Here is a 68,501-nt window from a genome sequence, read left to right on the forward strand (position 1 = left end):
CCAGCCTTGTTATCATCAAGCCCATCAAATGTCTGGTAAAGGCTCGCCAGCCTGCAGAACGTGAGCTGGCCTGGTGGGTACCAAGTTCTTGGCAGGTTTGGGGAAATGGGGTTGGGGAGGGGTGGAACCCTTACCAGCAATGCCTTGTCAGTCCTTACTTAAAATCCTTTTAGGACGGCTTTTGGCCTCCTCAACTGAGCTCACGGTCCTCACCAGAAGCCCTTCATGATCTGAGTCAACGTCCTTCAGCCAGTCCGATTCACTCTTCCTTCTGCAAAGTGACGGCCTGGTCCCCAGACGTGCGTGTGCTCAGCCACCTGCGTGTATTTCCGCTGTTGCCATTTGTGTCCGCCGCACCATTCCTAGCTGCTTCCCGTCCCGTCTTCCAAACCCGGCAGAGATGTCACTTCCCCTGGGGAATCCTGGCTGAGTCCCCCTGTGCTCTGGGGTGCTCCCCTAACACACGCCTACATCCGTGTGACAGGTCTGCCTCCCCACACGGCCAGGGGCTCCTCGAGGACAAGGATGTGTCACATTCACCTCCGCGGGCCTAGCACAGTGCCTGGCACAGTGGGTGTTGGTTAAGGGAATGAGCGAATGTGTAAGGGACACCCAGAGCAGGGGTTAGAAACATGAATGCCTTTGGGGGTCCAAGCAACTCAAGCGAATTGGTGTCAGATGCTAGGGCGCGGGAAGGACATTCGATGAGAGGAAACAGGTGAGTGAAATTCAGCCTCTGTTCACAACCACCACCACCACCACAACAGCAATAGCTAATTACGAACTTAATCTGCACCAGGAAAGAGGGTACAGTGGTTCAGAGTGTGGACTCTGGAAATGGGCTGCCAGGTTTGGGGCCCAGCCCTCCTGACTGTTAGCGGTGAGACTTGGGTCATGCCACTTGACCTCTCTCTGAGCCTCGCTCACCCCGTTTGCAAAACGGAAATCATAATGACACCTACCTTACGGGGTTATTGTGAGGATCCGAAGAGCGAAGACATGGAAAGTACATGGGGTGGTGCCTGAAACACAGAAAACACCCAGGAAGTGCTACTGTTATTATTCCGTGATGGCCAGTGCTCAGAAGAAGGCCTCTCCATGAAGGCGACATGTACACAGAGCCCTGGATGCTGGAACCCTTGCTGAGCTCTGGGAGAAGAATGTTCTAGGCAGAGGGAAGAGCCAGGGGAAAGATCCTAAGGTAGAAGTGGCTTTGCTGGGTCTGAGGAGTCGAGAGAAGGCAGTGAGCTGGAGTGCAGTGTGTCCGAGAGGGGGGCTGGAGACCGGGTCCTGCACGGGAGGCAGGGATTAGGTCACGTAGGGCCTTCGAGGCCATGGAAGGAAGCCTGGATTTTATTCTGTGTCACGCGAGCCACTGGGGGAGTTTGTTTTAAAACAGAGGTTTTAGGGGTGCCTGGGTGGCTCAATTGGTTAAGCCTCCGATTTCAGCTCAGGTCATGGTCTCATGGGCTCGTGGGTTCAAGCCCCTCGTCCGGCTCTGTGCTGGCAGCTTAGAGCCTGGAGCCTGTTTCAGATTCTGTGTCTCCCTCTCTCTCTGCCCCTCCCCTTGCTCGTGCTCTGTCTCTCTCTCTCAAAAATAAATAAACATTAAAAAATTTTTTTTAATAAAAAAGAGGTTTTATTATTTAGGTATGGCAAGGCCAACAGATCAGGAGACACCTAGGACTGAAGACACGGTTTGTTTTACTCACAGGTCCTAAGAGGAGAGGGACCACGTTGCTACAAGGGGTCAGGAAGCAGAGGGAGCAAGGGAAGAAAACTGGGCAGGAGCCTTTACTGTGGTTTCTGTGGGAGGAATGGATAAGGGAGGGGAAGGTGGTTTAGGATTGGCTAGTATGAATAATGCCCACAGGCTCTGAGACATAGGGGCCATCTCCCGGTTGTGGTTGTCGAGTACCTGGCCCTGGGGTGAATAGGGCAGGGGGATAGTGGCCCTGAGTGTGAGAGCCCTTGAGGAGGTGTCTGGGAGTATGGGCTCTGGATCTGTTGGCTTGCATTTGAAAGACAAACTTGAGCGGCACCTGGGTGGCTCAGCTGGTTGAGTGTCAGACTTTGGCTCAGGTCATGATCTCTCACTTGGAGAGTTCAGCCCTGCATCAGGCTCTGTGCTGATAGCTCAGAGCTTGGAGCCTGCTTTGGATTCTGTGTCTCCCTCGTCCTCTGCCCCTCCCCAACTCATGTTCTTTCTCTCTCTCTCTCAAAAATAAAAATAAACATTCGAAAATTTTTTTGAAAGGTAAGCTCGAGAGTGAGTTGTTTTTATCTCCAGGAATGGGCTAACCTTGGGAGGGGCAGCAAGGCCCCAATGTCAAAGCATCAAAATACAGAAAATAAGAAGACATGGTTAATATAGCCAAGGAGGGATGGGGTTTACACTTTAACAAGGTTCTCTGGCTGATGTGAGGAAATAATATTTTAGTGAGACAAGAGGAAGGAGAGGCCAGAGCCTAATGCAATGATACACACACACACACACACACACACACACACACGAAATTATGGTGGGCCTGGACTAGGTAGGAGCAGGAGGTGGGAGCCAGGCTACTGTCAGAGTTTGTCAGGGACCTGATGGACATCTGATGAGGATGCTGTTTGGATTACAAGAGGCAACCTTCAAGGGGCCCATCCTGTCCTTCTTTCTAGGATTCACGCCTGCGTTTCCTCCCCCAGTTATGGTCTATACTATCTCACTCTTCTGATGTTAATGAAGAGACTCTAGGAAATGGTACTTCCAGATTAGAGATTGAAATGTCCAACACAGTGCCTGCCACATAGTAGGTACTCAACAAATAGACAGTTTTTTCTTCCATCAGGGAGAGTATAAAGCCCAGCAGTCGGACAGATCATGGTTTGGTCCTGTCTCTACAATCTACTAGCTGGGTGACCCTAGACAAGTGATTTCATCTCTCTGCATCTCCTTTCCCTATTCTGGAAGCAGAGATTCGAGCACCTAGCTCTTCTGGGGGTTTCAGGGACTAAATGAGGCGATATAAGGGGCCCGGCCCTTGCATGCGCTCCCATCAATTACAGCGATAATTATCATGTCATAAGGAATGTCAGTGTGGGCCAGGCTTCGGAGGTGGGGCCAAGACTCCCAGAGAAATGGGACTGAGCCCCCTTCATTTCCTTCTTGAAGCCTACCTCCAGGCCTAATTCCTGCCCCTAGCTCCTAGTCCTCTGCTGGGCACCTCCTCAAAGAGCCAATAGAAAGCTGTGTTTACTCTGCCAAGCTGAATCCCTGGGGAGGGAGGAGAGGAGAAATAAATCTTCCTGCCTTGGCTTTGAAAAGCAGCCTGTTAATTACCTAGGGTTCCAAGCAGCCTGACTGCTTTGTAAACACTTGCCAAGCTGGCCTGTCGATTAACCCCTTGGCACCCAGGACTGAGGTGGAGGAGTCTGGGTGTGGGTAGCTCTGGGTGTGGGTCGAGGGAATGAGGCAGCTGGGCATGGCTTTGGAGACTTCAGAGAGGGAATAATTCAACTGAACCACTCAGGACAGTGGAGGGGTGCCTGGGTGGCTCAGTCTGTTAAGCCTCCAACTTTGGCTTAGGTCACGATCTTGCAATCTTGCAGTTCGTGAGTTCGAGCCCCGTGTTGGGCTCTGTGTTGACAGCTCAGAGCCTGGAGCCTGCTTTGGATTCTGTGTCTCCCTCTCTCTTTCTCAGCCCCTCCCCTGCTCACACTCTGTCTTCTCTCAAAAATAAACAAACATCCAAAAAAATTGTTTAATAAATAAATAAAAACACTCAGGAGGATGGAATGGAATGACTATGACCAGGGTTTGATATTTCCTTCTCTAGGCCTGTCCAGTCCTGGCCTGCCATCCCCCAGCTCCTACCCCAAGACCCCTGTCTCAGGAATACAAGCCCCAAAGGAGTGGCCAGGGCTGAAAACTCGGCCTGAAGTTTCAGGCAGGGACAGTGTCCTGTTTGTGAGAGGCTGGACCAGAATGCCTGCTCACCCCAATCCCCTGTGGCTTTCTCCAGCTAACAGACACCCACCTGAGGGAAGCAGAGACCCACCTCCCAGGAGGCAGAGGACCCAGACCCTGGGCTGTGTCCACGTGTGACTGGTTAGAAGGTAGCCTTGGCTGATGAATTATTCTGTGAAGCAGGGGTTCAAATCTAGGCTGTTCCTCACCAGTTGTGCAGCCTTGGGGCCATCACTTCACCTCTCTGACCTTCACTAACCTCACCTGTTCAATGGGGAGAACAGACGCCCATCCTAACAGTTTCACTATGAGGCTCAAATGAATTCATGGATCCAAAGAGCTCGGGTAGGGTCTGGCACATGGCAAGCAAATGTACCGGCCCCTCCCTTGAAGTTCCTTGAATTCCTCCCTTGAATTTTACAGAAGAGTAAAATGAAGTTCACTGAGATACCAAATTAAAGTCTTCCAAGTGCTAAAAAAAAAAAAATGATCATACCAATGCATAGCGAGTGTGTGTCAAAGTTGTATTTCACTTATTCGTAAGGAAACTATAGGATGAGAGGGCTGGTTCCAGCGACTTACTGAGGATCGGAGATGAAGCACAGAGAATGCTGGAAAAAGATTGCTAGTCAGATTCTAAACTGGCAAATACCCTGCAGGGCATGACTTATAACCTTTGGAATGATCTCTATTGGTCAGAAATCATTTGTTTCGCTATTTGTATTGTATTCTTATCTTACCTGTTTTCTACAACTTAGTGTCTTTGCTATCATACTTATAAAATGTCTGGGTCCAGAGACATGACCTTTGGGGGCTTCTAGGATGATGTCCCAGGGGAATGATGATGGTTCATGCAGTCTCCTCATTGCCTCATCTCCAGGTTTTGTTTGTTTCCTTACAAAGTCAATTCCAAACTGCCAGAATTACTTCTGAATAAGAATTCCAGATCTTTTTGCTCTAAACAGCTAGTCCTATTCCTATGTTAGGCTGTTAGGTAAGAAACTGAGGTCCGGGGGCGCCTGGGTGGCTCAGTCATTTAAGCATCCGACTTTAGCTCAGGTCATGGTCTTGCAGTTTGTGAGTTCAAGCCCCGCGACAGGCTCTGTGCTGACAGCTTGGAACCTGGAGCCTGCTTCAGATTCTGTGTCTCCCTCTCTCTCTCTGCCCCTCCCCCACACGCACTTTCTCTCTGTCTCAAAGATAAATAAACACTAAAAAAGATTATACAAAAAATAAATACAAAAGAAAAAAAGAACAAGAAGAAATTGAGGTCCAGGGTGTGGACTTGTCCAAGGTCACACAGCTATACCTGGGGGAGTGGCAGAGGCCAGCTCTCACTGACTCCCATCCCCAGGTCCCCTGGGCAGCTTCCCTGGCCCTGCCCCAGGTCTGGGTTCCAGGTCTGAGTTCTCCACGATAGGCAGGAATTGACTGTATCCTGGTGGGGCCTGAGGGGGAAACCCACTTTAGCTGGAGCTGGATGGATATCATAGAGTCCAGAGGGGATTCACCATGGTTTGGGGGTTATCTGTGCTCAAGCAAGTGAGAGCTGGGACCCTAGAGCCTCTCGTGGCATCCATCCCCCAACACTTGTGAATTTTGCAGTGAGACACCCAGAAAGCTCAAAGCTGGAGGAAAAAACAGCAACAGACAAGAAGCAGCAGATGGGTTGCCATGGTGATCACCTCCTGGAGCTCCAAGTCTCTTTCTTTCTGAACAGAGATGGGGGCGCAGGGGAAGAACATGGGCACAGGAGAGAAAGCCCAAGTCCTGGCCCTGATCCACCCTGGAGGGACAGCTTGGTGTGTGCCCACTCACCTCCCCCTGGGTTGGAGGAGGAAGGAGGAGACCGTTTGTCAGCTGCCTGCTTTGTGCCAGGCATGGTGTGTGGAAGGTTGTCCATTCATGATCTCATTTAATCCTCTTCCCAGGAAGCCTTTGAGGAGTGTGCTATTATCAGCATTTTATAGAGAGGGAAACAGCAGCACAGGGAGGTGAAGCAACTTACACAGGAACGCACAGCTTGTTGAGAGCACCTGAGCCAATGCTCCAGACCCCTTCCTCTTGGAAGACTAGATACATCCCACCTAGAAATTTCAGGTCCGTTCCAGAGAAGGAAAGACGGGAGGGAGGCAGAAGCAGGGGGCAAAGAGGGAATGCTCCAGATCAAACAAGGTGGTGCTAGTCCCCACTTTCTGCCTGGGCACTTGGCCAGTATGTTACCTGGCACCTCGGGCAGGAAGCAAGCCCACGCTCAGGCAGCCCCCAGGCAGTGTGACACCACCATAGCTACAAAGCAAACACAGCAGTGCTCCAGCTCCGGGATGCCATCCAGAGCTCGCTTCGACTCCAATCCACATCAAGGTCTGCTTCAACCCTGCAGAAAACAAGACTTCTGCCTTCTCCCAGAAGCCTCCCCACGCTGAACCAGAGCGCAGGCCTTCTCCCTCTCCTCCTCCTCACTGCTGTCCCTTCCCTCCTGCCCTGTCTCACCCCCCATCTCCCCAAAGTGTCGGCCACTGTGCCATTGACCAGAGCCCAGCTATGGGACAGGAGCTCCTGGTGGCTTCGATGAGCTCTGAAGAGCTTGGTGGAGGCCCCAGAGCTTTTGGAAGAGCCCAGCGGTATATTTTTAGCATGAGCCCAGCTCAGTCCTGCCTGCCAGGATGCCCTGCCTTCTCTTCCTCCATCCAAGCTGCAGGGCGACCATGCGAATCGCAGGCCAGACGAGCCCAGGGCCCAGCCAGCCTGCGAGCCTCCCTCGCAGGGCCGAAGGTAGGGGTCAGCTTGCGTGTGTTCGCAAGTGTGGACACAGGCAGAAGCCAGCCAGGGTGCCTGGGCTGGGGGAGCAGGAGCAGTGGTCCCCTACCGAGCCCTGCACCAGCCGGCCCTGACATCCTAGCCCTGCCAGCTTTGTCCGCCCATCCATTCATTCACTCATTCAACAAGTATTTGTTGGACATTTATTACCTTAGTGCTGGGATGAGGAGCATGAGTGAGGCTAAAGCCCCAGAACTGAACTCCTGACCTTCTCCCCCAGATTGGCTCCCCACTCAGTCTTCCCCATCCCCGTTGATGGCAGCTCCATCCTGCTCATGGCTCAGGCCAAATCTCACATCCAGTCCATCACCAAATCTGTCATTTTGCCCTAGCTCGAAATATGCCCAGAATCCAACTACTTCTCACCCCTGCCACCCTGGTTCCCAGCCACCGTCAGGGCTCCCCTGCGTGGCTCACCTGGGCCACCGGGGCTCCCCGCTCCTGTCTCTGTCCCGACGCCAGCTTCTTCCCTGAAGTCTGAGAGGTGTCACAGAGACAAGGCAGACCATGCCTCTCACGTCGCATGTACGCACCCCGCCCCCACCCCAGAACCTGCGCCCTGGCTTCTCCCCTGCTGCTGGAGTGACCTGACCTCGCACACGCTCTCCACTCACTCCCTGGCAGATGCCAGCTTTTCAGCCAGCCTTCCCTGTTGGTCCCATGTAACTCTGCAGCCCCTCCCTTTCTCCATATTTGTTGCCAAATAACAGGAGAGATTTCTTTTCGTTCATTGCCAATCTCCCCACCCTGGAATGTGAACTCCATGAGGGCAAGATTCTCTCTGCTTTGTTCCCTGCTTCTAGATCCTGCCTGGCCCGCGGCGAGGGCTCCTTAAGTAGTTGTGGAATGAGTGAATGAATGAACCATAAAAAAAAACAAAAGTGGTCCCTGCCTCCACTCTTGCCATTTCCTGTCTGTTCCCATAGGGGTAGCCACAGTGGTTTTTCTAAAAAAAACATACTTCGTCTGTCAAATCTTAGGGTAGGAGTCACTGCCTGAGATGACTTCTCTGGCCCCGGCGTTCGGCAGCTCCTCTGTGCACTCCCTCAGTCCCCCCTCCCCTCGTTCTGTAATTGCCTGCATCCTGGTATTTCTCAGGGAAGGTGCAGTTCTGCAAGAATGGGGGTGTACCTGTCTCACTCAGGAGACGGGTACAATGGCTAAAGGAATGGACTGACCGGATCCAAAGCCTGGCTAAGATGTGGGAATTTAGGCACGTTACCTAACTGCCTGGGCCTCTGCATTCCCATCTGTAAAATGGGGACAATAGCAGTACCTTCCTCAGAGCCCCCCTAGGAGAGGAGTAAATGAGCTGACACACTTGCACTCAGAGTTGTGCGAGGTACAAAGTAAGCATAATGTGAATGTTAGCCGTTATTGTTCTTTGCCTGGCACAAAACCTGGCCCATGTTTAGTACTCATTAAGTATTTGTTCGATGAATGAATGAATGAATGAATGAGTACAGGGATAGAAGGATGAAAAGCGGCAGGAGAACCTAGAGTAATCAGACCAAGCCCCAGGAAAGTCAGGAGGCTTCCTGCAGGAGGGGAGCCTTTGGCTGATTCCTGTAGGATGAGATGGAGTTAGCTGAGTCAGGTGAATGGCAGGGGCAGCAGACAGCAAGAGCAAAGGCCTCTCTCCTGTGGCAAAGCCTGATGCGTGCAGGGAAAGTCAGTCCATCCCTAGGGACAGACACTGTGGGCAAAGAGGCCAGGTTTCCCCTGTGCTGGCCATTTTGGGGACATTCTTGGGTGAATGAACCGTGTTCTTCCCTCAGACCGGCTGCGCATGGTGGCTCTCCGGTCAGATCAGTGGCCCTCTCAGATCAAAGGAAGGCCAGCAAGGAAAGGAGGCTGCCACTTTCAGAGGGACCCCATGGGATAGGCCTGGATTTAACCTGCCAACCATCTCATGGTGAAGATCCTTACTTTCATCTAGAGATAAGGGGACAGAGGCCCCGGCTCATCCAGCTGTTAAGAGGTAGAGGCAGAGTTCACTCCAAGTTGGCCAGTTCCCTGTGGCCTCCCTCCCAGAGGGTCAGCCTGGGGTTCCTGGCAGCCAGCGTCTGTGTCTCCCTCTTCGCCTCGGTGATTCTTCAGTGGGTAACATCACCCATTCCTGATTCCCCTTTCAGAGCACAGACGAAGAAACTGAGCAAGGGAACCCCTCAATGGCTGTGGACTAACAGACAGTCAAGTTCAACCTCAGGTAAAACTTACCATATGGACTGGAAGATGAGCACCAAGACCTCTCCTACAGAGCTCTAGACAAAGGCAGACCTGGGCACCTGTGAGAGGTGCCAGGAGTGGGCCCCAAAAGGCTGCAGCTAGATGAGATTGAGAGGTGGTGCTGAAGGAGGAGGGACCGATCCTGGGAATCCTTGAGAGGATCTTACCCAACAACACCCACCCCTCCCATCCTCCCCCTGCCTCCCCCCACCCCTTCCCGCTCCACTTTTCTCATCTGTTGACTTTCTCATCAGCTGATTTATAGACTCCCTGCAAACATACCCCCAGCTGGCGTGGCCAGGGGGAAGCTCTAAGGAGTATGGTCAGGAGTTCAGGGTTCAAATCCCTGCTCTGCCACCTCTTAGTTTAGGAAGATACCACTCTCCTCTCTGAGCTTCACTTTTCTTCACCTGTAAAGAATGACAACCTCTTCGACCTCTTCCTTGGAGGGCGCGTGTGTGAATTCAGAGACTCAGGCTGTGACAGCCTGAGGCAAACTGTGAGGTGCGGGTCCTGCTGCTGAGGATTATTGGCCATTGAGGAAACCGGTTTGGAAGGGGTTAAGCCGAGACCCTGCCTCCCAGGCAGGAGCGAATCCAGGCTGGCAGGGGAGGAGCCAGGCTGGGAAAGAGATCTAGTCGGGGCCAGATGCAACCCTGAGAGGGACCGGGAAAAGACACCGGCAGGGCTGCGGGGGGGCCACGGGACAGGGCGTGGGGCAGGGTCCCTGGCCTCTGCACCAAGATAGCTCCAAGCCAGAGGGTGCAGAACCGGCTGCTAGGGGTGGGGGAGGAGGAGTCGAGCTCCCTGAGCTGGGGGGGACAGCGGCAGGGTGGGAGAAGACTAGGACCCAGAGCACTCCCGGCCCCCCAGGCGGAGGGCACTGCTTAAGTGGGCCTTGACCTCAGTTGACCCTGATAGCCCACATGGGGCGCAGGGTCTAATTTTAGCTCCAGCCACTAGGCCCACAGCCCAGAAGTGCCCGCCAGTGGGCACAGGGGCGGCCAGGGCTACTCGGGGGCCACTTGGGCAAGGGGAGGATTGGGGAGGCCAGCCTTGCATGCTGGCCAAGCCACCTCCTGTGAGAGCCCCCACGGGTCCCCCATGGCCTGGCAGACTGCCCGCCTCTCCTTTGAGGCCAAGGTCAGGGGGTGCAGCCAGGAGGACAGAAGGACACGGCCTTGCAGTGCGGTCAGGGTTGCATCAGCTGAGCAGTGCCCAGGGGCAGGGGGCCCTGCTGAGAGGGCAAAGGCTGGCTTGGCTGTCCGAAGGCCAACGAAGCAGATTCCTGACTGTAGGAAGGCAAGGCCAGAAAGCCGGGTCCTACCTGGGCTCCTTGTGCCTGGCTGGTGACCTGCTGTTTGACCTCACACAGGCAGCCTGCTCTCCATGGGCCTCAGTCTTCCCATCTACAACAATGAAGACGCTGAACTAGAAGGCTGATTCCAGCTCCACCCACAAGCCCCTGCTCCTGCTTTCCCCCAGCCCTGGCTGCGGGTGGCCACATGCAGTCGTGGAGAGGCAAGTCCCTCTGGCTGGCACTCTCGGCCTCTTGGCTCCTCGTCCTCCTGAGAGTCTTCCCCCTTCTCCGCCTGGCAGTGCCTGCCAGACCTTGGGCAAGTGCCCCCCAAGGCTGGCCCCGCTGGCTGGATACAGAGCTCCTGCCGAGTTTCTCCCAGCCTGGGGAACTCCCAGAAGATGCCCCTCAACCTCCTCAAGCACCCCGTGGTGGCGGCTGCGACTGGGGGGCTTGCTTTGACGCCTCGAAGTGCAGGACTGGTGGTCTCAAGGTATTCGTGCACCCGGTGGCTGGACCCATCTCTGCCGCTCACCGCAAGATCCTGGCTTCCATTGAGAGCTCCCGCTACCACACGGCCAGCCCTGAGGAGGCCTGCCTCCTCCTCTTCCTCAGCCTGGAAGTCCCAGCTGGAGAGTGCAGCCCAGTGCCCCAGCAATGGAATGGGGGAAGGAACCATCTGGTCCTCGATCTCCACCCAGCCCCCTGCCCCCAGACCTTCCAGCTGGGACGGGCGATGGTGGCCAAGGCCAGCCCCACAGTGGACACCTTCCGGCCTGGCTTTGACGTGGCCCTCCCGCTTCTCCCTGAAGCCCACCCATTGCGAGGTGGGGCACCTGGCCGGCTGCGACAGCACAGCCCCCACCCCGGGGTGCCCCTGCTAGCCCTGGCAGAGGAGAGGGGCGGGTGGCGCACAGCAGGCACTGACCCCTCTGCCTGTCCCTGGGATGGGCGCTGTGAGCAGGACCGTGGACCCGAGCAGTAAGTGGACCTTTACCCTTGGGGGCTGGGTGGGAAGGGTCTGCAGTGGGAATGAGCTCAGAGGGCAGGGTGGAGGGCAGGATTGAGATGGGATGGGAGAACCGGCCTGGCCTCAGCTGCAACAGGAGGGGATCAGGCTAGACAGAGAGAAAACACCACCAAGAGGGTGCTTTGCCGTAAGGGGTGTCCGAAGTGGATTCTGGAGTCTCCCTTGGGGGAGTCTTTAAAAACAAAAACATGCCTCCCTCCTACTTACTCTTTTTCTCTTACTCCGGTTCCTCCTTCCCTAATATTTTAACATACACATCTATAGTGGTCACTCTGTCCCAAGTTAGAAATAATAGTTACAATAAAATAATACTAACTGCTGTCATTTGTTTGTGTACCAGACGCTAAGCTCAGAGAGGTTAAGTAACTTGTCTGAGGCCATCCAGACAACAAGAGCACAGCCAGTGTTTACATCCAGAGTTGCTTATTTCCAGAGCCTGAAGCATTAGAATTCGGAGTTTTAACCAAGCGTTTACAATCAACCCATCAAATGCCTCAGAGCCGTGGAGATTAAGAGCTGGTCACAGATGGAAGTTGCTCCTGTGTCTAACTTGGGGGATTAGCCTCTCAAGGAAACAGCTTTGGGTTACGACAAATATGAATGGGGTCAGACCTCCAGAAGAACTTGCCACCTGGAGACGTATAAGGGGCAGGGTGGCCTATGGGACGTGGAGAGTTGCTCAGAAACTGCTCTCTCCCCAGGCTAGTTGGGGTGACACGCTTCAGGTGATGGGGCAGTTAACCCCTAAGCACCCTACCTCTCCTGCACCCCCAGGAGCCCAGCGGTGTCCAAAAGGCTGGTTGAGCAGGCAGGAACCAGAGCCCTTTGGAGGTTGTCCGGGGCCCCTGGGGCAGAGGGTTCCTTCTCCATCTCTGGGGCAGACCCGATTTGGAACCTGTCAGTCTGGTGTCCTTCTGTCGCTCCCTCCCTCAGGTATCTCCCTGTTCTCTGCTAGAACAACATGGGCTATTTTCAGCTCTACCTCCCTCCTAGGAATTCTTCACGTGGCCAAGCTCCATTTTCGCCTCTGCGGCTCAGGGGGTCTCATGGGAATGCAATCACTCTCCCTCCTGAAGGCACATGACTTGCCCTTCTGCCTGGACCCACCCCTAGCAGGCATCCTCAGCAGTGACCTGAAAAGTTGGGGATCCCCCCCCCCCGCTCCAGGCACCTCAAACTCAGAGCTCAGACAGAGCTTACCGCCCATGAACAAGTTTCTCTTGCTCGCCAGGGCCCTGCCTCACTTTCTGATTAGGCACTTAGCTATTCTTGATTAGAGGAAGTTGTAGCTGACTTTAGTTACTGCTGTATGCAGTTGCTGACTGGTGAATCTGAAAGCTCTTTCAGTCTGAGCTGCGTTGAGAAACCGACAGTAAAGGAGCTGCATTCAGTAGGTGAACTGTTGGCTCGTGAATGTTTACCGATTGATCCAAAATTGGCCAGAACTGGTCAAGGCTTCCTAATCAGTGGGGGCCACCCTCTAAGTAGCATTGTTGATGAGCGTGTTCCCAAGGTGTGATGGCTGGCAGCCTCGGACTGCCCTCTGAACTTCCAGAAGTTCTCTCTTTGGCCTCAGCCCACCTGCAGGGGACGGGACTTATAATCTCCGGAGTAGCTGGAGCCTCGGTTTCCCTGAGGTGCCGCGCAGCTGCCTGAACCAGCCAGACAGTATAGGGACGGAATGAGAGGGAGGCCACCAGCCACAGGGCAGCCCTCGGGGGGTGGCCTGAATAAACAAGTACTGGCCAGAGAAAGAGGCAATTCATAGTCTCTGCCACCATCCCACGGCCACTGTCCCATATTCACTGGGCGGGGGAGGGGCGGAAGCCAACACGTGGGGAGAGCTTGCTCTGGGCCAGGTGCTGCGCCAGCCACTTTGCACAAGTCGTGCACACTCAAGTACCCTTCAAGGGAGGTATTATTATTCCCATTTCAGGGAAAAGGAAACTGAGGCTCCGAGAGGGGGAGGGAGCCAGCCGAGGCTCTTTGGTGACCAGCTCCTCGATTCACCACGGCCTCCCTCAGGTTTCTGATGGGACAGCTAGAGGGACAGCGGCAGCGGTGGAGTCTGGGGTTAAACCCTGCACTTCTGGCCACAAAGCCCACATTTTTCCACCTTCGCTGAACAGTCTTCTGTTCCTTTGGAATAAGCCTCCACCCATTTAAATTGTTACTTATTTATTTTTATGAATAGGGAATTCATTCACATGGTACCAAATTCCAAAGGCACAAAAGGGCATACAGCAAAACTCCCTCCCACCCCTGTCTCTGGCCACCCAGTTTTCCTTCCTGGAGCCAAACACCGTTTCTAGCTTCTCTTGTGTCTTTTCTGAGGTACTCTGTGTGTGCACAAACAACACGTATATGTGCTCTCCCCCATTTGGTTTTTTTTTTTTTTTAACATAAATTCAATTCATGTTTTCAAGTCCCCTGGCCTTTCTCCTTTGGATATAGGAGGCGCGGTGCCTAGGGCCCATGACACTTTTAGGGACCCGTGAAAATATTTTCGTTTCTTTGAAAATCAGAAGAAAAAAATGAACTTTTAAATAGAAGAAAATGTTCTGGGGTGCATGGGTGGCTCAGTCAGTTGAGCATCTGACTCTTGATTTCAACTCAGGTGGCTCAGTCGGTTAAGTGTCCAACTTCAGCTCAGTTCGTGATCTCCCAGGTTGTGAGCTCGAGCCCCACGATGGGCTCTGTGCTGCCAGCTCAGAGCCTGGAACCTGCTTTGGATTCTGGGTCTCCCTCTCTCTCTCTGCCCCTCCCCTACTTGCACTGTGTCTCTCTATCTCTTTCAAAGATAAATAAGCATTTAAAAAATTAAAAAAAAAAAAAAACAACTCACGTCATGATCCCAGGGTCACGGGATCAAGCCCTGTGTCAGGCTCTGTGCCGAGCATGGTGCCTGCTTAAGATTCTCTCTCTCTGCTCATCTCCCCTGCTCATGCTCCCTCCCTCTCTAAAAGAAAAAAGAAAAAAAAATAATTTAAACAAAACAAAATGTTTTAATATATAATATTAATATTTCTTTTTTTAATTGTTTTTGAGAGAGACAGAGCGTGTGTGTGGGCACGCACTCACCAACAAGCAGGGGAGGGGCAGAGGGGGAGAGACAGAATCTTTTTTTTTTTTAATTTTTTTTTTTTAACGTTTATTTATTTTTGAGACAGAGAGAGACAGAGCATGAACGGGGGAGGGGCAGAGAGAGAGGGAGACACAGAATCGGAAGCAGGCTCCAGGCTCTGAGCCATCAGCCCAGAGCCTGACGCGGGGCTCTAACTCCCGGACCGCGAGATCGTGACCTGAGCCGAAGTCGGACACTTAACCGACTGAGCCACCCAGGCGCCCCGAGAGAGAGAATCTTAATTAAGCAGGTTCCACGCCCAGCGTAGAACACACTGCAGGGTTCAATCTCATGATTGTGAGATCATGACTTCAGCTGAAACCAAGAGTCAGACGCTTAGGGGTGCCTGGGTGACTCAGTAGATTGAGCATCTGACTTCGGCTCAGGTTATGACCTCACAGTTCATGACTTTGAGCCCCCCCATCAGGCTCTGTGGGGACAGCTCAGAGCCTGGAGCCTGCTTCGGATTCTGTGTCTCCCTCTCTCTCTGCCCCTCCCCCACTCGTGCTCTGTTGCTCTCTCTTTCCCTCAAAAATAAACGCAAAAATTTTTTAAAAAAAAGAGTCAGACGTTTAACTGACTGAGCCACCCAGGTGCCACTTCTCTTTTTAAGATTTATTTTTAAATAATCTCAACACTTGACATGGGCTTGAACATACAACCCCAGTATCAAGAGTCACATGTTCCACCAACTGAACCAGCCAGGTACTCTGGTATTTTCATTTTTATACCAACAATGATCAAATGTAATTTATATATAGAGAGATACAGATATAGATCATGACCTGAGCTGAAGTCAGATGTTTGACTGAGCCAACCCCCCCTTTTTTTTAATAGCAGAGGGGCCCCAAAGGCCAAAGCACCTAGGACACATGGAGGTCACAACGTGGCCCTGGCTATAGCCAGGCCTCAATAGAGCCCAGTGGAGCCATGGGGCCATGGTGGAGCCACACTGACTCCATCTTGGGCACTGAGACCCTGAGTCTGGGGCAAGTACCTTATATGGTCACAGGACCCTAAGACTTCATTGGCAGTTACCATGCAGCCCCCTCCATAACACACTCACACACCCATTCAGGTGCTGATCCAGATCTGCTTGTTTACCTCTACCAATGGGGATCTCACCATCTCTCAAGGCCACCCACTCACTACTCTGCCAGATCCATTACTACAACTTGTGCTGAAAATGACCTTTTGGACATTTGGTCCATGGTCCTGCGTCTATCCTTTACTGCACACTGAACGTTCATTCATTTAGCACCCATTACCTGTCCATTCTCTGCCAGGTGCTCTGCTAGGCCCCGGGGATGCTAAGGTGAGGAAGGCATGGCCCCTGTCCTTAAGCTGTTCGGTCTTATGGGAGAGACAGATAAGTCACTGGTTATGACACACATTGTTAAGCAGAGAGATGCTGTGCCAGCTACCTTGGTGTCTCCTCTACTTCAGAGCTATGTGACCTCTCTAGGCCTCGGTTTCCTCATCTGCAAACAGGGCACTAACAGCATGTACTTCCCATCTCTGAGGGAGTTGCCGTGAGAAGGAAGTTAATATGTGTAAAGCATGTAGTGCCTGAACAAAGTACATGCTCAGTAAAAGCTGGCATGGCTCATTACCACTGTGGTGCACACAGAAGCCGTGGGGGCAGAGAGGAGGGAGCCATCTCTGGAAAGATCAAGGAGGGCTTCCCAGAGGAGGCGAAGTTTGAGCTTAGACATTTTAAGATCGAGTAGGAAGAATTCCTTGGGTTATAAGGCAGAGAGGGGTGTCCCAGGCACTCCCTCAGGAGAAGGATATACAGAGACACAGAGGAGAGGACAGTGGAGGTTTGTGAGGACTGAGGGTACAGTTTATTCAGAAAGCTCTTTGTCTCTGGGTTCTCTGAAGCCGTAAACTTATGGGTTTTCAGCCCCCAAGGGCTTTACTGGGGAGGGGAGGAGGGCTGTGGCTGGCTGGTGCTGTGGCACCAATGAGGTGGAGAATGTCCTGTTGTCCTGTTGTCTCCCAGAAGAAGCCTGGTGGCCACCTGAGCAGTGGAGACAGAAGGCAGGAGGCAGAACCCCTGGGAGACCCCCTAAGCAGCAGCAGTGGGGTAGTTCAGATAACCCAGGGGCAGGAGTTAGCATATTTGATTCTAGTTCCAGCTCTGCTCCAACCCTTTCTGAGACCCTCAGCTAGTCCTTGGGTCTCTCTGAGATTCAGTCCCCCCCCCCATCTGTTCAGTGGGGGTTAGTCCAGAGGCTAAGCACTCCAAGGACTGCTTCTTGAAGGTTCAGACTCAGACCAGATAGGCTGTAGCTGAGGAGGGTCTGGGACCCTCGGGGCCATATTCATCAGTCCCATTCTGAGCAGGCGTGTGAGCCCAGGAGTCCTGCCCCTCCAGGTCCTCCCTGCACCTCCCAGTAGCTAGGTCATGAGCACTGCTTCCCTGGGTGGGCATTTGCAGGGAGGTGGCTCCTGCCCATCCCCCCACAAATACACACAGCCTGAGTGTGGCCCAGGGGGTGGGGGGAGAAGGTGGGGGGAACAGAGGGGGCCTGTCCTCTGGGCAAGGGGGCCTCTGGGCAGCAGCTTCCTGTGCGGTTCCAGGCTGGGGGCCCAGCCCACCTCCTGACAGAGGAGCCTTTCATGGGCCTGGGCTCTCGGGCTGGGGGGAAGGCTGGGCAAGGGGGCCAATCAGGTGAGGGCTGCCCCAGAATCTGCGTGTGGCAGAGCAGTGGGCTGGCAAACGTGTGCCTGTCCAAGTCAGACCAGGCCTTGGAAACAGCTGGTCCCATTACCTCCCATTTTGCAAATGAGGAAGCCGAGATCCAGAGAAGAGAAGGGGAGATGTGTAAGACCACCAAGGGTAGAGGCAGAACTAGAACCCAGGGCTCCTGCCTCCTAGCCCAACCACAAGTGAGGGGCAAGTGTGAAGCTTGGTGTGTGTTAGTGTTCAGTGTGTGGCTGTGTGTGTGCATGAGGGTTAATGTATGAAGCACAGATGATGGGCTTGCATGTTCTGAATTTGCGAGTGTTCGTGGGGGGGGTTGGGGAACCATCCAGGGAGCCAGGTGGGGTGAGGGGCCGCTGTCTCAGGCCTCATATGTGTGGGACCCCTTCCTGTACCTCCTTAGGAGCCACCCTGGGGGAACGCTACCCAATGCCACCTTCTGCCTCATTCCCGGCCACCGTCCTGATGCCTTGCACTTCCTTCAAGCCCTGCAGGTACAACCCCAACTTAGGCATCCCCTGTCCCTGTCCCCCACACTCCGGAGCTGGCAGGGTACTTCTGGACTCAGGCCAACGGGAAGGGGCAGGGAGCAGCCCATTCCTTTACTCTGGGACTCAGGCGTGCCTACAGCCACACTCACCACACCCTCTGTAGAATAACCCACTTTTCTCTCTTCTTTGCCCCTTGCCCCCAACCAAATCAGCTGCTAATTTGGAACCAAGGGAGGGGGAATGTGTGTAGGATATAGGACTGGGCTCCCCAGTGACTCCTGTTTCCCCCAGGCTGGCTGCATCCCTGTGCTTCTCAGCCCTCGGTGGGAGCTGCCCTTCTCCGAGGTCATCGATTGGACCAAGGCGGCCATTGTAGCTGATGAGAGGCTCCCATTTCAGGTAGCTCAGGGCCCTGCCTACAGGATGGGGACTGGCCCCCAGACTGATCTCAGTCCTCATTCCTATCCTCTTATGTGCATATTGATGATTTTGCCCCAAACCCCAAGCCTCTGGGGCTCCCAGAGGATCAGAACTCCTGAGGGTACTAAGAGCAAGTTGTGAGCCTTTTCCAGCCTCAGTTCCCCCATCTGTACAATGGGATAGGTTAGATCAGATGATCTCCATGGGCCCAGCTCCACTGGTCCATGACTGGACTAACTTAAAGGAAAGCCACAGAAAATCCCAAATCTGAGTGCCTCCATGGAGGCTGGGGTGGGGAAAACAAAATGCACAGTGACTTTTCCAGCTGATGAAACTAACCTGCCTGGCTCTGAAAAACGTATGCATAAGCCTTGAATCCCCTGAGAAGTGAGAGCGGTATGGCAGTTAATAATAATAGCTACCAGTCGCTTAGTCAATAGCTTACCAGTCGCTACTTACAGCACTTACTGTGTATTATCTCATTTAATCCTCACAATTACCCTATGAGGCAGGTACTATTACCATCCCCTCTTTACAGATGAGGACAAAGACTCAGAGAGGCTAAGTAGTTTGTCTGCAGTCACACAGTTACTAAGTGGCATTTAGGCCCAGCTCTGTGTGACCCTTGAACTCTTGACTGCTAAGTCACCTGGGACTTGGCCAAGGGTAGCTGCAGCTAACCCACTTGAAAAACCGTGGGGAGAAGGCTTCTGGTTCCCAGACCTCCAACCTGGATTGTCCCCACCCCAGAGTCAGTCAAAGACAAGGCCCCATGACTTCTCCTTTTCTCTCTCCGTGCTTCAGGTCCTCGCTGCCCTCCAGGAGATGCCCCTCACGCGGGTCCTTGCCCTGCGTCAGCAGACCCAGTTTCTATGGGATGCCTACTTCTCCTCAGTGGAGAAGGTCACGCATACCACTCTGGAGGTGAGGGGCACTTACATGCTGGGGGCCATGGTGCTTGGCTCCTGCCTCTCCCCTGCTCCTTCTCCGCACCCCTCTCTCTGGACACTTCTTCTGCCCCAGTATTTGGACGTCCCCCTTGAAGATGCCTCAGGATGAATCTGAGACTTGACTCTGAGCTCTTGGACAAGTGCCTTCTCCAGTCTTGGCCTCAGTTTCCCCCTCTGTAGAAGGACAGCTCTGGTCAATAGATTTCAAAGCACGTGCCACCTTGCCAGGCCAGGTGATGGGCAGTGGCTGCCTGGGGTGCTGGGTTAAAAGAGATTCTGGGTCCACAAAGAATGTCACAACTTGCTAGCGATGTCTGCCATGAGTGAGGAAAGAAAGGGAGGGAGCAAGCACATCGTCATCCGCCAACTCCGGACACCATCACTGAGTGTCCCTACCCTGGATTTCTGCGCCTGAACCCCTTGGTGACGCAGCTGCTGCCCTCCCCGGAGCCTGGAGGGGGAGGGGCGGGGCTCCGCCAGGGCCCCGGCCGCACTTCCCCAGACCCCGCCCACAGCCACGACGGCCACTGCCTCTGCACAGCCCTCTCATTTCACAGATTATTCAGGACCGGATCTTTGGAGCATCTGCTCACGCCTCGCTACTGTGGAACAGCCCCCCGGGTGCACTCCTGGCCTTGCCCACTTTTTCCACAAGCCCCTCGGACTTCCCCTTCTACCACCTACAACGGGGTACGCCCTGGGGGTGGGACAATGGGGTACGTCCTGGGGGTGGGACAACTTGAAGTCCCTTCACCAACTAACTCTTTCCAAGTCTGTCCCAGCCTCAACCATACAGTCCCGCCAAGCCCTTCCCTGATTCTCCAACAGCTCTCCTGGCTCCCGGAGTCCCCAGCTCAGGTCACTCTTTAGGCGGTCCGGTCCCCTCCTACCCTAACAACCGTGTCTCATTCCCTCAGGCTCGCGCCCTGTGGGCAGGTTCAGCGCCCTGATCTGGGTGGGGGCCCCAGGTCAGCCCCCTCTGAAGCTCATCCAGGCGGTGGCAGGCTCCCAGAACTGTGCCCAGGTCTGTCCCCTTGCCCGCTGGGGTCTTGGGATCCAGGGTGGGGGGGTGGGACAAGGTCAGGGCCCTTGAAGACCATCTAGACCCCAAGCATAACCACGCATTTTGCGGGGAGGCACATCCCTGCCCTCCTATTTAAGTCCCAAGTTTCTTGTTCCTTTCCTCCCTCCTTCCCTCATGGAAATTGACAAAATCATCTAAAAAGCAGGTGCCCCTTGGGGAGGCTGGAGAAGTAAACCTACATTCATGTGTTAACCCATCAGTCATTCTCTGAGTGTCCGGCCATGGGCTTGATGCTGGGGATGCAGAGAAAAAGCAGGAAAGGATTCTGCCCTGGATTCAGATTCAGTCAGCATTCCCTTCCCTGGCACACACTGTCAAATCTCACTCCCAGAGAAGCCACGTAGCCTTGAGAGGATTCACAGGGGAGGGAAGCACTTAACTCAGCCAGCAACACACAGAGCAGATCCACAGATGCGACATTTGAGCTGGGCTGAGAACGATAAAGGAGCAGAAGAGAATGAAAGCCTTTTGAGAGAAGATGGGGATGGGACATGGGGTCAGGGCCCAGGCTAGGGGTTACCACGACTGACTCTATCTCCTTTTTTAAATGTTTATTTCGTTTTGAGAAAGAGATAGAGCATGCGCAGGGGAGGGGCAGAGAGAAAGGGAGACACAGAATCTGAAGCAGGCTCTAGGCTCTGAGCTGTCAGTCAGCACAGAGCCCGACGTGGGGCTCAAACTCATGAACTGTGAGATCATGACCTGAGCCGAAGCCAGACGCTTAACCGACAGCCATCCAGGTGCCCCGACAACTGACTCTCTTCAGTTCTAGTGCTATAGGTAGCTGCCTTTGCGTCACTGGAATTTCTGCCTTCCAGAACCCCAGAGGCAAAAACAGGGCAGCAATGAAAGACCTTGGCTCCAACTAAACTCTTGCCCAAATTCACAAACACAGCTGCTCTCCCTTCAGGAACACCCCCCTTTCCTCCTAGATCTTGGTTCTCTGGAGCAGTGAGAAGCCACCCCCATCCAGGTGGCCTGAGACAGCAGTGCCCTTGACAGTCATGGATGGGCAGAGGAAGGTGAGGAGAGGAGCAGAGAGGGGCACAGGAAGGAGGGATTCTGCCCCTGCATGCTGGGAACTGGGGAGGGCACACACAGAGGACTCTATTTGGGCCTGAGCCAAATCTGGACTTCAAGTTAGGCCTGAAGCTGGTGAGGAAGTCCTCCCTTACTCCTCACTTAAGTATCTCTCCAGGCAGACTTTGTTCTCGTGCTGTGGCAGAGCTTCCTGGAGCTGATGGTCTGACGTGGGTTTCAGCAGCAGACCTAATAGAAATGATTCTCTTCCATCCCTGGCCCTTCTGAATTGTGCTTCCAGAGAACGGGGGTTTTATGTGATGAAAGGAGGCAGAGGGAGTAATGTCAGCTGTCTTGGATGAGCTAGAAGAGATACCTGGGACCTTAAGGAAATGGGGAGAGATGGCAGCAAATTGGGCCAGAGGAGGGTGGCTTCTAAGAAGCCTGGATGCTGTGTGCTATGTGCTTGTGGGCGAGGCCCTTCATCTCTCCGGACCCGTTTCTCTCACATGAAGGATGTCTGACTACCTCTCGCAGGGTGAGGTAAACATGCAATGTGACAAGAGAGGAATCTTGAGGTGTTGAAACCAGAAGGGCCCCTAGATACCAACTGCCCCATTTTACCAAAGGAGAGGTTGAAGTGCAGAGACGTCGAGTGAGTTCCAGGTCCTAAGTCCAGGAAGCTTTGCTGTTTGCACTGCCCTTCCTTCTACAGCACGTCCGCAGGGGCTCCTGCTTAGCAGATATGCAGACAGTCACCGTGGGAGCCTGGGGACGGTTCCCACGGCTGAGGTGGCCTCACCTCCCTCCCACTGCAGGTCAGTGACCGCTTCTTGCCGCACAGAGCCATCAGCACGGATGCCATCCTCAGCCTCGATGGGCACAGCAGTGTTACCACAAGTGAGGTGAGGGCTGGGCCCACGAGGAGCCCAGTGCGTAGTGGGGACAGAGCCTGAGGGCCCCGGAAGCCCCTCAGATTCCTGGAAGGGGGAGGAGCAGAGGACCAGAGCAGAGGTAAACCCTCCCACTTTTGAAACGATCCCAGGGAGCCAATCACCCTCATGCTCCACAGACTCTTGAAAACAATTTTCACCTCCCAACTGAAAAAGCATTGTTTCTCCCAGTTGGGACACCCCACCCCCACCCCCAAGCACTCCTGGAGAATTTTATGCTCGAATCTCCTCTCCCCTGAGTCCCCCGAGCTAGGCTGGCCTTGCCTCCGTATCTCTGGATGTTCCCAGCCGGTCGGAAAGTCCCTCCTCAGACCTCACTTAACTATCTCGCCAGGTGGACTTTGCTTTTCTGGTATGGCAGAGCTTCCCCGAGCGGATGGTGGGCTTTCTGACGTGGAACCACTTCTGGGATGAGGCCCAGGGTGGCTGGGGCTACACTGCTGAGAGGGCCAACGAGTTCTCCATGGTTCTCACGTCAGCTGCCTTCTACCACAGGTAAAGATGGCGGCCCTGGCCCTGGGAGCAGAGGGCCAGAGACGCCCCTCTCTGAACCACAAGCAGGGTGCTGTGGGAGTGAACATAGCAGTCACTATGTGACCCTGGAGATCCAGGGTCAAGGCCCAGATCTGTCCCAGACCTTTGAGAAGTTGACCGAAGCACCTGTCTTTGGGGCAGGGACTGAATTCTAGAAGGCCCCTTTAGAGGGGTTCCTTGGACATGTTTAAACCAAGTATGTGTAACCTGGAACCTCTAGTAGATTCTGCAGGGAATTCTCAGCAGGTGAAGAATACCCCTAAGGTCTGCAGGGTGGACCTAGGTTGTCCTGTAGGAGGACTGTGTGAAGCAAGGCTCACCCAGAGCAACATCAGCCTGGTTAATCCACAGCCTTCCCGAAGCTGGTCTTTGGAGCTGCCATATTTAATGGCCTTGGAACCAGCTGATTCCCCCACCTCATTCGGGCTGAGTTCAGACTTCAGAGCCCAGGGGTGGGGGCCCTAAGGAGCTGTAAGGGAGAAGGCAAGGAGTACACCATCTGCTGAGCACAGATGTCAGAACCACAGAGCACAGAACAGTACAGAGAGGTTTGTATTTCTGGTGTGAGCTCTCTGAGATGGCCAGGGCTCAGAGAGGGGGGCAGAGGGTTCTAAAGAGCCTTGGGGATTGAAGTCAAAGGGAGAGTGACGTCAGGAGGGAGGAGAATGGAGCCCGGTGGGGCGGGGTGGTGTGTGAATTTGGCTGCAGCCTCTGCCTGTCATTCCCCTTTGCCCAGGTATTACCACACCCTCTTCACCCACTCCCTGCCCAAGGCTCTGAGAACCCTGGCCGATGAAGCACCCACCTGTGTGGACATCCTGATGAACTTCCTGGTAGCAGCAGTCACCAAGCTGCCCCCTATCAAGGTGCCCTATGGGAAGCAGCATCTTGAGGCCACACCTCCACTGGTGAGGAACAAGGGGGACAGGTTGGCACTGGGAGGGCACTGGCTGGGGAAGGGATTCCCTCTCACTGTCTAACCCAAATCCTCTTTGCTGCAGGGTTCGGGGGCTTTGGGGGGGGGCGTGGTTCGGAAGGACAGAGGAGACCTCCAACGCATTTCTCTTCCCCTTTAGGTGCCTGGGGGTCCGGAGCCACAGCCGACAGCCCGAGACTGCATCAACCAGATGGCTGCAGGTTTCGGCTACATGCCCCTGGTTTCCTCTCGCCTGCGTCTGGACCCAGTGCTTTTCAAGGACCCGGTGTCCGTGCTGCGCAAGAAGTATCGCAGACTGGAGAAGCCCTAGGAGCGGTCAGAGGAGCCCCCAGCCCTGCTCCCACCCGGCGCCGCGCCTGCTCAGGGCGGGGGAGGCGGTGCATCAGCTCCCTCCCTTGGAACAACTGGAGACCCAATCAAGGCAGCCAGTTAGCTAACACGTCAGATCTCTCTTGGCCAATCACAGCCCTAGCGTCCCAAGGCGCGGGACCCCGCCCCACCCTCCAGCCCGGCTGCGAGTGGCAGGCCCCAGGTGCAAGGCGCTTGCCCTGCTGCGGCGCCTCTGCCATCGCTGACCCCTTGCCTGGAATGCCTTTCTCGGCTTCTGCGGAACTGACTTCTACTTGTCTTTCAGATCTTCGCCTTCTCCATGGATTTGACTGACCCCCATCCCTGACCCGGATCCTCTGAGCTTTCACAGCCGGGTGTTTCCCACACTGTTCGCGCGGCTTTGCAAGGTACACGGTCAGGCCCCAGGACTAGCCTGGGAGCCCCGGCCATGTCCTCTTCTCTCTGGCTTGGCAAGTGTTACACCAATATTTGACGAACAGATAAAAGAGACATCAACTGCGTGCCTGGCCCTGTGCCGTAGTTGGGAGTATGGACAGTGTGTTGAGTGAGACCAAACTCCGTCTCCCCCCCCCCCTCCCGCCCCCGCCCGCCCCTCCACCCGGCCCACGGGGTTCCCAGCCCGGCAGGAAGGCAGCTACCCGCAGATGCCTGTGTTGCCAGGCACGATCTTCGCACCCCAGCAGTGGAGCAAAGAGGAGCTGAGAAGCTAGTTTCGGGGCTTTCTTCCCGACCTGGCGGAGCATGGGGCCGGGGAGAAAAGGGCTGAGAACGCAGGAGGTCCGTCCCAACCGAGCCCGAGGGTGGCGGGGGGCAGTGGTACCCTCAGCTCAGGCCTGGCCGTGGCTCTGCACTACCAGCCATGACCACTAGAGGTCAGCGCCGCACCGCGCTCCCTCTGGGAAAGGGCCCGGAGTTTTATCGCCCCTTGGGTCAGGGGACGTTGAGAGTTGGTGCAGTGCAGCCCAGGATCTGAAAACTGGGGAGGGGAGGGGGGTTGAATTTGAAAAAAGAGACCCACTCCTTTGGCCCACACACTCAGGACTGAGAAGGAGCCATTTCTAGGTGGGCTGGGTGGGAGATGGGATTGTCCCGAGCACCCTGGCCGTGACAGTGGAGTGGGGGAAGGGGCCCTGGTTTCTCCAGGGTTCATCCACCTGGAACTGGACTTATCACTTCCGAAATAAAGCGCGTGTCCTTGCCCCCTCATGCTCGGGCTATAAATACCCCTCCAGCAGCTGCGTGGGGGAGGGGGACTCAGGGCTCGCCTGGGACTGGGGCGACTGTAGAGAGGTGGGGGTGGTGGGTCCAGCCCAGGTCCAGGGTGTCAGGTGTTTTCCTGCTCTGATGGCCTCACAGCTTTGGAAACTCTCGTGATCAGCTCACCCTGGCCAGCGAGAACATGCTGTCCAAGGCTTCCCACCCCCATTCTCCAGTTTGACCTCTGGCCCTTCGATGATTCAGGTCCTCCCTGGAACCAGTCACAGCTGGGGTGCAGAGAGGGCTCTCCCTTGGGAGGCATGGGGCTGCCAGAGTATTGGGGGGGAGGGGGGGTGCTGGGAGTTGAGGAGGGAAGGCATTCTGGCCCAGGGTCAAGAACAGTTGAAGGTGGGTGAGGGAGCACACAGCTGTGGCCCAGGCAGCCTTCCCAGGGCAGGGAGGGCTCTGAGTGCCAGGCCCAGCCAAGGGAAAGAGGCATCTTTCCCCTCCCCACTCACAGCTACAGCACCCAGACACTGAACTGGCTTGGCACAGCCTTACCCACGGAGGGCGCTGCCAGGCCCAAGGGCTCACACTGTACCAACATGCAGCCCAGAACAGGCTTTCAGCTCCTGCTGTAAAGGGAGGCCTGGGTGACTGAGGTAGAAACCCCAGACCTGCTTTACACTGGCCATGGGCCTTCAGGCAAGTGACTCCACCTCTCTGGCTTTGGTTTTCCCATCTGTACAAGTGTAATACCACAAATACCCTCTCTTGAGAGGGCTGTAAGGATTTGACACCCAGTAGAGGTCAAGATCCAGGTTCCTGGGGCCTGCAGTGGCTGCAGGGGAGAGGGGGTTTGCTTCTCCAGAGATTGGAGTAGACTAGAACACAGCCATCCGCAGTACCCCCCCACCACCACACTTCCAAGCCACATGACTTCCCACGGATTTTGAGGGGCTGAAGAACCTACTGACCTAGATCACAGGTAAGCCCGGATGGCCATACTTGAAAGGCACAAAGAGGTTATTTCACAGAGGGGAAGAAAGAGGTTCACGGGGGAAGGCGGGTGACCAACCCCTCCTCTTCCAGTCCTGAATCCGGGCAGAGTCGAGATCAAGTCAGTGCTGCCCCTGGGAAGCCCACCTGGCTCCCCGGTGAGTCAGCCTCATGCTGCACCTTTCCAGCCCGATGATCAAAGTAACCGCTCTTCAAGGAACACCACGGGCTTAAAAGGCTTTGGCTCCAGTCCTGGCAACAACCCTGTGATGTAGGTTCATTCGTAGTCTCTTATTCTTGGATGAGACCCAAGGGCACTGGCTTGTAAAACCCAGGGCCACCATATGATTGGGTGTTCTGCCTTCCCTGGGAGACTGGGCACAGGTCTCCCCTCTTCGTCTCGGAAACACAAGCTGCCCCTGACTCGGGAGTCTGCATACACCTCAGGAAGCCACCATCTCCCATCCGTTGTCGTCCGTGCTCAAGTTCTGAGCAGGGTAGGCTGGGCCAGCTTCAGAGCTGGCCCAGGGGCTGTGGGGCTGTTAGGGCAGGACCCAAGCTGAAGCCCCTGCTGCCCCCCCACCCCCACCAGTGGCAAAGGCATCATTGTGTTGGCACACGTGCCCGAGCTGGAGGAATAAGGAAAGAAGAAAGCAGCCAGGTCCCTACCTGGTCAGAAGCCTCCTCCCTCCAGGAAAGAGACACATTTGGCTCACAGCTGAAGTGACGAAGGCACAGACAGGCCTCAGGTTCCCCCCCGGTTTCCCCTTCTCAGGGGGGACATGTGTAAGCGCGCGGGGTACTCTCAACTCCCAACCCCCAAGGTCTCCTTAAACCATATTGTTATAGGCAGAGGGACAGACTGTCCCGGGGTTTCTGCATAGATCCATAAGGCAAAGGCCAGACAGACTGAAGGGGGGAATAAGACAGTGGGCAAGGGGACATTGAGGCCAGTCTCCCCTCTGTCACTCCTCGCTGTGCCTCACCACCTTTCCTGAGGCTGGTGGTAGGAAAGCTTTAGCTGAGGATTAGGCCCAAACCCAGCCCTGCCAGGCACCAATCCAGAAGCTGGAAGGGCTGGGTCATAGTAGCTTTACACTTGCCGTCTTCATCCTTAAACTCGCTGTAGTCAGATGGGGGAGGCAGGAAACAGTTCCTCCACACTGAACACAGAGCAGAGGTCAGGAGAGGGACCTGCTTTATAACACAGCCAGGATAGGCAGCGTTCTGGCTGGGCCTGGGGGACGCTCCGCCCCACCACCTGCAGGTCCTGGCCACGGCTCCGTTGGCACCTGGCCAGGCAGTCAGTCCGAGGGGCCTTGGCACGCCTGACAGTCCTTCATGTCCTCAGAGTAGTCTTCAATCTGGATGGTCATAGTGTGGAAGTGGAACTTTCCCTGCAGGCAGGTGCTGGCTGCCTTCAGCACGACCTGGGCGTCTGCATTCTGAGCTGGGGGCCAAGAGGACACCCCAGGGGAGGGACCAGAGAACATTTACTCACTCTGGGGCCCTTAGGAGCAATCGGGAGGCTATCACATTCCCTACCCCCAGCAGCACAGGATACAGGCATCAAGAAACCCCCGGAGGCCACTCCTGCATCAGGCAACCTCCCGGTCCCCATACCTGGCGCAATCCTGCAAAAGCAGGGAGAGCACTGGCTTTATTAAAGGCTAAGAGTCTTTTTTTTCTCTGCCACCTGTTAGCTGTAAAAGCCCGGACAAGTGACTTGACCACCCCACCCCAGCCCCAGCCCCAGCCCCAGCCTCCTCATCTGTAAATGGGGTTGTGATGATCAAATGAAATCATGTCTATAAAGTACTCAGCATGGGGCCAGGTTCAAGGCACACCAGCAAACATCTGAGGCCGTTGGCTGCTTCGGGGATGGCCCCAGACCTCTGGCAGCCTCTCGCTCACCCTGCCCTGAGTATCCTGACCACTCACCGATGGCGATGTGGACAGACAGCACGGGCTGGGACACGGTCAGTGCCCAAATATGCAGGCTGTGCAAGGCTTCCACCCCTTCCACGGACAGCAGCAGATCCCGTACAGCTGTGAAGTCCACACCCTTGGGGGTCCCTGAGGGTGGCAGGGACAGGGGCTGAAGGAAACTGCTCCCCCACCCCCACCCCCACCCCCACCCCCACCCCCAGTGCTGTTTTCTGCTGTTCACATGTTGTCTCCTCAGAGACAACCGCTTTGGCCAGCAGATCTGATGTTGCCCCGCCTCCCAAATGATCTCCATCATATCATCCTTTTGTATTTTCTCTTCACACTTGACTCTGTCTGCAATTATCTTGTTCGTTTCCTGCCTGTGCCCCCCTCTAAAATGGAAACTCCATGAGAGCAGGACAGTCTGTTTTATTTACCACCATGTCCTCAGTGCCTAGAACAGTGCCTGGCCCATAACAGGTGCCCAGTGAAAACTTTTTTTGGAATGGAAGGAAGAAAGACAGAAGGCAAACTGGGGACCCCTACACCCACATGAGGCATCAGCATTATCACTCGTATCTGGGTCAGTCACATTCTTGGGGAAAATGCTCTGACCCGTAGCCAGATAACTCGTGCTGACTCCAAACCAGCATCCAACTTCAGAGTGACCCTGGCCACACTGAGCCCCATGACCCAAGACCCTGGGGCACAAGAAAGCTGGTGAATGTGGAAACTCGGGGCAGACCATCGGTCAGCGCTAAGGAAGCCCTTAGAGCCCGGCCATCCGCTCCCGAGGCAGAGGCCTCAGAAAGGAAGGCACTAAGCTGGAGTGGATTTGGTAGGCTTGTCCAACACCCACCACTTTTTTTTCTCAGCCTCAGTCAGTGTGCCTCCGCTGCAATGGAAGCAGAATCCTCGCCCCTTTCTCTGCCGCGGGGAAGGTCAATGACTGAGGAGGTGCCTGAAGGAAGGCTGTGGAGCACCAAGTGCTACAGACACCACTTAGAAGTTACCTGATTAGGCAGGGAGGACACATCCCAGCAGGGAGGGGACACCGTGGGGCTAGAGGGAAGGAAAGCACAGTCTGGTCCCAGGGACATTTCTAGGAACAGCCACACCTGAGGGCTCAGCTCGATGCCAAGACTGGCCTGGGGCCCCAGGAGGTGTTCCAGCCTGTGCCAGGCTCTAGACCCTGGCTCCCTGCCAATGTGCTGGGACTCCCCTGCCCTCTCCCCCCAAACCTGTTAGAGCTGGAGAGCCAAGAACAAAAGGGGAGCCCCACGCCCAGGTTACCTTCCATCAGCACCAGGATCACATCTCTCAGGATGGTCAAGGTCGTCCCCAAGACCAGGATGGAGAAGAGGAAGGTGCAGATGGGGTCTACATACTTGTACTCTGGCTACAGAAAAAGGGGAAGGCGGAGCTTGGGCTCATCACTCAACACCTCAGCCTCCCTCTCCCTTCCCACCCAGTGGGAGTCAGGGAGAGGGGTGCTCTCTGCGTGGTGGGCACAAGCCTCACCCTGGCTCTGCCTCCCAGTTCTCCACCTTTTATCCTGTGTCCAGAAGAAGGGACAGGACAGACCACAGCTCAGGATAAGGCACGGTCCCTTCCCATACTTCCTTACCCAAGGGACTGAGATGTGGACGGAACTAAAAGGAATCTTGATGCCAATGGCCCAACATCTCATTTTATAGATGGAAAAATTGAAGATCAGTTAGAGCAAAGGACTACATCACCCGGCTAGCAAAGGGTGGAGCCAGGCTTCAACCCCAATGCCTGGCTCTTTCCACTACATCACTCGGCCGCTATGTGGTGGACAATGCCCAGGCATTGGCAGCACGCAGGCCTGGGTTTGAATCTGGCTCCACAATTTCCCAGCTGTGTGACACCATCCAAGTCACTGAACCTTTCCGAGCTGCCGAAAACACCACCACCTGCTCTTCGGGATTGTTGTGAAGATCGCTGACACTTGGAAGGCATTTGGGTGAATGTTCCTTCCCTCTCCCCACACAGCTGGGAGGGAGCTAGAACCTGGAAAGGGCCACGTGTAGACAGGAGCCCCCGGATAACTTACACTCCCCTGCCCACCCCAACCCCCCCGGCCCACCTCCCTCTGTCCCCAGCTCTGACCTTGAAGTATAAAATATAGGCTGCCACCAAGATGCCTAAGCTCTGCAGAAAATCTCCAACCACATGGATAAAGGCAGCTCGGACACTGGGGTTCTCCTGTGGCTGGCTGGTGTCGTGGCTGTGCCCGTGGCCAGACTGGTGAAGAGTCAGCCCCATTCTACAGAAGCAGAGACAAAGCCGAGGGGCTCGCTGACCTAGCAGGTAGAGGCCACCCATAGGGCTGGCCTTCCTGTGGGACAAAAATCCTCACCCCCAGACTGCTTGCTCCTTTTGCCTTGTGAGGAGCCCAACCCACTTGCCTTGGTCCAGAGCACCACAGGAGAATGGGCTCAGCTCCAGTGCCAGGCTGGATCTGGGCACAAAGATGCCAAATCTTGGAACAGGAGGACACCATGGAGGTCATCTAGTTCCCCCCACCCATGTCACAGATGGGGAAGTTGAGGCCCAGAGAGGGAAGCGGCTTGCCCAGGACCACTGAGCAACGGAGAGAAAGCCCAAACAAGACCCCCGTGCTCCACACACCCTGCTTCTCACCGAGACCAACTTCAGGCACACCAGCTTTGAAAAAGGACTTGGACCCCTAAGGGCCCTTAGGAAAATGTGCTCCTATAAGAACTAGACTCACCTTCCCCATTTCAGACATGAAGGTTCCCAGTTTATTCACTCACGCATATGGGGGGAGGGGTTAGTGGTGGCGTTGATGCAGCCCCAGACTCAGAGCCCTCAGTGGCCTCAGCCTTGGCCTAAGGCAGGACTAAGGTGTCCCAGCTGCCAGAGCTCAGACCACCAGAAGTTCTGGTCCTGTGGCCCATCCGTGGCCTCCTTCCACTGAGAGCAGGCATGCAGATGTGTGTGTGTGAAAAGCACAAGGACGGGGGACTCACAGGGAACCGAGGTCACACTCACATGATATTCACAGCCACAGCACAACCTGATGTGATCAGCATGGTGCCCCCCTCGACCTCATAGTCCCCAGAGATCAGTCGCTCCACTGCCAGGAACACCAGCACTCCAGTCACGACCCAGATGGATAGTACAGACAGCAGGGCTCCCAGGATCTCTGAGAAAGAACCCAAACCCCACCACCAATCTTAGCATGGGGCCCTAAGACTGAGGAGGCCTCCCCATCCCTCCATGATCCACCAGCCCCCTCCCTACAAAGTCAGGGCCTGGGTCCACCGGGACTCCGCTAAAGGTATGGCTGGCATGGTTGTGCCTTACCTCACCACTCATACATCAGAGGATGTCAGAGCTAGAAGGACCTTAAGAAGTCATCTGGGTCAACCCCTTTTGTTTTATACGTAAAGAAACTGACTTACTACAATAGGTACCCATTGCTCAGCTGACAAACTGAGGCTTCGGAGGAGAGACTGGGCCATCTCCCACCAAGAGGAGAATGACAGTACAGCCCAGAGATGAACTAAAGGGGGTTTAAAGCCTCTGTCTTCCAGAAGGCTTTGAGGACCTTTCCCTCCCCCGAGAGTTGACCCATGGAATTATGTGCAGCTTTAAGGCCACGGTCATTTGTTCTTGAAGTTTGACCATTTCATTTCTTAGGAAGGTGACCTCTCCTTCCCTGCAGACTAGAAGTTCCAAGAGGACAGGGAACCAGGGCTCCCCCATTGGACCGGGAGCTACCAAAGGATAGAAGCCGAGACTGATACGCCCAACCCAAGTCACCTTCTTGGCCTCGCTCAGGGACCCACCCTACTGCAGCCACCAAAGAACCCACGTCTTGACCGGCTTCCTCTTGCAACCCCGACCAGGGTCCTCACCAGCTCGCTGCCAGCCGAAGTTCATGGTCTTGGTGGCCGGTCGGGAGGACATCCAGAGAGAAAAGAGGCTGACGAGCATGCTGGCAAAGTCAGTGAGCAAGTGGGCTGCGTCGGTCATGACTGCCAAGCTATGTGCTAGATACCCACCTGCAAGGGCAGGACCAGGGACATGGGGGGGTCCTTATCAGCTCCCCCATGAAGTCCCCTTCCCAGACTGTGTGTGCAGCAGGGAAACCATGGACTCTGGAAAAAGACCGTGGATTTGGGACCTCTCCACCCGTTAGCTGTTGAACCATAGGCAAGGGACTTACTTTCTCTGAGCTTCAACTTCTATCTGTGAAATGGGACTGACACGATCTACTTAGAGGGTGACTGTGAAAATCAAGTTCAAATATGCCCTGGAAAGCATAGTAGGCACTCGGTAAATGCTCTTGCCTTCTAGGCATTCAGGCCATCCCTTACACACAAGTTGTGCATGATCTTGGGCAAATTACTCAACCCTAATGTGCCTCAGTTTCATCATCTGTAAAATAAGAATATTAACACCCACGTGACAGTACAAAGTTGTGAGGACTGGATGAGATAACGTGTATATAAAAGACTCAGCATTATGAACATTCAATAAATGGGGCTATTCGGTTTGGTTTTTGTTTTGTTTTTTTTTTTTTAAGTAGGCCCCACAGCCAACATGAGGCTTGAACTTGAGACCCTGAGACTCCAGCCAGGGCTACCCTGGGGCCCTCCAGCTGCCCCTCTGGCTGCTCCAGCCCATCTGTGCCTTTGCATGTTCTACCAACTGAGCCAGCCAGCGCCCTGGGGCTATAAGTATTAATATTACTAGGAACATCCAGGAAAAAAGCTTTTCGGATCATCCAGACTATCCATGCTCCCAATTTCATTTAATTAGCACAAAAGTCCTTACCAATGACTTCCCCAATCATGAACACCAGGCAGATGGCAGAGGCCACATAAAGCTGTCGCCGGGCCTGCTCCTTCTTGGAGTCAAAGTGACTGCCAGGACCCTTCTGGGCATGACAGTAATGGTTGCTCTCAGCGGCTAGCTCAATAGCCTGCAAGTCCAGGCCAGGTGCGGGCAGAGGGATCCAGCCGGCCCCCTCCTGCCACAGAGATCCAGTGTAAGACCTGGCCAAGGAAGAAAAGAGAGGGGAGACTCAGCTCTGAGATGGGGGCAGGGAGGGCTGACTCCAGTCCTTGGCGGTTCCCATGCGTCCAATTAAAAGAATAGTTATGGACACTCCAAGCTCGACAGTCTCTGAGGAGTAACCAGAAACTCGTGTTTGGAGTGGGGTGCTGGGGAAATGACCAGTCCAGGAGTCTCGGGGTCTTGGTCCACGGTGTTCCCTCCTCCCCCACCTCTTTCAGCGCCTGGAGGCGGCAAAGACCTTGGGAACTGGCCAAGGGGCGGGGCCAGTGCAATCAAGCACGGAGAAGGAAGGCAGTTCAGGCTCTGGAGAAGGGCAGACCCTCCTCTTGCGCACTTGGGGACACAGGGCCTCCCAGGGCGGGGCTGCCCGGGGGCAAAGTGTCGGGCCAGGGGCGGGGCTCCAGGCTTGCCACCGCACACTAGCGGGCGAGGGGTCAGGATCTGTGCTCAGCCGTGAGGGAGGGATGATCTCGTGCCCACGCTCGGTTTTCCCTTCCCTCGCTTCCCCCAAACCTCCCGTCCCTTCTGTGTGGTCCCGTTTCAAGCCTCCCGCAAAACCATCCACTGGAAACTGCAAACCAGGAGATGCGTCCGATGCCGCTCAAATCCCCGCTCCTCCCCAGGCTCTCGCCTTACCGGGCTCCGGGCCTGGCGTCCATCAGATGCTGCCTCTCCGTGGGCTCCATGCGGCCCCGCGCGCCCTGCGCTGGGCCCGGGAAGCCGCGCGCGACCTCGGGGCCCAGGGCGCCCTGGAAGTTGCGCGCGGGACGCTGCGCAGCGCGCACCCACCTGCCGGGAGGGCCCCGCGCGCCGCTCCCGGGGCCCCGGCGCCCGCGCCTCTCGGCCGCCCGCTGCTTGGCGCGACAGCTCCCGCCCGGGCCGCCCTGGGGCCGTCCGGCTGCAGCTCCGGCCGCTCCAGCCCGTCCGCGCCCGCCGCTGCGCCCCGCGCCCGCCCGCTTTATCCGGCCCCGGCCACCCCGTGTGAAGCGGCCCGCGGCGCGTCGTGTGCAAAAGCCCGCGGGGAAGGGGGAGGGGTGACCGGCTGCAAAGAGTGCCCCGGCCCTGCCCCAGTGCACCCCGTCCCCGGCGCCCCTGGGGCCCGAGGAGCCGACAGGGCCTGACTCAGGACTGGGCGACGGCTGCGCGCACTCTTCCCCGCGCACAGCTGGCCGCATCCCGCCGAGAAGTTCTCGGACCTCGGTTCGTGGAAATCTGCTTTGGGTCCCCTGAGAGCCAGAACGTGGCTCCTGAGGCTCGGTGTGTCTTCCCCTCGGACTCGAGACTCCTGCGGTCGGCTGCGTTCTTCCGCTCAGACTAGGGGTCTCCTGGGGGCGGGATATGCCTGCCCTGGGGCTGGGACAGGAGCCCTTCTTAGGACTGGCTGTGACTGATCGGCCCATCCTAGCCACCGAAGCAGCGCCAGTTCCTGCCCTCCCGCGCGCCCCGATTAGAATCTGGAGTGGCTTTATCCCCACCCCTACGTAGAGCACTGTGGCCCTTCAGCAGCGGTCACCATGTGCGCCGAGTGGACACCACCACCATCCTCCCTTCCCTGCACTGCAACAGTTCACAGGAGCGCCAGGAAAGGTGCCGTGCTAATGTCCCGCCTGAGAAGCCGGCCTGTTGGCTTGGTGCCTCACCCACTTTAAGCTTGGTCCTCTCACAGCGGTTTCTGGGGGGTAGGGACCTTATGGCCTGGCCTTATGGCTGGACTCTGATAGGGGCCCATTATATAGAAAGAACTTTGGACTGGTGACCTCCCTGGCCAGTCACTCCATCATCCCCAGTGTCTTCAGTCTAGAGGACCATAGCTTGGCTATGTCCCTTCTCAGAGACAAGAGTCTAGGGTGCAAACCTCCTGCCCATACCACTGGGAACAAAGAGCGGTTCCTTCAGTCTCTCCTCGACAAGAGTAATATTATTTGGGGGCTAGGTGAAGGGAGTGAGGGTGGCAGGACCATGCCTGCCTAGATCAGGTCCCCGCTGAGTGCCTTTCTACCTTCTCTGGACTCTGAGTGAGAAAAACCTTTACCTTAACTTCCTAGCTTTCCTGGTATAGTCCAAGAACCAGCAGGCCCAGCATTACCTGGAAAAGGTGTTAAAATGCAGGTTCAAATCAACTCAATCTGAATCTTATAACTTATTTGTTGGCAAAATGTTTATGCTTAAAAAGCATATTTTTAGGGGCACCTGGGTGGCGCAGTTGGTTAAATGTCAACTTCGGCTCAGGTCATGATCTCGTGGTTGGTGGGTTTGAGCCCCATGTGAGGTTCTGTGCTGACAGCTCAGAGCCTGGAGCCTGCTTTGGATTCTGTGTCTCCCTCTCTCTGCCCCTCCCCTGCTCATGCTCGCTCTCTTCTCTCAAAAGGAAATAAACTTAAAAAAAAATTTTAAAACACACATTTTTAAACATCCTTCTTGTTCCCTTCAGTGCAGAGCACATTGTAAATTTTCAATAAATGCAGATTTACAAATTGGACCCAGATGAATATATTCATTTTATTTTTTAAAATATGCCATATTTCTTTTCTTTTTTCCATTTTGTTTTTGAGAGAGTGTACACAGGGCAGAGGGAGGGGGGAGAGAGAGAGAGAGAGAGAGAGAGAGAGAGAGAATCTTAAGCAGGCTCCGTGTTCAGTGCTCAGAGCAAAGCCCAACTCAAGGCTTGATCCCAGGATTCTGGGATCATGACCTGAGCCGAAATTAAGAGTCGGAAGCCCAACCACTGAGCTATCCAGGCTTCCCTGCCAGATTTCCTTTCAATTAAAACTTTCCAAGGGGCACCTGAGTGGCTCAGTTGGTTAAGGATCTGACTTCTGCTCAGGTCATGATCTCACAGTTCATAGGTTGGAGCCTCATGTTGGGCTCTGTGCTGATAGCTCAGAGCCTGGAGCCTGCTTCGGATTCTGTGTCTCATTCTCTCTCTGCCCCTCCCCCATTTGTGCTCTGTCTCTCAAAAATAAATAAATGTAAAAAAAAATTTTTTTAATTAAAACTTCCCAAGATGCATTTTAATTGATTTGCAGAAGTTTGACCAGTCAAGACTTTGATATACTGCAGAAGCACTAGGCCCATTTGTATTATATACCTGGCTCCAGAAATCGCCAAGAAGGCCTACGTGAATGACATAGCAGTTCTCATACCTCAACCTGAGGAACGTTGTTTCAAAAATGTAGACTCCAGGGGTGCCTGGGTGGCTCAGTCGGTTAAGCGGCCGACTTCGGCTCAGGTCATGATCTCGCAGTTCGTGGGTTCGAGCCCCGCGTCGGGCTCTGTGCCGACAGCTCAGAGCCTGGAGCCTGTTTCAGATTCTTTGTCTCCCTCTCTCTGACCCTCCCCCGTTCATGCTCTGTCTCTCTCTGTCTCAAAAATAAATAAATGTTAAAAAATTTTTTTTTTTTTTATTAAAAATAAATAAATAAATAAATGTAGACTCCAGGGGTGCCTGGGTGGCTCAGTCAGTTAAATGTCTAACTTGGTCCCAGCTTAGGTCTCAATCTCAGGGTCATGAGTTCAAGCCCCACGTTGGGCTCCACCCTAGGCTTGGGGCCTACTTAATTTTAAAAAATGATATATACACAGGGCGCCTGGGTGGCTCAGTCGGTTAAGCGCCTGACTTCGGCTCAGGTCATGATCTCACGGTTAGTGGGTTCAAGCCCCTCATCAGGCTCTGTGCTGACAACTCAAAGCCTGGAGCCTGCTTAGGATTCTGTGTCTCCCTCTCTCTCTCTGCCCCTCCCTCACTTGCACTGTCTCTCCCTCTCTCTCGAAAATAAATAAACATTAAAAAAATAAAAAATTATATATATATATATATATATATATATATATATGGCTCCATGTTGGACTCTGTGCTGATGGCACAGACCTTGGTTGAAGTTCTCTCTCTCCGTCTCTCTCTGCCCCTCCCAGTGCTCATGCTCACTCAAGCCCACTCGAGTATGCTTGCACACTCTCTCTCTGTCTCAAAATAAACAAATAAACTTAATATATATATATATATATATATATATATATATATATATATGTGTGTGTTCCCACATTCCACAGCGAGTCTGACTGTAGGTCTGGGGAAGAATCTGAGAATCTATATGTTTAAAATCTCAGTGTTCAATGCTGTTGTGAAATTATTGTTCATTTTTTATGGTGTAGTCATTTGATTTTTTAAAGAAACTTTATCTAGGGGCGCCTGGGTGGTGCAGTCGGTTAAGCGTCCGACTTCAGCCAGGTCACGATCTCGCGGTCCGTGAGTTCGAGCCCCGCGTCAGGCTCTGGGCTGATGGCTCGGAGCCTGGAGCCTGTTTCCGATTCTGTGTCTCCCTCTCTCTCTGCCCCTCCCCTGTTCATGCTCTGTCTCTCTCTGTCCCAAAAATAAATAAACGTTGAAAAAAAAATTTAAAGAAACTTTATCTAAACTATTGAAGGATAAAATGATACAATATCTGGGATTTGCCCCCAAATAACACCGGTGTAGGGAGTGGGTAATGATAGAGAAGAAACAAATGTCAATAACTGTTGAAACTGACTGATGGGTAGGTGATACTATTCCCTCTACTTTTCCATGTTTGAAATTTTCCAGAATTAGAGGTTTAGGGAAAAATAAACCTCTTCTGGTGGTTCTAATGCAGCAGCCTACGGAACCGTGTTGAAGATTCATTGGAATAACCCCTCAAAAGACTGTTCCCTCTCTTACAGCCTGATCTTAAAGGAATCTTTTGATCAAGAACCCTTCTTACCACCCTTAAGTGTTCTGGTTTGGAAGGATAAGCAGAGCACTTTGTGGGGCAAGGTAGAGATCTTCTCATTTGCAATCAAGAGATACCTCCCTAGAATTTAAACTTTAACTACTAGCCTTGACTGCCTTCTCTCCTCTCTCTGATAAATGATGAGATAGTGGACTGATATGCCTGTTTCTCATGTTATCAGTAACCTGGAGAAGAAACCTGGGGGCAGAATATGGACAGGTTGTAATACTGATTCTTGTGATTTCAAAATGATGAAAACCTCTCTCTTTCTGGTTTCACATTCCTTTGGTCTTTTATAGGAAGACACTTTAGGACTATAAAGAAAAGCAAGTGTGTGACTATCAAGAAGACAGGAGAGAGGCACCTGGATGACTCAGTCGATTGAGCAACTGACTTCAGCTCAGGTCATGATCTCGCCATTCCTGAGTTCGAGCCCCGTGTATGGCTGTGTGCTGGCACCTTGGAGCCTGGAGCCTGTTTTGGAATCTGTGTCTCCTCTCTCTCTCTGCCCCTCCTCCACTTGTGCTATGTTTCTCTCTCTCTCTTTCTCTCTCTCTGTCTCAAAAATAAATAAAGATTAAAAAAAAAAAAAAGACAAGATCATGGCTACCTCCGAGGAGGGGGCCACATGAGGGCTTCTATGGGCTGGCAGTGTTCTTTTTCTTGACTTGAACAGTAACAACACAGGATTTCATTATGGGATAGTTTATTAAACTCTACAGCTTGTTTTGTTTAGTTGTGCATAATATGTTACACCGTGTGTCTAGAGGCTGCCTTTAGGCAAACAGGTTTGAGTGACGGAATGTAGAAAGGGCCATGGCAACCACCTGGCTGAATACAGACAGGTCCATCAGGTGACCCACCTCAAATATCCATAGGCCCTAACCTGACCAATGAGCTACTTACAACTAGGCACAGCTATCAAAAAAGGGGAAGATTCCATATATCACCATACCTCCTCACTTGTCCCCTTTAAAAACAGCCCCCACCCACTGCCTCCTTAAAGACAGCCTGCCCTCTGCTGTCTTTAAGCCACCACTTCCTTGCAGGTATATTCAATAAACCTCTAAGACCTTTGTTCTGCCTCAGGTGAATTCTTGTCACCTTGTGGGCCACTGACATCCACCCAATCAGTAACCCCACATTTGGGGACCCTCATCTGATCAGGAAAGACACCCCCATTTAGACACCACATTTGGTGGCTCGTACGGGGAGATTTTGTAGCGCCCTCGCACACATTTGGGGGAACACTGCACAAGGAGACTTTGCCAGTCTGAAACTCTCCCCGGATTCTCCAGGAATTTGTCGGGACTTTCCCTTGGTGGATCAACTTTAGCACTCCTTGGGGAACTGATGGACCTGGGCAGGGGTTACTGCTTGTCGAGGATCCGAAGCTGGGAGACAGAACCGGCTGGACTGCCCTTGTCTGAAAATGTGAGGGATTTCCCCCTCAGCTCTTTGGAGGGACCCTTCCTTCCCTTTCCTTTCTTTTTTCAGCCGTTGTAGCCTAACCCCAGTACCTCCCAGACAACCGAAGCCCTCTGGTTAGGGTGGCTTCCAGGTGTGGTCTGAAGGTGTGAGAGTGAACAGATCAGACTGCTCGTGTTGGTAAAGGCTAAGGACCCCTTTCCAATGCCTTCTCACTTTGTCCCCAAGGCCTGTTCCCAAAGTCAGGTGCAACTGGCTGCTCACTCAGAGCGAATGCACACACCTTATGGACTCAGGTGGGACCTTTTCCGACACTGGCTGACTCTCAGCCACCTCACTTCTCTCGGCCTGTGCCCCTTTTCCTGTGTTCCCACAGATCCAGCATCATCTTGATCTGAAGGCAAACATGCTCCTAGTCCAGGTGGTGAGTCCTCCCCCTCCTTTTTCCCACTCAGTCTGGACAAAACCGTGTCTGGCTCTACTTGTTACCAGGGGACACCCCAAAAGGAAGTGCCATGCTGTTTGCTTCAACCCCTTTCCATGGTGGGACACCACCAGAAAGGTCAGTCCTCCTGTTATAGGTCCAGTCTGTTTTCAGGTCAGCAGGATGCCCTGAATGAAACTGTGACCACGAGTGGGAGCTCCATTCCCTCCAGCAGGTCACTCCTTTGAGAATTGGCAGCCAGTCTTTCCCACTATGCAACCTCCTCTCTTTCTTTGGACTCACCCTTGGGCTGTGTTCTGAAAAGCTGGAACAAATTTGGCAAACTCCCAGGGCAAGAGGTATAGCCCTCTGACAGAACTGTTTCTTCTGATACTATTCTCCAGCTTGACCTCCTTTGCTGGAGCTCCAAATGGTCGGGAGTTCCATTTGGGTCTTGCTCGGTTTCATGGCCCTAAATCGGGACCTTGACCTAAGAGCCTCTTGCAGAATATGTTTGGCTGCTAACCAGTCACCTCTTGAGATACTGGATACTGACTCTCACTGTTCCTCCTTCCAATAGACCCAGGTTATTCTGGCTGTATGTGGGGGCTTTTCCCTCATTCATTTCCTGGGTTAACAGCTATGATAATTAGAGCCAACTGTGGTTAGTCTACTTAGGGAAGAGGACCCTAAGGAATATTCCCAAGCAGCTGCTGAAACTCCTTTTTGTTTCAGGGAAGCTCCCTGTACTCTCCGGCCTGAGAGAAACTGCCTATTCCTTCCTGTTGGTGAAAAAACATGGCGTCTGTTCATCTGTCTGACCTTATCTGCTCATCTGGCAAGCTTTAGAATGGGGAACCCTCTTTCTCTCCCCTCTGGCAGCACTGTCACCTCTTCTTCCCTCTCCTCCTCCTGTTCCTGCACCACCGTGGGTGCAGCCTGAACAACTGGTTCGTATACCATTTTTGGTGCTTATGGTGCCTTTGGCTCTTCCTTCAACCCTTGCTGTCAAGGAGCAAAGAGCACCCCCTTGGACTTACACCCCTCACTTCAGATTTCCCCACCAGTGCCCCAGGTAAAAACTGACAATGGAGAACAAATTGCTTAACTTTTAAGTGGACCAAAGTGGAACACAATTCAACATTTAAACTAATTGAAACTTATTCTACCAAGGTTTGCTGAAGATCAAATGAGCTCATGTTAACTCTGTTGCAGTTTGTCAGCAAAACGATGGCTTGTCTCTTTCAAAGTTTTCATGGGGAATTGTTAAAATCGTTTTCGGTAACCTGAAACTTTAAAGTTTTGCTTGGATGATAGATTGGATTGAATTCATTGGACATCTAGGTCTTTTCCTAATAGAATGCAGTGCTAAAGCATTGATTACTGAAAGTAGGTTTGTGTTTTTCACTTCTCATTGCAGAGGAACTAAGGATATTTGAGTGTGTTGAAAAACATGCTTTGTGCTTAATTGATTCATAAATGTTCCATCTAAACAATTCTGGTGTAACAGTTCACCATTGGTCACTACTTAGTTTTCACTGGAGACTATGGTTCTTTTTTTTCTTTAATATGAAATTTATTGTCAAATTGGTTTCCATAAGACTAAGGTTCTCTTAGTTCAAAATTCTGCTAAATGTATTTAAGACTGATGGAAATAAGGGGGACAAAACTATGTAGGAAAGTAAGAAATGTGTAAGAAAGATGTAGGGAACGGGAATATATTTTTGTTGAAAGAAACGAAAGTAATTTTGTCATAAAATGAGACTGGTTGTTTGGAGAGCAATGGCTTGGGACAAAATCTGAATGCAAAAGAAAGTTGCACAGGGTTTGTGAAGGGAAATCTTTGGAACGGAATTTTACGTGTGGTCAGGATGGACTAAGATAAAAATGAGTGAATTTTAAAAGTACATCGGTATAAAGGGGCACCTGGGTGGCTCAATCAGTTTAGTGTTCGACTCTTGATTTGAGCTCAGGTCATGATCTCACTGTTCCTGGGATCACGTCCTGCATCAGGCTCTGTGCTGACAGCCTGGAGCCTGCTTGGGATTCTCTCTCTCCTTCTCTCTCTGCCCCTACCTTGCTCATACTCTCTCTCAAAATAAATAAATAAACATTAAAAAAAAATAAAGTACACTGGCATAAGACTGAAATTCTGCTTTCTCTCTGTTAAAAAGACAGTTTTCAGGGTGCCCGGGTGGCTCAGTCGTTTAAGCACCTGACTCTTGATTTCAGCTCAAATCACTATCTTATGGTTCATGAGTTTGAGCCCCACATCAGGCTCCACGCTGGCGGTGCAGAGACTGCTTGGGATTTTCTCCCTCTACCCCTCCCCTGCTCTCTTTCTCTCTCTCAAAAATATATAAATAAACTCAAAAAAATAAAAAGACAAAGTTTTCTTGGATTGTTATCTGCTCTTGATAAGAAAATGTAAACAAAGTTGTTTTTTTCTTTTCTTTGCCCAGAAAAACCAGTTTCTATGTTTTGTCTTTATCAGGTCTTTGATGATCTGTAATCCTATTTAGGCATGTGCTTTAAAACTTTCTAAGGTTTTTAACAACCCGGAGATTCAATGTGTCACAGAAATAACTGAATTTCCTTGTCAATTCCATCATAATAAACTCTCGTATCAGATTGTTAACAATGTCCATTCCGGAGTTCCTTGTATGTATAGTTATTGTTCTGATGCTCTTGAGAAACATGTTTCATCTTCTTCAAGGAGATTCATAAGAATGTTGACAAATATAGGTATTTGGTATCTTTAAGTTCATAAAATTTAAATGGTTAAGAACTTCCAGAACTAACTAAAAAGCTGCATTCAAACTGAACAAAAATTAGTAGCATGGAACTAAATGAACTGAGGAAAATGATTATGGTTTTTGTGACTCTTGCTTAAAATATTGCTGGCTCTCTAATGTTTGCTCTTCCAGATTAAGGAAACTTTCTCATAAGATATCTGTGACTCACAGAAATGTGATAAAGTATTCATTTGTGAAACAATTGAAGCCTTTAGTTTTTCTGTCTCTACCTGAGCCCTCTGAAATTCAAAAAGTCTCAGTAAGTATTCTTTCATTCATGGCAAGCATAGTTATTTACATAAGTTCAATAAGAATCTTTTCTCCTTATAACAGGACACCATTGGAAACATTGGTTATTTTACAAAGGCTTTGACTAGAATTTCATATTTGAGAGAGACATACATAGTTCAGATATGACCAGACAGCTTTAAGGAACGAAGATTGACTTTATGAAACATGAATCCAATAAAGCCCCTTGGAACTAAGTTCTTTTTTTTTTTTTAATGTTTATTTATTTTTGAGAGAGAGAGAGAGAGAGAGAGAGAGAGGGTAGGGTAAGAGAGAGAGGGAGACACAGAATACAAAGAGTCTCCAGGGTCCGAGCTGTCAGCACAGAGCCCGATGCAGGGCTCCAACTCACGAGCCATGAGATCATGACCTGAGCTGAAGTCAGCCGCTTAACTGAGCCCCCAGGTGCCCCTGGAGGCTTAATAAAGCCCTTTGGAAATGTTGGCCTGATACCTTGCTTACAGAGTTCCCAGGAGCCTTTAGCAGGTGAGTAAAGAATGTCACTTCTGGCAGGTGCAGGAAGTTTGGGATATTTGGGGGACCTAGAGAAGAGGAATTCACCCAAATCTACAGGTATTGCAGGCATGTCTGATGGCAAGTATTTGGCTTGGCTTCTGGCCTAGAAAGGCTACTAAGAGTTCAATGGAGATTCCTTATGAAGAGTTCCAGCAAAGCACATTTTGAAAGATCTTTATGATCAATCACTATTCTTGTTGAGTTTATGTAAATAATTAGGCCAAGTCTGTTAAAATTGGACTTGTTTTTTGGACAAACTAGTCTTGATTTGGCTATCTCAAGAAATAAGGGTGATTTTATTTATTTTTTTCAAGTTTATTTTGAGAGAGAGAGAGGGAGTGCAAGTGGGGGAGGGACAGAGGGACAGGAGGAGAGGCAGAGAGAGAGTCCTTGCTGTCCAGCACAGAGCCCGATGCAGGGCTCAGTATCATGAACTGTGAGATCATGACCTGAGCCAAAACCAAGAGTTGGAAGTTTAACTGACCGAGCTGCCCAGGCACCCAAGGGTGATTTTAGAAAGAAAAATTACGTTTCAATAACACACCTTTATGGATGCTAAATTCTAGTTCTGATTGTCTTTGAACTTTTGTGTTTGTTGTTTGCCTAAGCTAGACAGCTTGAGGTAAACTTCAGAGAGAAATTGCCACAATAGCTCATGATTAGACCGTCTTCGTGCTTGGTATTCTGTGGGGATTACAAGACCCCATGGGCATATGATTTTTTGTTTAAGTTTACTTATTTTGAGAGAGAGAGTGTGTGCACATGAGCACAAGCAGGAGAGGGGGAGAGCGGGGACAGAGAACCCCAACAGGCTCCACGCTGCCAGCTTGGAGCCCGACATAGGGCTCAATCTTGTGACTCTGGGATCATGACCTGAGCTGAAATCAAAAGTCCGACACCTAACCAGCTGAGCCACTGGGGTGCCCTGACACATGATTATTTGAACAGCTGGAAAATGGAATGGCTTCCCCGACAACTGTGTAACTCACATAGCACCTTGACCGATGCTGTGTGGCTGGGATGACAAAATCCCTCCTTAAAAGCCAGAGCATACCCATGGCATGGGGTTAACTATGGACTTAGGAAGATAATGGATGGCCCCACTTTCTTTACTATTGGATTGGATGATGCACTTGGGGAAGCCCATACCCCCAGATGAGCCTTCCCCCACTTGCCAGTGATTCCTCGTAATTAGGATACTGTTAAGGCTAGACCTCAAACAAAGAGCTCTTCTTGATGGTTTTATCCCTTAGCCATATTTGTCCCAGGAACTACCTCTATTGATAGAAAATTGCAAATAGAACTTTAGCCAAGCATACAATGGCCATCTTTAACCAAGCCCAACTCACAGTTATCCACAAATTCAAAAGGTAGCCCTCCAAAACCGATGACCCTTGATATCCTCACTGCAGCTCAAGGAGGAACCTATGCTTTATTAAAACACAGTGTTATGTATGTACTCCAGATTACCACAAAAGTATGACAGGGTTACTAACCAACATAAATACTCACATTGGCGCTTTAAACGATCTCTCTCTCTCTCTCTCTCCTTTAATGATTAAACTCCTGGGCTGGAGGAAGATTTTTGTCAACTATCAAAGGGCTCTTCGTTGGCCTTCTTTTTCTTTTTGTTATTCTAATTACACAGTATGTTATATCCCTAGGGCAAACTGTCCCCACCATTAATGACCATCAAAACCATTACAATCCAAAACCTGATCCCTCTTTCTCACATAACATACATCCAAAACTTACATCCAGGGATTGAGTGTATCGTAAGACTCTTTGCAGGACAAAAAGCTACTCGCACCTGTCAGGACTGGAACCTGTTGAGTCCTCCTAAACACTCCAACAGTGGAAAAACTTCACGGCTTCTCCGCGTGAATCCATCTTTCTAGAATCGAGAGTGCTCTAGCCCCAGATGAGGAACCCTTGGCTAAGTACAGCTCTAAGCTGGTTGGAGATCTACACCTGTTATTCAAACCAGACTCGGGTGATACACACCCAGAGGCCTAGAAGCCCATGAATCCAGCCTATGGCCTCATTCAATCTCTCTCATTCAATCATTCTATATTGTCTTAGAAAAACTCCCTAAATACTTTCCTCCCCAAACTCTCACATGATTTCTCCTTCCCCATTCCAAGACTTCATTCTCAACCATTTCTTTCAGGGTGTCCTTTCCAAATCTACTTGATCAGAAATCATAACTTACCTGGAGTTTCCCCCCCAGCCTTGATGTCCTGCTCTCACAATACAATCCTCATCCCCTTTGGGGGCTAATTTTTGTCCTTCTTATCATAACCTTTTGGTTTCCACCTTCGGGGCCATGCATCCTAAGGATGGTTTTCCTGGAAAGAAATCTGTTCATGGCTATCCTAACTCCTTCCCTTCTTAGGACCCCTGGCCTCAATATTCCTACTCCAATTACTGGTCCCCCTCTCTTTAATCTCTTTATTAAATTTGCCTCTTCTAGAATCCAACAATTCCATATACAAATAATGCCTCGGAGCACCTGGGTGGCTTAGTCGGTTGAGCGTCCGCTCTTGATTTTAGCTCAGGTCATGATACCAGGGTTGTGGGATAGAGCTCCGTGCTGACTGTGGGGTCTGCTTGGGATTCTCTCTCTTTCCTCCGCCCCTCTCCTGCCCGTTCGTGCACTCGCTCGCTTTCAGATAAAATATTTTAAATAATAATAATAAAAATAAAAATAAAATACTTTCGGGGTGCCTGGTTGGCTCAGTCGGTTAAGCGTCCGACTTCAGCTCAGGTCACAATCTCCAGGTCCGTGAGTTCGAGCCCCGCTTCAGGCTCTGGGCGGACGGCTCAGAGCCTGGAGCCTGCTTCTGATTCTGTGTCTCCCTCTCTCTCTGCCCCTCCCCCGTTCATGCTCTCTCTCTGTCTCAAACATAAATAAACATTAAAAAAAAATTTTTTTAATAAAAATAAATAAAATAAATAAAATAAAATACTTTCTGTAAAGTGAGCTCCCCAGGACACTCGTTCTGGAGGATGTCACATGAATGAATAAGTTGGAAAATGCTGTGTTAGATATTTAATTTACAAAAAAAAAAAAGAAAGAAAGAAAAAATGAAGAGGCAGTATTTCAAACACCATGAATCAGATGGACCAATCATCGTCTAGAGTTATAGTTTCCTTTATGGCAGGACTTCTCAGAGCCTTTAATCTGCTGCTGTGTTCTGAATGTCGTAAAAATGGGACCTCCTCTGGGGCGCCTGGGTGGCACAGTCGGTTAAGCGTCCGACTTCGGCTCGGGTCACGATCTCGCGGTCCGTGGGTTCGAGCCCCACGTCGGGCTCTGGGCTGATGGCTCAGAGCCTGGAGCCTGTTTCCGATTCTGTGTCTCCCTCTCTCTCTGCCCCTCCCCCGTTCATGCTCTGTCTCTCTTTGTCTCAAAAATAAATAAATGTTAAAAAAAAAAAATGGGACCTCCTCGACAGCGTTCCTCGGATTTATAAGTTTGCAGGGCTTCAGACCCAATTAATGTGTCTCCTCAGATCCTCTCAGCTTCACCTCTCTCCTAGCCCTTGGGCCCCTCCCGCGGCGGGGGTGGGGGTTGGCTACTTTGGCCTTGGTTATTACCTCATCCCCTAGCACTGGTGGCTGGCTGCCTTGGCCTTCCCCGGATGAAGTCTGGTGGGCTTCAGCAGAGCCACTGTTGTGCCCGCTGCGGTGGGACCAGCACCCGTGTCCAACCCGACTGGACCGCTGGGGCTCTTACTCCACCACCTGTAGGCCCAGGGGTACCCGGCCTCCCCCGAAGCTGCCCCAAGGGGTCAAGTGGTGAAACCTGGAGGTTCAAGGGAATTAACCCTCTGGCAGGCCACTTCGATTCTGAGACAAGAGACGAAATTCCCTCGTTCTTCCCTCTGATGGACTGCTTTGAGCCGTATTGTGTTATGACTTGCTAGAAACATCTCACATGACTGAGCAAGGGGCGGGGGTGGGTGGGGGGTCCTCTTGGTGGAGCTGTGGCCAGCTCAGCTATGTGACACTCTGTATTTGCTTCCCTCCTTTCCTGCCTCATTTCTACTGGTTCTCATTCTGGCTGCCCTGGGATCGCTCCTAGACTAAAGCAATTTTTTTCTAATGTTTGTTTATTTATTTTTGAGAGAGAGAGAGAGAGCAAGCGGGAGAGGGGCAGAGAGGGAGAGGGATAAAACCCTAAGCAGACTCCGCGCCGTCAGCACAGAGACTGATGCGGGCCTCGAACTCGCAAACCGTGAGATCATGACCTGAGCCGAAATCAAGAGTCAGACGCTTAACCGAATGAGCCACCCGGGCGCCCCTAGACTAAAGCATCGAAGCTTTCTCTGCTTCAGTCTCTGAAGAACCAGAGGACCAAGCAGTGAACCTGTTTCTCCGAGCGGATTTTCCACGAAGTTCCCGTTGGGAAATGCTAACTTAGAGAATTCCTTCTTTGTCGGGATGGACATCTAGCCTGGCCCTTACTGTCTGCCTCCTGCTGCACATTTTCCATCCGTTCTCTTGTCCAGCCTCTCCGCGCTCCCCTCTCGGGAACAACGAGGCGAATGAAACCCCAGCTCTTACGGTAATAACAGAAAGAGAGTGCTGTGCGTTTATTGAAACGACATATAACACAAACTCAGTTGCCGTCCCCTGTGTCAGGGACAGGCATCGACACCTGTACAGTACAGTATCCCTTTCTAGGCCTGCGAGTGCCACCCAGCCCTCCCTCCGAGGAAAGGAAGAGGGCAGCTGTGTCAGCCCGGCTCCCCTCCCCTCTTCCTAACAACAGCCAGGCCCGCGATGACCCGGCATTATCATACAAAAGTTCCTTTACAAAAAGCACCAATTGGCATACATATACAAGTATATACAAAAATCACATTTAAAAAATGTACAAAATACTCCATTTTGCACCAACGTGGAAAAGTGTCCCGTGTGGTTGTTTCAAGCACGTTTCCAATTCTGGTTCAGTGGCTGCTGGACACTTTGGTGGGGGTCCTACCGCCAGTCCCTGCTCTCTGAGCAGAGAGAAGATACACCTTCCCATTGCCCCTCCAGGGGCCCCGACCCCTCCCACCCTGGGCCTGTCACCAAGGCAGCTGGGCCCATCCCCACCCTCCCCAGTCTCTCTGCATCTAGAAGGTCTCTCCCTCATCCAGCTCCTTACTGGTGTCCTGAAAGAAAAAGACCGGGAAACACAAGGTGAGGCAGGGCACAGGGGGATCCGGGGCTTCCCAAGCCGCGGTGACAAAACGATCAGACTCCAATTCCGGCCTGGCCTCTTCTTTTTAAACCCAAACAGAATTTAGTTGTCAAAACACCGTGGATAGCCCATCCAATGCAAAACTCCAGAAGAGTATCCCGTATTGTTCAACTGGATTGGAATTTAGTTCCAATAGTAAATTGGCTTGAAAAATAATTTTAGCACACATGTGCTAATTAGCAAACATGTCCCGTCTAGGTGCCAGACATTGTGTTAAGTGATCATCTCATTTACTCTCCACCATAACCTTTTGAGGTCAGGAGTATTTTGTCCCCATGTACAGATGAGTAGCCCAAGACTCAGAACGTTGGGAACAGGTCAGGATTATACTGCCCAGTATGGGGCGCCCGGGTGGCTCAGTCGGCTGAGCGGCTGACTTCGGCTCAGGTCATGATCTCGCAATTCCCAAGCTCAAGCCCCGTGTCGTGCTCTGTGCTGACATCTCGGATTCTGTGTCTTCCCCTCTCTCTGCCCCTCCCCTGCTCGCGCTCAGTCTTGCTCGCTCTGTCTCTCTCTCTCTCAGAAATAACTATTTTAAAAAATTTTTTAAAATTTCAGCATTCTGCTGGTCAAACAAAACACCTCAGTGCCAAGCCTGGTGTCTGTTACACTGTATTGCTCTCCACTCAGGAAGGTCATTTAGATATAAAATGGGAGCTTTTTATTATGATTAGGTTTTTGGGGTTTTTTTCCCTCTAAGGTTAAAGGGAACAGGACTTTGCCTTCACAAAGGCGTCAAACACGTATTGGCATCATCGCCCTATATTGGCATCGTTCCCAGGGTCCCTCGTGGCGCTTTACACACCATCAGGACTTCATGTTGTTGAATGAATGAATTAATGAATGAATGAATGAAGGCAGATGGATTTCTTACCTTCTTCCTTTCCCTCTGTGGACTCTTCCTCTTCCTGATCTTCTTCGTCAATGAACTCTTCCTCTTCCTCATCTGTACGTGACAAAGAACAATCGTGTTAGGATGAGGCCGGTTCCTCCCAGAAGCCGCTCGAAGGGGCACCAGGCAGGAGACCGCACTTCTCCAAACCCCTCCCATGCCCTCCGTGAGGGCCACGTGGCCATGCAGCGACATCAGTGGCCCCGGAGGTGACGAGCCCGCCAAGCCTAAGCTGCAGAGAGCCCTGCTTCCTTCCTCCTTCCCCCGGCCTCCTCCTCGCTTCCCACAGCCCTCCAAGGGAGAGGGTTCAAGACGCTCCTTTGGTCCGGTAGCAACAGCGGCTCCTATCCCTTGACCTACCAGTGACCAGAGGGGGACTTAGGGAAAGCACACCTTGTGCTTGGGCACATCTCTCAGTTAGACAGGTATGTATCACCTGGAGAGAATGGACAAAAAACTCGAATTCTCAGGGATCAGAGTCCTTGTCTTGAAGGAAGTTGCTCAGCCTTTGAAATCTGCCTGCCTAGAACTCCCTGTCCGGGTTTCCTCATTCCACAGCCTACAGAGGGGTGGCTGTGTTGGTGGGGGACACTCCTGGGGCCATCCGCTCCAAAGCTCTCTGGAGCGAGCCCCAGACAGGCGGTGACTGAGCCGCAAAACCTGTGTCCTCACCTTCCCATTGCAGGACATTGCCTCCAAGCTCCACTAACAGGGGACATTTCTGTTCTCTACCCACCCCCGCCTGAGCCACTTCCCCGATGCTTTGGGGCCCTGAGGGGATCACCGCAGAGCCAGAGCATTTGTCCAGAGTGTGTAGGGAGAGGTTTGAAAGAGTTCCTGCCTCCAACAGGTCAGCCCAATTTCCAGCTGCGTAGCTGGGAGTCTGTGCATAACCCAGGGGTTTCTGTTGGTTTTGCTGTTTAATTATCACAATGTAACTACTCTTAGCAGCCTGTGCTGGGCGCATATTACGTGCCAAGTGCCATGTCAAGCCTAGATGCATTGTCTCAGAGAATCCTCACCAGGCTCTTGGGAGCCAGATGGCCCTTGGTGGAGTCCACAGGGCTACTTACTAGCCGTGGTGACTCCAGCAAATCACCGACCCTCCCTTGGCTTTATTTCCTTAACTACAAATGGAGATGACAACAGAAACTACCTCATGAAGTTCAATGACAGAATTTAGGTCACAGGCTTAGTGCCTGGGACATAGAAAGTGCTCGATAAATGCACTCCCCCATTTATACCCTCAGTATGAAAGACCTGAGCCTCAGGGCGATCGTGGAAGGCAGCGTGGGTCCCACAGTGTCGTGCTGTTCACACAGTGCGATCCACTCGTGACTGTCTTAGCTTAAGGAGGGTAAGAGTGGAGCAGATGATCCACAGTCACGGACATGCCCAAGTCCCTTGGCATTTCAGCTTCGGGATGCATTTCGTCCTTACCCGTGAACGTGGTATTTTGGGGTTCTGAGCACAGATTCAACACTAGATTCTACAAGCTTGTGGGAGAGGTGCCAGCTCTGTCTTTCTCAGTTGGGTCAGCGGAGCATCACCTCTCAAATCAATACGACATTCAGCAAAATTGGATCCACTCTCTTTCTCTGTTGCTAAATAGCTACCTTGCAGCTGTGTGACCTTGAGCAAATTATTAAATCTTTGCTCTTTATCCGGTTTCCTCATTTTCCCTTATTATTTCTCCCTTATTATTGTTACGATGATGCTGCTACAATTATAGATACTCTATGACAGAGTAATTACAAACAGAAATGAGGATATAATACAGGTAAATTAAGGTGTGAGTATCAGAGATGTAGCATTAAGAAGCTGAAGCGAAGACCAGCTTTAGGCAATCACTAGGACATGTCTAGTACCTGACAAGCTGCTCTGTGTTAATATCTTATTTGTTGCAACAGCACCATGATGTGGTCATTATTAGTAGGTCCGTGGCTTTTTTTTTTTTTTTTTTTTTTTTTTTTTAAGTAGGCTCCATGCCCAGCATGGGGCTTAAAGTCACAACCTTGAGATCAAGAGTCCCATGCTCCTCCAATTGAGCCACCCAGGTGCCCCTCCTAGGCCCATGTTCAACCTAATTTTGAAGTTAGAAAATGCAGCTCAGGGGCGCCTGGCTGACTCAATGAGAGGAGCATGCAACTCTTGATGTCGGGGTCATGAGTTTGAGCCCCACGTTAGGTGTAGAGATTACTTAAAATAATAAAAATTTAGAAAGAAAGAAAGAAAGAAAGAAAGAAAGAAAGAAAGAAAGAAAGAGAAAGAAAGAAAGAAAGAAAGAAAGAAAGAAAGAAAGAAAGAAAGAAAAAGAAAAGAAAAGAAAAGAAAAGAAAAGAAAAAAAGAAACTAAGAAAGAAAATGCAGCTCAGAGAGGTGGGGGGGCTCACCGAAGGTCACCCAGATAACAAGTGGTAGAACCAGGATTTGAACTTAACCTGCCAGACTGCAGTTGCCATGCTCTTTCTACTGCCCCATGCCTCCGTGCAGTGGATCCAGACATAATTTATCGAGCACCAATTACGTACCAGGCACTGTGCTAGGCTGTGGGCTCATCCAGAAGTTGGCTATATGAGTCTGACAGTTTGCTAGTGTATCTGCCTGCACACGGGGCTCAGCAGAAGGGGAGCAAGTTTCCAGGGGCCCAGCGGGAAAGTACATGCATGGCGGGGCCACCTCCTTTACCTGTCCCAAAGTCGATGGCCCTCAGGGTGTCTGCTATGTGCTCTAAGTCCAAGGTAAAGTAGTCCATGTTTTCAAAGCCCTGTTCTGTCTTCCCCAGCTGGCAACCCTTGGAAGCTTCCACAATGCTGTGAGGGAGGAAGAGAGAAACGGGGCGGCGGCACAGGGTAAGATTGCTGGGCCTCAGTGAAAGAAGAGGGTGTCTCAGCTCCAACCCGCACCTGTGCACATCCTTGTGCCCACACCCAGGCCTGGCACCTAAAGGCTCCCCCTGGAGGGTGGAGTGTTTCCTCGCCAGTCACAAGCAGCATGGGGGGTCCAAGAAGACAGGGGATGCAAAGCCCAGGAAAGCTAGCCTGAGGTAGACCCTCCCAGTAGACCTAATGCAAAGGGGGAGACCCACTGGACAGAAGTGAGAGGCCCTGGTGGGAGCTAGGATCAGAGCTCTAGAGAGACACTGACCTTTTGATGAGTTGCTTAGCACTCTGTGGGAGGAAAGAGAGAGAGCAAAGGTTAGGACTGCAGAAGAAGTAGCCCCAAGAAGTCAGCAACACCAGTCACGGTGCCACAGATGGGCACTTGGTGCCCGTCCCTAGCCCCCTTGTGACCTGCTCCCTGCCCTGAGTTGAACAGAGCTTGTACCTTTTCCCTCTGTTCATGGTCCGCACAGGTGTCGGTCATCACCCTAGGACCCATCCGCTGTCGTGGCAGGAAGCTTGGATTTTAGGGGTTATCATTCGAAACACTCTTAAACCCCCAAACCCCCAAGATGAGAATCATACCCTAGTCACCTTTTTATACCCAATGTCTTGTTTTCTACAGAAAATTTTCCTGTATTTCCTAAGCACATACTGTGGACCGGGCTTTGTGCCTTATACGCTGATCCTTTTGTGTCTCCCCCAACAAGCTTTCCTTAGGGCAGGGCTGTGTCTCAGTCCTCTCTGTGGCTGGCCTACAGTTGGTGCTCAACAAATGGCCTCCACCTGAATACCACATTTTGTAGCTTACAAAGCCATTTCACAAATACCCTCCTCTTTGATCCTTATAAAATCAGCTAAGAGGAAGGAAGGCAGGAATTGTTGCAGGCCCGTTTTACAGACGAGGACACTGAGGCTTAGAGCTTTAAGTGGTTTGCCCAGGGGCACGTGGGTGACCAGTGATGCAGCGTGGCTCACACCTTAGACAGAACTGGTGGGTTGAAGCGACTTGCCCACACCCTCCTAGTCCTGCTCACCAAGAGAAAGATGGCCCCACCGGGCTCGTCCAGGGACTGGATGGCTGTCTCCACCAGCTTAGTGGATTTGTCCAGTTGCTCCCGGTACTGCTGGATGAGGGCCTCGATGAAGCTGAGCTTCTCCTCCTGCTCCCGCGTGATCCGCTGCAGCAGCTCGCTCTTCTTCTCGTCCAAGATGGCGTACAGTACGTCAAACTTCTGGCTCAGCTCTTCCTTCACCTGGTGGCTGTTGTCCTGGGGACAGAAATCTCAGAGTCACATCCTGTGGGGTCCTCCTCTCTATCCCCAGCACTTCCCTCCTGGGACGGGTGCGCTGGGAATAACAGGTCTGTGGCTGGAAGACAGAAGACAAGCTGAAGGCTTAGCCGAGGCGTCATAGCTACTTAGCGCACCAGTGACATTTGGAGGCTGGTGTCACGGAGAAAGCTAGCCCCTTCCTCAAAAATAGACTCCAGGGTCAAGTGGGATGATGGATTCTGGGCTTCCTGTGTGCTCCCAAGCCACTCTCCTCCCACCCCCCTCCTCCCCATTTTACAACCAAGACTGGATTTGGGAAGCTCTACATCTGCAGGGGCAGAGAAAACAGTTCTTCCTCTAGTGGCCCCCTCACTGAGGCTCCCTGCTCTCATAGATGTTATTACATCTTAGTTTCCTTACCTATAAAATGGGTATAATCATAGTATCTCATAAGAATGGGGGCTCTAGCATCCTCTATCAGACTGGGAGCACCTCGTGAGTAGTAACGATGTCTCCCTCCTTCCTTGGAGGCCATCCTTCACACAACTCTTCCTCCACTAGGAGTATGATGATCCATTTCCCCCCCCCCTTCTCATCTCCAGGCCCCACGTCAAGTGGAGTGGAAAGTCACGGATGCTTTTACAGGGATAGAAAAGTTTCCTTCTGCCTCTACAGTGTCGCTACTCACTGTGTTGTGGTCCATGGACCAGCAACTGGGGCACAAAGAAATGCAGAATCTCGTGCCTCCTTCCAGACCTACTGAATCAGAACTTGAACTTTAATAGGATTCCAGGGTGGATTTGAATGCACTTTCAAGTCTGAGAAGCTTTCGTCTCCAGCATATCAAAGACAAGGCTCTGAAAACTACAAGTGCTGAATAAATACTGGGAATTATTGTTGGGATGCTCCTGAAGTCAGGAACCAGGTCTGTCTTGTTCACCACCCCGTCCCCAGTGCCTTTGGCAGGGCCTGACACAATGTTCCAGAAGCATTTGGTAAATGAGTGGATGAATGGATTAGTCGGTCCCTCCTCCACGATCCCTGCCTCCAGGCCCCAACCATTAGCCACAACCCACAGGGGAGCCTTCACCCCAGAGACCAGGCTGCACCAGGAGGCTTCAGACCCCCAGAGTCTGAAGTTCTTCTTCCCCTCACCTTGGTTACCCGACAGGAGTCCTCCAGCTGAGTGATGATGGTCTGTACTCGGTCGTTCCCCGCCACCAGCATGGAGATACAGTTACTCAGCTCCGTCTAGATGGGGGGAGGGGATGGGGGATCAGGGCAGGAGAGACAAAAATAGTCTCAGGGCCTGTCTTCTTGGGGGTGGCACTCTCACTCCCCTCTCTGCTAGAAAGAGCCTCTTGCTGAGGTGCAGCTCAGGGCCAGAGCAGAGAGCATCGGAGAAATACCGCATCCCTTATTTTACAGATGAGGCCCAGAAAGGGGAAATGAGGAAAAAGCACAGCAACATTCTGGCAGCGGAAGGGCTTGTTTCGAGGAAAGAAGGGATGCAGGAAAGAAACAGAGTTGGAGAGTTCTAGAAGGGAGAGATCAAGAGAAGGGTGGGAGGCAGGGAAGAAGTGTCCGGAAAGAGGGGCCACAGCTTACTGCGTGGACAGGATGATAGGGCTCCCACAGGCCTGGAGGCCAAGGGAGAGGGCTCCCAGCCACCCCCTGCTTAGGAGAGGTCACCAGCACGGGAAGAGGTATCTGGGCCCAAAGCACACTGGGATGTAAAGGTCGTGGCCTGAGAGGACCCTGGTGGCCTGGCCCAGGGGTCCGGTCTCTCCCCTGTGGCCACACCCAGATGCTCTCAAGTGGCTCTAAGTATAACCCATGAGCTCAGCCACCTCTCCCAGGAAGGCAGAGCTGCTGTCCCTGTGGCCTGGGAAGTCCCTCCAGAGGGACTATTCCTGAAAGGCCGGCTCAGCAGATCTACAGGGATCACATCCACATCCTGAATCATCTGGCCATGCCTGGCAGACCCAGGCTGGGGGTAGAAGTGGCACCAGCCAGTACCTTTTGTCCCTGGAAGACGCTCTGCAGCGGGGCCACCTCACAGGCCTTGTGAGCCCCAAACACCTTGCACATGGAGCACGTGGGCATCTCGCACGTGAGACAGTAGATGTTGATTTTCTCATCTTCGTGCTCCTTGCACATGGGGTGGTTGCCCTTCTGTAGGGGCCGACTGCAGTGGAGAAGAGTCGCCAAGTCACACGGTGAGCGTTCCGAGTCCCTGCCTCCTCCCCAGCTCCAGGGGGCCACCCCCAGATCTATGGCCTGAGCTCTCAGTGATTGGCTGTTCCCAACCCTTTTCATTTTCTGGGGCCAGGAAAGCCAGGGACACCAAGGCTGTCCTCAGATCCTTGGCCCCAAACTCTGGGTGATGGAGTTGCCATAGGACCCTGCCAGAGCAGGACATGGGAAAGGTGGTAGAATCCCAGAGTCAGAACCGGGGACATTTTTGAGAAGAGGAAACTGAACCCCAGAAAGGTGAATTGACTTGCCCAAGGTCACCCATCAAGTCAGGGCAGGGGAGGCAAGAGCGCATTGATCTAATTATAGTCCCCGTAGCTCTTGGTTACTACAGGCCTGACCTGAGCAAAGCAATTTATACTCATGGCCTCACTGAATTCTATATTTAATCCACCAGACTGTAACCTCCACCACAGCAGGGAAACCTGTCTATTCTCTTCACCCCGGAATTTGCGGGGTACCGTACGTGTCTTGGAGGAGGTGGTAATTCAACAGGTGGAGAGAATCTATCAGTAAGTATGCCGTGAGGGTGTCATCGGGCTCAGAGAAGGAAGAAATGTGTGCGCCCCAAGTCACACAATCAGAAAAAGGGCAGCCCAGGGATGACCAACAGCCCAGCCTGAGCCTTGGCTTACAATCCAGAAAGTCTCTCCAGCGTCCAGTTTTCTCCTTCCCAAACACACATTCTTTCTCCCCCGGTCGTTTTCTTTACTTAGGGACTCTGGCATCTTATTTGTGCTTCTCTTGGGGTATCGGTTACTTCCTCCCTGAGGTTCAGTTTTTTTGGGTCTAGCTCCTATTTCCCCAGCTAGACTACACTCATTTAGATTCAACACCATGTCTACACCACCTCTGCTTTCCCAGCCCCTACCACAGCAAGCATCTCATAAATGTCAAATGGCGACTGTCCCCCGTCCCTGCCAGGGCCTCACCCCTGAACAGCTTTGGACAACGGATCACACCCCCAGACATTATTGTCTCCGCTGGTTCTTAAATCAACCCCTCTCCAGACTTGTCTTTTTCCGTCTTTTAACCCAGCGCCCTCCCCACCCAATGCCGGCAGGGGTCACTCTCTACCCACCCACCCAGGGAATCGAGCTCTGGAATGGCTGTAGCGGCAGAGGTGAGGGAAGACCCTGAGGGTCTGGTGCCCGTGCCCACTGCCATCCCAGATGCCCATTCTTCCAACCCCAGGCATCGGCGTCTGGGTTCAAATCCAGACTGTTCCTCCATTCACTCATTTTGTAACCTTGGGCAAGTGATTTCACCTCTCTGAGGCTTGGTCTTATCCCAGAGCCACTGGGATCATGGCAGTTGTCTGCAATGAGCGTGTAGAGCCTGGCACAGAGCAGACCCCCCAAAAAGGGCGGCTATCATTGCCATTCAACGATGCGGAAAGGCCTTGAAGGGTTCAAACATAACATGCCCTTCATAGGTCGACACTGGGGGGCGGGGAGGCTACTGTTTAGATGCAATATTGATTTCGTTATTATGATCATGATCAGTAATGTATATGCACTTTTGCAGTGCTGAACTCCAGCAACACGAGAGGCAACAGCAGTCAGGAGTGTTCACCATGGAGTCAGACAGGCTCTCTCTCCGCTTCACACTTGCTGAGGAGCCTTAGACAAACCTCTGACCCTCTCTGAGCTTCCATTTCCTCATTGGAAAATGCGGCTAAGAATGCCGTATGGATTACTGTGAGAATTAAATAGGGATCGTGCATGGAAGATGCTTAGTACCGTGCCTGGACACGGGAGGTGCTCAATAAATATTTGATATTTTTAACATTTCCCATCAAAGCCCTATTTGACAGCCACGGGAACAAACCTCACTGTTCCCTTCAGCAGACAGGGGAAATGAAGGCTCAAAGACTCACCGGAGATTCCCACAGTAGATTAGTGACAGAGTCAGGGCTTTTTCTCACTGACATTGGTCTGTCACCTCTCCTTAGGCAGGACACTGCCAGCAGGCAGGCACCTGGTGACTGTTTAGGACCAAAGGATGCGAGGGCAGCAGCCTGGGAGTCTTGTCAGGTGTCTGGGTTTGTAAAGATCTCCCTGGTGGCCGTCTCTCTCTCTCTCTCTCTCTCTCTCTCTCTCTCTGTCTCTCTGTCTCTCTCTGCCTGAGACAGAGCTGCTGTTTTACAAACAGGGAGACCTGGGGCCAGATCTGCAGGGCCCATTCCCAGCCCATTCCACTCCCCAGCTGGGAAAGCTTAGGTAATTGACTTCGCCTCTTTGAGCCTCAGCTTCCTCATCCGTGGAATGGGGATGATAAAAATCATGCCTGATCCACGGGATTATTGTGCAGCAGCAGGAGGAAGCGTCCCCGGGGCCTGGGATGGTAGCTGTCGCCTTCACTATGGAGAAACTGGCCGCGTTCTCTCTGGGCCCTTTTCTCTGCCTGTCACAGCCACTAGCTGGCCCCAGGGTCTTCCTCTCCCTCTCACAACTCGGCCTTCCCCTGGTTCCTGTCTCAGTCTCTCCCAGGAGGGCAGCCTGATGTCTGGGCCCCTTCCCATTCACTGAGTGACACCGAGAGCCAGTGTTGGAGATGGGAATGAGCCTCTGTTCTGCCTGAGGAAGCCGGACATGGCTCTCTGGACTGACCAGCGTGTCTCTTCCAGCCAGGGCACTGGATCCTGGGCCGATGGGAAGGAGCCTGGGAGAGCTGGGCACTGGCCATCTGGGGAGGAAGGACGGGCCCCCAGCAGCAAAGCACACTGACCTGGAACACTCCTGCTTGTAGATATCAATGATGTTCTCCACCAGCAGATTCCTCTGCAGCCCATACACTCCATGACGATCCATGATCACCTCGTGGCGGCAGGAGGGGCAGCGGAAACGGCCCCCAGACATGGACACAGACCCGACCCGATTGGTCCAGAAGGGATTGGCGGCCTGCGGGCGGCAAGGGCCGAGGTGAGGCCTGGGACGATCTCCCATCGTCCTTCTTCCTGCTTCCCTCAACCATTCTGGTCAAACCATTCGACCTGGAGCTCCCCATCCTGAGATGAGAGCCAGCCCACTTACACGGGGAACACTCGAGAAGTAACATAGCAGTCAGCGAGTTTGGGAGTCAGCAGACCTAGGTTCAAGCCACGGCTATCCTCTGAATGACTTTGGGCAAGCACCCTTCTCACTCTTAAGCCTCCGTTTACCCATTCATGCAGTGGGCATTATCTCTACAGCCAACTATGTAGGCCCCTACTTGAAAGACAGAAGAGTAAGAGAACATTTTGTAAAGGGCTGCTTCCCAGCCAGGACGCCCCTCCCATTCCTTTGTTAAGAAGTTGGATCCCTTCCAGCCCCTTATTACCGGCAACAGACTTGAAAGGGAAGGTGCCTCTATTGCCCAGTGCCTCCTGGCCACCCTCCTCCTAAAGCTCTGGGCCCCCTGCCACCAGGGAGCTGGCTCCAGCCTCAGGGGTCTGGTTTCTCTCTCCTGCCTCTCCCACTTATCGCTTGAGGCATTTGACTCCTGATTGGAGAGTCAACTGCGGGCTCAGGGCAGCGGTGGGGGCTGCGGGCAGGGTGGGGAGGGGAAACACGCGTCATGGAGAAGGAATGGGGCAGCCAGAGCTGCCTCCGAGCCCCCCGCCCCCAGCCCAGAGGCCTCTGCAGGGGCTTCGCTCTAGACGGGAGAAAACCAGCCCTGGTTTAGAAGTCCTAGACTAAGCGAGAATGGCTTTCACCACAGGAACACTGAGCGGCCACCTGGGGCCCCATGACGGGGCTGTGCCCAAGCACTGACCTGGAAGATGTCATTGGCACACTTCCGGCAGAGGTTGTGCTGACACGGCAAGATGACCACCGGCTTGGTAAACATCTCCAGGCAGATGGGACAGATCAGCTGCTTCTCCAGGTTCTCCATGGGGTTCCCATCCTGGATCAGGCTTGACTTATAATCCATATTGTCAGGAGGTTTGGGGGTTCACCTGGCTGCCTCCTTCACCTGCCTCACTCTAAGTAGACCTGGGGTCTTGCCTTTGTCACAAAGTACCCAGCCAGAGCCTCTTTGCCTTCTTCTCCTGGCGCCCGAATTCTGTCTTGGTCTGCGGCCCCTCTGATATTTATAGCTGGGTCCTGGTCACATGAGCCCCAGGAGGGGACCAGCTGAACATTCCGATGCCAAGTGGCTGGCTGGGGCTTGAGTTTCCTCCAGGCCTGAAAGACCGGCCCTCTCAAATCACATGTAGGGATGAGCAATCACTGTTCTCCTGGGAGGAGGGTCGTAAACAAGAACAGCCTGTTCATGGGCAGGCGTGGGGGGAGGAGTGGGTACCAGAATTTCCTGCAGAAACTAGTCTTCCTCCCATGCCAGCCTGGTAAGCCAGCTATGGGACCCAAGGAGTGGGCTACTGGGATTTGCAGGGTTAATAGCCAGTGATCCCTCACTGCCCTAAATCCCCTCATCTAGAGTACTGACTAGCTCCCAAGTACTCAAGAAGAGGAGTCTGGGCAGTCCCTCTCTCTGACCCCATCCCTGAGCACAGCATGTTGCTAGAGACCTTCACACCCCACCGCAGCTAGCCCATCCCTCCTGCGTCCACTGACCACTAAGTTCACTTTAATGATGAAAGGGCTTCCTTGAGACATAGTGCAGAACCCTTGTTTTATAGATTTTGACACTGAGGTCTAGGGAAAGAAAGGGCCTTATTCAAAGTCACTTCGAAAGTCAGTGGCAAAGCCACGAATCCTTTTCATTCATCAGACATTTTTCTGAGTACTAACTATACAACAGACACCAGGGTGACAGATGGGTGAGTAATGCTTTTCCTGCCCTGAGAAGCTCACAGCCTAGGGAGGGAGACAAGCAGAAATAGCCATCACGTGGGGCCACAAAACCCTACCTGGACACGTAGAGGTTATCCAGACGCTCCCCTCTCCTCTCTGCACAAATTTAAATTTGTCTCTATGTTTTTCTGGACATCTTCTGTGGTGGCAGACGGAAGTCATTAGAGCAGTTCCAATGACTATTTTTAAGGGAGAATCTCATGCAAAGGGATATGGGGCCAGCCAGTGTCAGGGGCCGGGACGAGAGTGGGAGCAGTGACAGCAGGCCTCAGGATAAGCCTAAAGGCTGTAGAACATACAGCAGTGTCCAGGGTCCCATGAAAAAAGGGCGGTAGGAGGGTAGGTTGGATCACCTCAGCCTGGAGAAGAGCCTTGGAACCTTGAGACAAGGTCCAGTGAGTGGTGAGGGCAGAGGAGCCAACCAACTTTGGGAAGGGAAGAAAATGGGAGTGAGAAGAAGAGGAGTAACCAGTCACAGAAGAAGGAGAGGCCCAGAGGACAGGAGGACGAGATTTGTTGGAGATCTCTGCTGTGATGTTCCAACAGCACCTCAAACTCATTATACCCCCCAAGCAGAGCACCTAGCTTTTTTTTTTTTTTAAGAATATTTTTTTAAGTAATCTCTACAGCCAACATGAGGCTCAAACTCACAACTCCGAGATCAAGAGTCACGCTTTCCACCTACTGAACCAGCCAGGCACCCCATGAGGCTGGAGAATTTTAAGGAGAGGGTGGTCCCCCCCAAAATATTAATGGCTAGCTTTTGCTGAGCACTTACCAAGTGCCAGGGACTGTGTTAAGCACTTCGCATGCATTGTTTCATTTCAGCACCCCAACAGCCAACAACGTAAGAACTGTTCTATTCCCATTCCGCAGATAAGGAAACTCCAGGACAAACAATAAAATAACTGACATGAAGTAACACAGATTGGAAGAAATGGCTCTAGGATATGAATCCAGATGTGCTTGACTCTACTGAACTGCAGGTCAACACTGCCAAGTCAGCTATGGGTCGGAAGAAGGGGGAGGGTTGAAAAGAGGCCATCTCTTCTTCCTTGCTCACACAGCCTTGTTCAGATATCAGCACCGTTCTCCAGGGAGGTGGACTTCTCCAAGGCCCCAGGAGACTAAGCCTTAAACCTGTCAACATAATCCCATTCTCCTTTGCCTAAGTGACACAGTTATGGCCTCGGAGACCCAAGGACTCACGGAAGTGGGCTAAAGATGAAGGATCCTCCCCTCCCCCCCCCCCCCAGATGAAAAGTGAAATTCCAAAGGAAAGCTTCATTCTTGCCTTGAATGGGGCTGTAAGAGGGTAGGGCAGCTATCCTGCAACCAAGATGGCGGGCAAATCTCAGGAAGACATCCACTCCCTGAAAACAGCAAAAAAGTACTATAGATAACGCCCTGGTCATTGATGACATCACTGTGCTACCAGTTTACCTGCCCCTGGAGCTGTCCCCCACCCCTGACTATTTAGGATGTGAGATAACAAAGGGCATCATAGTGTAATTACTCTTGTTACTTGCAGCAGAGATCACTCTATATACATTCAAGACTCCATCTCGATGTGCCAATGATCCTCAGATCTCTAATTCCAGTTCAGATCTCTCTCTCCCTTAAGCTGAAGATTTGTTGGAGATCTCTGCTGTGATGTTCCAATAGCACCTCAAACTCATCAGACCCCCAAGCAGAGCACCTAGCTCCTCCTTGTGTTTTCCTAGTCTCATGTCTCTGTGAACACCACCACCGTTCACCTATTTGTGCAGACCAGAAAGCTGAGAGCTATCCTTGGGCTCCCCTGCCCCCCACTGCACACCTCATCAATCTCTGCATCAAGCATGGTCGATCTTTGCACCCCACTTGTTATCTTACCATTATATGGTTGTGAGTATGATTCTCCCTCTGGACCTTGAAGACTTTGAGGATAAAGACTGTCTCTGTGGATTCTGTACCCCCAGTGACACAGTAGGTACTCAACAAATATTTCTTAAATGAGTGGACTAGTGAATGAATGAGTTAAATTTTTTTTTAATGTTTATCTATTTTTGAGAGAGAGAGAGAAAGAGACAGAGTGTGAGTTAGGAAGTGGCAGAGAGAGAGAGGGAGACACAGAATCTGAAGCAGGCTCCAGGCTCCAAGCTGTCAGCCCGGAGCCAGATTCAGGGCTCAAACTCACCAACCATGAGATCATGACCTGAGCTGAAGTCGGATACTTAACCAACTGAGCCACCCACTGAATGAGTGAGTTAAGTAAGGGAACAACAGGATCACTGTTAGACTTGGAAACATTAAGGTATTTGAGCATTTTTTGTTTGTTTTGACTGACACATTGGAAAGAAAGTACTGGAAGATTGGGAGGAGGGTGACTGAGCAAATGCTACAGCCTTGGAAGAGAAGTACACTCTTTGTCTTTAGTTGGGAGGATAGGAAAGAGGAGAGGATGGAACTGAGAATCCAGTCCTGGGAAGTGGAGAGAAAGGTGCTCATATTGATGACCTCAGTCAAGAGGGAGTTGAGATCAACTTCTGAGGGGGAAGCAGGGGGAAGGGTAGCATGAGTGGGTGGCCCAGCCAGTGCGAAGCACAAGAGGAAGTCCCCCAGAGAGGGATAGAAGGGCTGTGCAAGGGCAGAAGAGCCTCACTGGTGTTTCATAACCCAGCTTTGCTATTTGCGAGGAGCCATTCACATGGTTCTGTTGACTTTCCCCAGCCACAGTTGGCAGTCCAGGTGCAAAAACCACGCAAATGGACAGTGGGATCGACTCCAGCCTGGGCCTTGGCCAGGCCAGCACTGCTGAAAGTCAAGGGGTGAGGAAGGGGAATTCCCACGTGGGCCATGCTGGGCATCAAAACACATCTTGCCATTTAATCCTCACAACAGATCTGCTAGGGAGGTATTATGATCCTCGTTTTCCCAGGAGGAAACAAGATTCAGAGAATTAATTGGCTTGGCCAAAGTCACACAGCCACAAGTGGCACAGCAGAGCTGGGTTCACATCCAAGTTAGCCTGACTCCTAAACCTGTGCTCCTCACACCAAAGCATTTATTGAGTGCTTACTGCATGCCAGGCATTGTGCTAAGCCCTTCCCATCCACGCTCCCTTGTTCAGTCCTCAAAATAACTCAGTGAGGCACTGATCATGATTTTCCCAAAAGCAGCTGAGCAAAGAGACTCAGAGAGGTTAAGTCACTTGGCAAAGTACCCCAGCTAGTGAGTGGCAGGATCAGAACCAGGAAGTTATAAACCAGTACCATTACCAGTTACTGGAACATACTAGAAAGCTATGGCCTGACAGATGAAAAGACAAACACAGAATATCAGTGGTGCATCTGAGCCCAGAGCTTTTGACGACTACATTTTACTGCTTCCCTCCCTTCATGTCTCCTTGCTTATTTATTTTTACTTTTTATTGTTTGATTGATTGATTGATTGATTGATTGGTTGGTTTTTTTCACACCCAACATGAAGCCCAACATGGGGCCTGAACTCACAACCCAGAGATCAAGACCTGAGCTGAGATGAAGAGTTGGACACCCAACCAACTAAGCCACCCAGGTGCCCCGGTTTATGCTTTTATTTTTTATTTTTACTGTTTATTAATGAAAATTTTAAACACACAGAAGTAGAGAGAATAGTATAATGAACTCATGTAACCAAACTCAGTTTCAACTGTTACCAACAGTTCCCCAATCTTACTTCATCTAATACCCCACACACTTCTTTTGTCTGAAATATTTTAAAGCAGACCTTAGACATCAAGCAATTTTATCCATAAATACTTCAGTAAGCATTTCTAACCGATAAGGATTTTCTTGGTACATAATCACAATGCCATCATCACATCTAACAAAAATAACAAGAATTTCTTAATATTATCTAGTTTCCAAACCATATTCCGAGGATGCTGATTGTCACAAATGTCTTTTTACAGTTAGTTTTACAAATGAGATCCAAAAAAGGTCTTCCACATGATAATTCACTGTTTTCATCTCATCAATGGCTTTTAATCTATAGCAATTGCCTTCTCTGCCATTCTTCTGTGCCATTGATTTGTCAGAGAATGATTCAGGGTATTATGATCCTCATTTTGACATATCAGAAACTGAAGTTCAGAGAAGTTAAATAACTTGCAGAACATCACCCAGCTAAGAGACAGACTTCATCTGGGACTGCCCCCAAAGTCTGTTAGTAGTGGGAGGAGCTTAGTACCCAAGGGGGTCCCAGCTGGGTAGGGGTTAGGCAAAGCAGCAGGGGCAATGGTCTGGACCTGACAATAAAAAGAGGTGATGGGAAGTAATAATAATTGTTACACTATTTTTTAAATTTTATTTTTAATTTTTTTAAATTTACATCCAACTTAGTTAGCATACAGTGCAACAATGATCTCAGGAGCAGATTCCTTAATGCCCCTTCCCCATTTAGCCCAGCCCCCCTCCCACAACCCCTCCAGTAACCCTCAGTTTGTTCTCCATATTTATGAGTCTCTTGTATTTGGTCCCCCTCCCTGTTTTTATATTATTTTTGTTTTCCTTCCCTTATGTTCATCTGTTTTGTCTCTTAAAGTCCTGAGATGAGTGAAGTCCTATGGTTTTTGTCTTTCTCTGACTGACTAGTTTCGCTTAGCCTGATACCCTCCAGTTCCATCCACGTAGTTGCAAATGGCAAGATTTCATTCTTTTTGATTGCCAAGTAATACTCCATTGTATATATATACCACATCTTCTTTATCCATTCATCCATTGATGGACATTTGGGCTCTTTCCATACTTTGGCTATTGTTGATAGTGCGGGTATAAACATGGGGGTGCATGTGTCCCTTCAAAACAGCGCACCTGTATCCCTTGGATAAATGCCTAGTAGTGCAATTGCTGGGTCATAGGGTAGTTCTCTTTTCAGTTTTTTGAGGAACCTCCATACTGTTTTCCAGAGTGGCTGCACCAGCTTGCATTCCCAATTATTACACTATTTTTGATTGATATACTGCTTGCAAGAGTCTGGGCATCTACTAAAAGCTTCATGGTACTATTTCATTCAGTCCTCATAACAACCATGAGTAGGTCATACTTATTCCCATTTTACAGATGAGGAAACTGAGGCACAGATTGATTATGGAGTTTCCCTAAGTCCCACAGTTAGTGTACGCAGAGCTGAAAGGACGATTTAACCCCAAACTCTGTGCTGTTTTTGACTGTCACTAGAGAGGGAACTTTCTGGAAACCTGAGATTTTGAGACCTCTTGGTTGGAGGAGAAAACTGCCAGAGACCAGCAATGTGATGCCCAGCCAGCCACACCCACCTTCAGTTTCTTGTTTGCCAAATGGATCAACCATTAAGAAATGATCCCCGAGGGTCCCCATGTCCTCAGTGGCCTGGTTCTCAGAGGAAGACTTCCAGGGGTGGGTGACTGGTTGACACAGGCCTGGGGGTGGCGAAGCTGGAGAGGAAGCAATCCTCCATCTCCCCTTTCATTTCTGCATAGCTTGGGCTTGCTTAAACGTTTCCTTGGTACACCATGGATCCCTTCCATGCATGTACTGTTCTTGCCCTGGCCCCTATGACTGTCCCAGAGGGTGGATCTGCCCTGCCTCTTCCTCTGGATTTCCCCTGGAGCCTCTGTGGTGCCTGAACACCCTCAGAAGTCGGGGGTGGGGGTGGGGGTGGGGGTGGGGGACGAAGACTGTTTTTCTTACAGTTTGAGCTCTCTGTCACATGCTTCAGTGTCATCCTCAACAAAGAGTCATCCCAAATCACAGGATCAAATTGATAGGTCCTTTATCCAGAAGCTAAAGACCAAACAGTTGGCAGAGGCAGATCAGTGGGATCTGGGGTTGTGATGCAACGAACCAGGTGCCAGGGTAAAGCCCACATGCCATGGAAGAAGAGCAGAGTGTTTTCAGGATCTCACCACTCAGGGCCGGGAGCCCCACAGGCCTATTCCTGTTGTTTCCAGGTCCAGACAGCCATTGTGGGCAGCTATAAGGGCTCTGGGGAGTGGGGGGCCTTTAGAGAAATAGACTGCCCTAGGGATATGGATACCAATAGGGTCTGGAGGGGGCTCTGCATTGATGATCCCAAAATAAAATACTGAAAGGGCTTTATAAACTGTAAGATGCAATGGCTCCTTATTAGAAGGCAGAGCAACAACAAAGGGGCTGCCCAGGCACCAGTGGATCTGGGTTCTGGTTCAGGCTCTTCTATATCAGCTCCGATACCTACGGTGGGTTATACGGCCTCTGTGTCTCAGTTTGCTCATCTTAAAAATGAAAGTTGGGTTGAGTAACGATAGCTCTGGGTCTTTCAACCCCAAGAGTCTAGGATTTGGGGTGACTGTCTGCCCCCAACACTCTAGGCCTTGCTGAAAATTGATGGCACAGAGATAGGAGTCCATATGCCCAGCATATGGCACATACTTGGCACGTGACAGACACTTGAAAAACACCGTGGCTAAGATTTTCACAGTCAAGGGAATAACACTGGCTGGCATTTACTGAACAGTTACTATGAATAACCCCATGGTCTGTGTATTCTTTATGGCTACACAACAGGTTTTCCCAAAACTTAGCAGCTTAAAACAATAGTAAACATTGATTATCTCATATAGTTTTCTGTGGGTCAGGAATTCAGGAGCAGCTAAGCAGAGTGGTTCCAGCTCAGTGCCTCTAAGGAGGTTGCAGTAAAGATGTTGGCTGGGGCTGCAGTGCAGCTTATATCTTAAGACTTGACTGGAGCTGGAGGATCCACTTCCAAGATGGCCGACCCACATGGTCGGCAAGTTGGTGGGCAGCCTCAGTTCCTTAGCACGTGTACCTCTCCACAGGGTTGCTTGGGTATCCTCAGAGCATGGTGGCTGATTTCCCCCAGATGGAGTGATCCAACAGAGCGAAGGTTCTCTAATGACCTAGCCTCAGACACGACACAATATTATTTCCACTATACTCTATTGGTCACACAGACCAACCATGATATAGTGTGGGAAGGGACCACAGATGGAGGCAGGAGGCAAGAAACTTTGACAGCTATCTTGAACAGCTATCACGGTCTGTTCTAAGTGTTTTATAGCTATTAATTTCTTTATTAATTCATGAGGTTGACACTACTATCATGCCCATTTTATAGATAAGGAAATTGGGTCCCACAGAGTTTAGGTAACTTGCCTAAGGTTACACCTCTAGGAAATGGCTTGGGGCATTGTTTGTGTCTCTCCAAAATCATATATCAAAGTACTAAACACCAGTGTGATCATATTTGGTGATGGGGCCTTTGGGAGGTAAGGACTAGTGGCCTTAGAGACACAAAAGAGCCTGCTCTCGCTCTCTCTCTCTCCTCACACACATGCACTGAGGGAAGGTCATGTGAACATACAGCAAGATGGCAGCCATCTACAAGCCAAGAGAAGAGGCCTCAGAATGGAGCCCACCTTGCCTGTGCCTTCGTCTAGGTTTCCCAGCCTCCAGAGCCGTGAGAAATAAATTTCTGGTGTTTAAGCGACCCAGCCTGTGGTATTTTGTTACGGCAGCCTGAGCAGGAGAAGACAGGACTTGAACTCAGAGAGGCGGGCTGCTTACCCTTGCTCTCAAGTTTGCCCTCCCTCTACGGCCCAGTTAACACTGGCCCTGGGCTGTGCAGAGAGACTCCCCTGACAGTGGGGTCCAGATGGCATTTGGAAGGCTTACAGCAAACTCAAGGTTCCCGGGGGCTCAGTGCTGACCCGAATGTTCAGGTACTTGTACTCCAGAGAGACGGTCTTGGGGGCCACCTGCCCACCCCACCTGGCCTGCTGCTCTCCCCCCACCAGCCTGAACCTGGGGTTTGCCACACACACCCTCAGGACGATCCAGATCATAAACA

The 68,501-nt window shown here is 51.8% G+C and overlaps 3 protein-coding genes across 10 annotated transcripts; 1 reads left to right on the top strand and 2 right to left on the bottom strand.

Annotated features, from left to right (window-relative positions):
- The first annotated feature begins 9,729 nt into the window (after positions 1-9,729).
- On the top strand, positions 9,730-25,108 carry EXTL1 (exostosin like glycosyltransferase 1). 3 transcript variants are annotated; one of them, XM_043574115.1, is made up of 12 exons: positions 9,733-11,279; positions 17,566-17,656; positions 17,945-18,052; positions 18,878-18,997; positions 19,581-19,713; positions 19,941-20,047; positions 21,040-21,129; positions 21,946-22,032; positions 22,415-22,575; positions 23,351-23,522; positions 23,691-23,866; positions 24,186-25,108. In XM_043574115.1, the coding sequence occupies exons 1-11, from the start codon at positions 10,507-10,509 to the stop codon at positions 23,859-23,861; spliced, it is 2,013 nt and encodes a 670-aa protein (XP_043430050.1). In that variant the 5' UTR covers positions 9,733-10,506; the 3' UTR covers positions 23,862-23,866; positions 24,186-25,108. The 3 variants fall into 3 exon arrangements, with proteins under 3 accessions (XP_043430051.1, XP_043430049.1, XP_043430050.1); XM_043574114.1 differs by having other exon boundaries at positions 9,732-11,279; positions 23,691-25,108; XM_043574116.1 differs by lacking the exon at positions 21,040-21,129 and having other exon boundaries at positions 9,730-11,279; positions 23,691-25,108.
- A 719-nt stretch (positions 25,109-25,827) lies between these two features.
- Positions 25,828-34,048, bottom strand: SLC30A2 (solute carrier family 30 member 2). 5 transcript variants are annotated; one of them, XM_043574118.1, is made up of 9 exons: positions 33,737-34,044; positions 32,858-33,078; positions 31,936-32,082; positions 31,067-31,220; positions 30,161-30,317; positions 29,321-29,426; positions 29,041-29,089; positions 28,040-28,174; positions 25,828-27,548 (listed from the first exon to the last, which is right to left on the bottom strand). In XM_043574118.1, exons 1-9 carry the CDS (start codon positions 33,784-33,786, stop codon positions 27,458-27,460), a joined length of 1,110 nt encoding a protein of 369 aa, XP_043430053.1. In that variant the 5' UTR covers positions 33,787-34,044; the 3' UTR covers positions 25,828-27,457. The 5 variants fall into 5 exon arrangements, with proteins under 5 accessions (XP_043430053.1, XP_043430054.1, XP_043430052.1 ...); XM_043574120.1 differs by having other exon boundaries at positions 27,410-27,543; positions 33,737-34,048; XM_043574119.1 differs by lacking the exon at positions 29,041-29,089 and having other exon boundaries at positions 25,828-27,543; positions 33,737-34,046.
- Positions 34,049-47,861: 13,813 nt separating this feature from the next.
- Positions 47,862-59,997, bottom strand: TRIM63 (tripartite motif containing 63). Of its 2 annotated transcripts, XM_043574122.1 has the most exons (9): positions 59,608-59,962; positions 58,582-58,754; positions 55,615-55,783; positions 54,751-54,846; positions 53,359-53,592; positions 52,587-52,609; positions 52,128-52,252; positions 49,422-49,493; positions 47,862-48,458 (listed from the first exon to the last, which is right to left on the bottom strand). In XM_043574122.1, exons 1-9 carry the CDS (start codon positions 59,764-59,766, stop codon positions 48,448-48,450), a joined length of 1,062 nt encoding a protein of 353 aa, XP_043430057.1. In that variant the 5' UTR covers positions 59,767-59,962; the 3' UTR covers positions 47,862-48,447. The 2 variants fall into 2 exon arrangements, with proteins under 2 accessions (XP_043430057.1, XP_043430058.1); XM_043574123.1 differs by lacking the exons at positions 52,128-52,252; positions 52,587-52,609 and having other exon boundaries at positions 59,608-59,997.
- Between the last annotated feature and the right edge of the window lie 8,504 nt (positions 59,998-68,501).

The sequence above is a fragment of the Prionailurus bengalensis genome, chromosome C1 (assembly GCF_016509475.1).
Source record: "Prionailurus bengalensis isolate Pbe53 chromosome C1, Fcat_Pben_1.1_paternal_pri, whole genome shotgun sequence".
NCBI classification, from domain to species: domain Eukaryota; kingdom Metazoa; phylum Chordata; class Mammalia; order Carnivora; family Felidae; genus Prionailurus; species Prionailurus bengalensis.

What these genes read in the sequence shown, in the direction of transcription:
- EXTL1 (XM_043574114.1), top strand. Translation starts at nt 10,507, where the DNA reads ATGCAGTCGTGGAGAGGCAAGTCCCTCTGGCTGGCACTCTCGGCCTCT. An exon ending in TCACGCATACCACTCTGGAG is followed by an intron (nt 18,998 to 19,580) that starts GTGAGGGGCACT and finishes CTCATTTCACAG; the next exon opens with ATTATTCAGGACCGGATCTT. An exon ending in TTGAGGCCACACCTCCACTG is followed by an intron (nt 23,523 to 23,690) that starts GTGAGGAACAAG and finishes CTTCCCCTTTAG; the next exon opens with GTGCCTGGGGGTCCGGAGCC.
- TRIM63 (XM_043574122.1), bottom strand. Translation starts at nt 59,766, where the DNA reads ATGGATTATAAGTCAAGCCTGATCCAGGATGGGAACCCCATGGAGAAC. An exon ending in TACAAGCAGGAGTGTTCCAG is followed by an intron (nt 55,784 to 58,581) that starts GTCAGTGTGCTT and finishes TCTCCACTGCAG; the next exon opens with TCGGCCCCTACAGAAGGGCA. An exon ending in ACTCCTGTCGGGTAACCAAG is followed by an intron (nt 53,593 to 54,750) that starts GTGAGGGGAAGA and finishes TTCTGTCCCCAG; the next exon opens with GACAACAGCCACCAGGTGAA.
- SLC30A2 (XM_043574117.1), bottom strand. Translation starts at nt 33,786, where the DNA reads ATGGAGCCCACGGAGAGGCAGCATCTGATGGACGCCAGGCCCGGAGCC. An exon ending in CATGATTGGGGAAGTCATTG is followed by an intron (nt 32,083 to 32,857) that starts GTAAGGACTTTT and finishes CTGCCCTTGCAG; the next exon opens with GTGGGTATCTAGCACATAGC. An exon ending in GATCCTGGTGCTGATGGAAG is followed by an intron (nt 28,175 to 29,320) that starts GTAACCTGGGCG and finishes TGCCACCCTCAG; the next exon opens with GGACCCCCAAGGGTGTGGAC.